Genomic DNA, 62,270 nt, shown 5'->3' on the forward strand with positions numbered 1-62,270 from the left:
CAGTGGCCGGCACGTGCTTCGTTTCTACGGCGTTGTTACCGCCCATCTCCCCGACCGGAGAAAGAGTGGGAGCGGCCTAGGGCCGGGAGATAGCACGTTTCCTTGGGACCCGGCAGAGTCTAATTCTGACTCGGTCTCTTTAAATGAAATCCCGCCTTTCCCTCCCGCCCCGTTTGTCTTCTGACGTCCCACCAAGCTGGACCAATGGCATAGGTCGTAAGGGGAAGGCGGGAGAATGTGAACCGGCCGCACCTTATAAGGACAGGGCCTTGCGCATGCGTACTCTGCGGATCGAAGGGGGTGCGAGGAAGGAAAAAGAGGCGGGGAGTTCCAAGTGAGACAGGAGAGCATTTCTCTTAGCCGCCGCCCCCCCCCCCCGCTTCGGCCGATTAAGGACGCAGCCACCTGAGAGTCTCCCTCACTGCCCCCTTTCCTCCCTTCCTGCCCTGGAGCGATCCGAGCGGGCTGAACGAAGAGGGAAGGGGGTGTCACGTCCGGTAACGATGTTGGGGTCGCCGGGGCAACAGCCCGGGGGGGCGGGGTCTGGGGCGACGGCCGGGGCAGCTGCCGGTTCTGCTGCCCCTGCCGCCGGCGGGGCCGGGGGCATCGCCAGCTTCCCGTGCGGAGGGGCGTCTGAGAAGCTGTTGGCGCGCTACGTGCAAGACTACCTGGAGTGCGTCGAGTCGTTGCCGCTGGACATGCAGAGGTTGGCCTCGCTTCTGCGCGAGATGGACACGCGCTGCCGTGGTGAGCAAGAGGGGCGCGAGCGCGATTGGTAAAGGGGAGGGGGGAGGCGGCGGCGGGGGTTGCGCCGATGACGGGCGCTGGCAACTGATTATGGAGACTGCTTCTCCCCTCCGCTCAGTCGGAGCGCTCTTCCTCCTGAAGAGGAGGGGCGATCTCCTTCCCCTCCTCCCGACTCTGGGTTGGGGGGGGGGCAGAAAAAAATGGCCACCCTTCTTTTGCCCTCACCCCACCCTAGTAGGGGGGGAAGAAGCCGGCCCGAAGAGGCTCAGTTTAGGCCCCGAGGGAGCGCGAGGTGGGTGGCTCCGGCTTCTGGCGGCTTCTGACGGTCGCCTTGCTTTGCCGCGCTCACGCGGGCCCCTGTCAAGGTCCCGCGAGTGAGGCGGAGACGAAGAGGCATGTTGCCTTGTTTGGGATGATGCTCCGGATGTGACAAATACGTGAAAATGTATCGTTCGGTAAGATCTTCCCTCCGTAGGCGGTGATGTTTCAGAGCTGGGGATAAACATAATGCTGTTTCAGCAGTTGTAGGGGAGTAAGTAAGGTGACTCTTTTCTTTTTTCTTTTCTTTTTTTTCTTTTTTGGCTAATCATTTGGGTGCCAATCTTGAGAGAACGTAAGTTTCCCAAGTCACTTGCTGCTAGGTAGTTTTTTACTTGCCTCAGAGTAGTACAAGTGTATATAGTCCTTTAGACCAGGGGTCTCCAACCTTGGCAACTTTAAGCCTGGTGGACTTCAACTCCCAGAATTCCCCAGCCAGCTTTGCTGGCTGGGGAATTCTGGGAGTTGAAGTCCTCCAGGCTTAAAGTTGCCAAGGTTGGAGACCCCTGCTTTAGACCACCATAGAATGCAGGAAAGATAATGTTACTTAAATAATGTTACTTGAATCCTTTCCCTTTAAACATTATTTAAATATAATGCCCAATTGTATAGGTCAGGGGTGGGCAATTGTGGCTCTTTTACAACCTGTGGACTTCAACTCCCAGAATTCCTGAGACAGCCAGCTGTCTCAGGAATTCTGGGAGTTGAAGTCAACAGGTTGTAAAAGAGCCACAATTGCCCACCCCTGGTATAGGTAGACCCAGGTACACGTGTTTTTATTATGAATTATATATGCTCTTCGTTAGTACATCAGTAGTGACAGAGAAACTAGTACATTTTTTTTCTTTTGGGAAAGGAGGGGACTGGACTCCTCCGCATTTAAACACATTGATTATGGAACATTTGACCCAGATAACCGGAAGTGCAGGTCAGTCAAGGGAAAGGAAGGTGTTGGACTTTTTTTTGAAGTGAGAATTGCTTTGGGAGAGAAGCACACAACAGACCAATTTATGAAAGAGTCTTACTGAGTTTAGCAGCATTTACACTAGACAAATGTTGAGGATTGTCACACTAAACTTTTTTGTAGATAGTTGGATATAATTTTACCATGGTTTTGAATTGGCGCTAGCCTACTCTCAGCCTACAGGGTTGCTGTTGTGGGAAATTGAAGGTGTGGTGCCATGCATGGCACACCATCTTCAGATCCTAAGAAAAAGATAGATATAAATCAAATAAAAAGCATTTTTGGTTTTCCTTAGTATTTTAGTTTTGTGACCAGGAATAAGGCAATTTTGGCAAATAACTACCCTGTCAAAGCTTTTGTTCCTGTTTTCTTTCTAAAAGATGCTGCAATTGACTCCCTAATGAAACTTTATATTGGAGATAATAGATAAATTATTTAAATGTTATTTAGATTAGATTCTACTTTGCTAGTATTTAGATTAGAACATCAAATATATTTAATAAATGTATATGGGGTTTGTTCTTTTGTTTCATTAAAAAGAAATAGAATTTCAAAATACAAAATTGCAGGAAAAAAATATGGAAAGCTATAAAAACAAACAAAAAAGAACAAAGTGGTGATATGCGTCACCTATTGATCAAATATCAAACAGATTTCTAAATCTGTATTGGGAAAAATATGATTGATTAACATCAAAAAATGTCATAAAATCTCTGCCACAAAAAACTTAATTCATCATTTTTATTAATTGGTAAAATTGCCTTTTCAAAATGAGTAATTCACATATCTTTCAAATCTTTAATATCAAGAATAACTACAATTTCTCAAAATAATTCTCTTAGGAAGAGCCCAAGCCCATAATAATCATTATTTCACAAAAAATAGTCTTAATTCCAAAATTTCAGGACATACTTTAACATCTTTAATAATAATAAAAAAATCCCAGTAATTCACAGGATCAAATTCTATGAGTGAAATTTTTTATATTGCCAGCAGAGGAAATCTGATATGCATCCTTTCAAATATGTTCTTTGGGTTGTCTAATAAATTCAAAATAGGATCTTTTAATGAATACATTTAATGGACTGAAACAATTTTAAATGAAATGTTTTTAAGATCTGTAACCATTGATATTCCAGCATGGAATGTTTATATTCTTTAATTTCGGTTTTGGTGCTATATGTTAAAAAATGCACAATCTTTATGATTTTTTTTTAATCCCGAAGGTTTGTTATTTTGTAAAATTGTAATCTCAAATGTGCAGTCTATGGACAATATGTGGCCCCTTGAGTAATTTTCTGCAACACAAAACATTAAGCCTTGGGAAGCATAATCTCACATCTGATGAGGGGTGTCCCAAAATAATGTGGCATGACTCCTTTCCCATATTCAGTTGAGTTAACAAGTAACACAAAAGCAAAGTTGACTGAGTAATAAAGGAGCATACTGGTTCATTGGCTCAAAAGCAATTTAAAGTGCCTCACCGCTCTATAGCAGGACATCAGCTGCCAGAAGTAGAATAGCAGTTTGCTGATTTTGTCAGGTACTGTAGAGCTAGCTCTGGCTTATTACTATAATTTACATTTTATATGTAATATTCATAAAATAGAAAACAATGATTTGGGAACTTTGATCTTATATTCTTGTGATGCTTTTTAACAGAAGCTTTGAAAGAAATTGATGAGGTGTATGAAAAATACAAAGCAGAAGATGATCCTGCACAGAAAAAGCGTTTGCAGCAGTATCTTCAACGGGCTTTGATCAACAGTCAAGAACTTGGAGACGAAAAAATCCAAATAGTTACTCAGATGCTTGAATTAGTGGAAAACAGAGCCCGGCAGATAGAATCCCACTCTCAGTGCTTTCAAGATCTGTCAGATACTGAAAAACCTATTGAAAAGTCCAAACAGGATCCATGTCAACCAGAAAGATCTTCACGAAGACCCCGCCGACAACGTACTAGTGAAAGCCGTGATATATGCCATATAGCCAATGGAATTGATGAGTATGATGACCAGCCACCTAAAGAAAAAAGATCCAAATCTGCTAAAAAGAAAAAACGCTCTAAAGCTAAACAAGAAAGGGAAGCTTCACCAGTAGAATTTGCAGTTGACCCTAATGAGCCAACTTACTGTCTCTGTGACCAAGTGTCTTATGGAGAAATGATAGGCTGTGACAATGATCTGTGTCCCATTGAGTGGTTTCATTTTTCATGTGTCGGACTCACTTATAAACCAAAGGGAAAATGGTATTGCCCAAAGTGCAGAGGAGACAATGAGAAGACTATGGATAAATGTACAGACAAATCCAAAAAGGATAGAAGATCAAGGTAGTAAATGCTCTAGTGCACAGACAGCTGTGTGGTTTCTATAAAACTATTTAATAAGCAGATTAGTATTTTAGAATAATGCATAAAACTATGCAATAATTTTTAAGATGTACAATATTATTGGAATGTTCACAGATGTTAATACTTTTTTCTGCTTTTGAATATTCTGCACTAAACCAAAATTTCCAAGCAGGGTCACATGGGAGTAGCACAGAAGGAATTTAGGAATTCCAGATTCCTTGCTCTTTTTAATTGTGGAATTATGATGAGGTATGAAGAGGAAAGATTGGAAAGATAATCATGTTAAAACTGATTTGTAACAATTGTTGTGATTGTAAATTTAGTTGAGTATAGCACATTTTGTTGAGAACATGTTAGTTCTATGATGCTTTTAGTCTTCAGAACTCTAAAGATAATATTTGAATCTATTGCCAAACTTTAAATTTTAAGCCTTTGAAAATATAAAGCCAGTTTTTCTTCGTGTCTTCCATGTGATCTATCTATATGTCATTAACTTATTTTATATTAATTTTGTGGTGAGTTTATAAGTCCGTTTAAAGAAAGTATATTAAACAAATACTGGAAGAGTTGCAATCAGCATTAATTGCAGTCCTAAACTGAACTATTTGTTCTCACTATGCTCAGTCCTTTTGTGACATCTTGTTCATAATTCCTTGGATGTTTAAAAAAAAGTATGTAATCATGTTGCAAAATTTAGATATACAAAGAATACATAAATACTGTAAGATCAGTTTGTGAAGTAAGCTTGACTGGTCTTAATATTTTATTTTATTTTGCTTTACAGGCTCTAAGGGCTGAGCAAAGAACATTCATAGGAAAAAGTTGTTATTCTCTAGAAGAGTAGTCCTATAGGCATAGAGAGAACGTACATCTGAAATATAGCAACTCTTAATGAAGTAATTTACATTAAGAACAATGGCATTTCTTTGAAACAATTAATAACTAAAAGTATCCCCAAGCTAAATATTTCTTTAATGGAACAATTTTGAAATTGATGATATACAGCTGTAGTCATTTGACTGCCTAACTTAATGCCATATACTATTTTACCAGATACTGATCTTATTTTTCTCTAGAAAATTAGAGTACTGTATTTTATTTATTAGACATTACAGACTCCATGTAAGTAAACCTATTGTAAAGTAAAAAGAAAAGCAGGCCAACAAAAAGTTCCAGTATTGAATTCCTGTAGTGTGAAATAACATTTGGCCATTTCTTACATTTTGAGTGAGGTTTGAAAAAAAAGCTTGGATACTACAAAAATTTCAAATTAATTTAAATATTCAAAAATGGTTATTTTGAAAGCATGGCAGCACAGCTGCATTATGCGAACTAAAGATATTCAGCCATTTAACTAGAAATTGTTTTACTACGTAAGGATTGGATTATTTCATATGGCTGTTATATCTATGCTGAATCTGAAATTGTGTCTTATGAATTAATTGTATCCACTAAACTGACCACAAGGTATGTCATGGTCAAATGGCATTGTCTTCTTCTATAAATATCATGTCTTACCTTGTTAGGGGGACACTAATTGCACATTCATAATATAGCTATAATATGTTTTAATTTGAATATCCCCCCCCCCCATAGTTCTGCAATGGGCAGTTTAAAGGAAATTCTAATTTACTAATATGCTTCTGTAGTTGCTACTTCTTACTTTTCTGGATGATCCAAGGAAAGAAATCACACAGTAATTTTATGATTGTGTGTAAAATTTCGAAGAATGTTAACTTTAATTGACTAATATGTGCACTACAACATCATTACCATAAAACAAACTACTTACATAGTCATAGCTGTTTGTGGACACAATACTTCTGTACCCAGAGAATGATGTGCATTAACTTCTGATAAAAACAGCCACAATACCAGTGTCTCTACTTTTGAGAAAAACTGATTCTTAGTCAACTATATTAGTAAAATTATAATGCTTCCTATTTTGAGAAACTGTATTATTGCTACGAAGTTCTGTTTTGATTTTTTTTTTAATATAATTTTGCTTGATATAATATGACAATCTCCTTGGTTCAAAATTTATAAGCATAAGCACATGGAAATTAGAAATGTGCCACCAGAATGTATCAGCTACTTGGATCTAATATTTTGCATGCTATGATTTATGAATAAAAAATACTGGTTGTAAAATTGTATCTGAATTTTCCCCCAGTTTTTTCTATCATGCATTCATAGGCTGGAATCCAAAGAACTTCTGTATACAGAAGGTATCTTTCTAAATTTGTATAAACAGATTGCTAGGATTTTTTTTAATAAGTTCTCTTTGGCATATAAAATACAGTTAAGCATACTGTAGGATGTGTCTAGCTTGGAATGGGATTGAAAAGTAAAATTCTAGATAGGATATGACATGGTAATATGAAATGCATGTATTATATTATTCTGTGTCTGATGACATCTTGAACAATAATAATACATTGTTAAAGCATGAGTGAAACTAGCATTTTGTATGAGTATTGAAGTTTTCCTTAATTGTTACTACGTTACATGCACACTCATTTCAGGTTTCATAAATCTTATTGACAACCTGCAACAGTCTTATACATCAGAATGAAAAGAGTTCTTATGTGAAGTGTTATTTCTTTCTAATTCTCCAAATTTAACCATGTATCTTATAAAAAGTTAAAGGTAAGAATAGTCAGAAATTGCAGTTTACGTAACATATATTCTGTTGCATCACACAATATAATACCTAAAACTTATCTCTGCAAGTTTCAATATAATCAAAAAGAGTATTAATGAGCAATGTTTAACATGACTAAAAAGGGAAGTTGCCTCACAAAATGGGCTAATAGTAATAGTATCATTAACTTGTTTTATAGTTGATATCAAAAATAACTGGCACCTTTTCCTCTTGCAGAGAAAATACATGTCTATGTTTCCCTACAAAGCCAGTGTTTAGTCTCTTCTGCTGGCCAAAACTATTGACACCCTTGTTTTAGTAATTACAAGAATCTGTTAAATCATACATCAAAGTGTCCATTGTTTGAACTGTCATGGTGAATGGCATTTACTTTGTCAGTTTCAACTTACTTCATGGCAAATTGGAATTCTTGGGAAAAAGTAAGGAGTAGCAATACTTTTGGATGCATCTGTGATTTCTAAGAGTTGCATGAATCATTTCATATGATGAATATTATATTTTATATAATATTATATAAAACAATATAATGTTGTGAGATGTTAAGTATTTTCTTAGCATGGCTATTTCCAATTGAAAAAATAATATTGAAAAGAGCTGTGGTAATGCAGTGGTTAGAGCAGGGGTGTCAAACTCAAGGCCCGTGGGCCGGATCTGGCCCATGGAGTGCTTAGATCTGGCCTGTAGAGCCGCCCTGGAAACAGTGAAGGACTGGCCTGCAGTGCCTCTGCCAGCGAAAACGGAGCTTGGGAGCGCTGCACACAGGTCCTCCCAAGTTCCGTTTTCACTGGCAGAGCATTGCGGGAGGCTGTCACAGTCGAAAACGGAGCTCAGGAGCCTATGGCAGAGTGCTTGGGCCCCCACAGGCCCCCACAACACGAGTGACATTGAACTGGCCACTAGTCAAACACAACTCTGATGCAGCCCTCAGTGAAATCGAGTTTGACACCCCTGGGTTAGAGTGCAGTGCTGCAGACTACTTCTGCTGACTGCCGGCTGCCTGCAATTTGGCAGTTCAAATCTCACCAGGCTCAAGGTTGACTCAGCCTTCCATCCTTCAGAGGTCGGTAAAATGAGGACCCAGATTGTTAGGGGCAATATGCTGATTCTGTAAACCACTTAGGGCTGTAAAGCACTGTGAACAGGTCTAACAGCTATTGTTATATATATAAAATGTTCTCTAAATATAACTTCATAATTAAATTGTTACTCATTGTTTCTATGCTTTGGCTAAAATTAAAATGTCTCAAAAAGCTGGAAGATTAAAATAAACAGACTTCTCCAACAAATCCTAGAGAAACATCACAAAAAAAAAAATATCCAGGTATATAAATTGTGGAATATATCCTTAATGTATGGAGACATTTCCCCACTCTCCCTTCTCTGCAAAATGGTAATGGGGTGATTAAAGCCTTTGTACAAACTTATTCTTTGTTCACTCCAGCTGAGTTCAGTAATTCTTATGTTTATGACTTGTCAAAGTGGTCATTGCATTCCTTTCAGTGAAGAGTTTCTTCTGTCTGGAGATTTTCCTTTAGTTTCTTGACTCCTTTTTTACATGGGGAGTAAAGACTGAAAGGTTCTCATCTTGCATAATTTTTTTCAATACTGTATGGGGCTAAGAGAAAGGCAAAGCTGGTGGCAGCAAAGTTTCATTTTCTTCAGTTACTTTTCTACATTATCAGCTGTATCTTTCTCCTCCTTAGACTTGCAGATAATTATTGGGGAGAAGGGAGAATTAATTTACAGGTAGGAGAATTAGTATTTATTGTCTTTTTATGTTATGTGCAAATTGCTTATTGTCTTCTTTTAGATATGTGCAATTGCTTTTAAAACAAAAATGATTTTTAAACTATGTCAAGTTTCATTTGTTTATGCTCGATTTTATTTTGTTCAAATTCTCTTTTAAATATTTTCATGTTCTTCTTCACTGCTTGATGAGTCTTCTCCAAACAAATCTTTTCCTACTGAATTTTCAGCAGTGTTTATGCTCATCATTTTCAAAGTGGTAAGAGTAGAGCTGTTGCTCAAGCCTAAAAGAACTGTCTTTTTGTCACAGGCAACAGTCATGCAAGAGATTTTGCTATCAAATGTAAAGATGGATATAACTGTGCCACTCTCCAAATCCCAGAAACTGACCTCACCTAAAGTGGGAGAGACAAATGCATGTTACTACATTTAGTTTGGCTTGGAAACTTCCTTCATTTTAATAACAACTCTCTTCTGTTGGTTAATCCATAGCAGTAAGATTAAAAACACATTTGGTATAATTTATTGGTGGTAAATAGAATAGAATATAAAATTTTGAAATTAATAACAGAATAAGAACTTTTGGTTATTTTTTAGTACTGCTATAGTTGCCACTTTTATTCTTCAGAAGTATCCTGGTTAGTAAGATTTGTGACTGTAATTTATATATAGGCACATAAGTATCAAAAAGTATTTTTTAAATCTGTTTTTATATTCGATTCACTAACATTTTTACTGAAGCTTATGCTTCTTTGTTATGAGAATATAATGTTATGCAAAGTTCTTGTGGAATCTGTTTGGCTTGGATTAAACTTTGCAAAACAATAGCACTGTATTGCATTGTATAGTCAAAATTAATGGATATTAAATTGTGTAATGTCTGAATTGCATCTGAATACTGAGGTGATGTATCACTCTGGATTCAAAGGGGAAGAGGATAATTCAGAAAACATGGGAAGGCTTATGTGTCACAATTTGCAGTTACCTTTCCTAGGCTTAAAACAGCTTTAATTTTTTTTCAGGAAAAAATCAATTGAATTAAAGAGTTGCTGACACATGCAGCACCATGTACACTGAATCATCTTTTCTTTCTTTAACCACTGTAGACATAGTGCTAAACAGTATTTTATTGATTAGAATTTATTAATAACCCACAGTGGGCTGTATTTTAACAGCAAGCTGAGCCATAAAGCATGTTCTATTAATGATGGTAATCTAAGCAAAATTTTAGGAAAAAAACCCCACACCCATGATTGAGGATAGGGGCATACAACTTGCAGTTTATGAACTGCATGCATCTCTATTTGTGGTGCCAGAATTTTCAGCATTGAATGAATAAAATGCTTTCTGCAGGCCTCCCAAACCCTCTGCGTGTCCTGTTTTTGGCCTTTCGAACCCCCCACCAGTCCTGTTTTTGCCCTCCCTGGCCCCCAGGAGCATTCTGCAGGCCTCCCAAACTCTCTTTGCGTCCCATTTTTGTGAAAAATGGGCCTGTTTTTGGATGCGCTGGACGGGGTTTCAGGAGGCCAAAAATGGCTGTATTTGGTGTATAAGATGCATCAATATTTCCACCCTCTTTTTTTTGGAGGGGGGGGGGAGTACATCTTATACTCCGAAAAGTGCAGTAGTTATAAATAACAGGTTATAATATTAAAAATCAAAAGAATATAGATCTTGGAACACATTTTTTTAACCTACAAAAGAAATTAGGAACAAACCTGCAAGTAGAATTGCTTTTGTTCCATCTAATATGTGCAATTTGCTATTCACAGTCATATCAAGACCTTCATAACCTTGCATTAATTTGTGTTTATGCTTAAATGGATCCCAAATCTTAATCCTATAAACCACAAGGAAAAATGTATCAGTTTGGACATTATTTAGAATTGGTAATAGTATGGATATAATTAAACTTAGCATTTAGTTCAACCTTACCTACTATTTTTTAAACAGAAAATCAGAAAATAGCACATTGTAATCTGAGAAACAACTTGTTTAATAATTATTTTGTATATAGCATCATATTTTGTTAGATATTGACCCATCCTTTCATCCTTCCAAGGTCGATAAAAAGAGGATCCAGATTGTTGGGTGCCATATACTGACTCTGGAAACCACTTTGAGTGCGGTAAAGCACTATGAAGTGGTATATAAATCTAAGTGCTTTTGCTATAATTAACTTTGGCAAAACTTCGAATCACTCCACTGTCTGAATTTATACTGGACTATTTAAATAGCTTCTGTTTTTTGTAAAAGCAGTACATCTTAATTATATAGTTGGATCCATTTTGCACATTTACATAAAAATATCTAGTGCTGGTTATATTATTTTTGGTGGTATGCTAAGTTTAATAATTAATAGCTTTTAACATTCCTGGAAGTTTGAAAAGAGGTCTGTGATACATCAACTTCTTTTACATTAGTGGGTAGAGAAGTTGCATTTGGAATATATAACCTCTCAAAGCTACCTCAAGTTGTTTCTGATTATTATGAATCTGTATCTAAATGCAAAAATATCTCACTAGGTATTATTAACTGATTACTAAGAAGCTTAAAGCTGTGGTATTTGCAGACTGTAGCCAGACATCTTCCAAATGGGTTCAAAGAATAGTTGCATTTATCTTTTCAATCTTTGACATTTTCTGTATGTAATAAAAATATCCAACTTTCTCTTGAATTGTTATAAAATATTGTATAATATTAATATTCCACATAAATGTCTCCAGCTACAGGTAGTCCTTGACTTACAACTATTCATTTAATGATCGTTCAACATTACAACACTGAAAAAAGTGACTTATGACATTTCACACTTAAAATTGTTGCAGCATCTCCACAGTGTCATGATCAAAATTCAGATGCTTGGCAACTGGTTCATATTTATGACAGTTGCAGTGTTTTGAGAGCATGTGATCCTCTTTTATGACCTTCTGACAAGTAAAGTTGATGGGAAAGTCAGATTCGTTTAGCAGTTGTGTTACTAATAACAACTATTGCAAGAAAGATTGTAGAATGGGGCAAAACTCACTTAACAACTGTCTCACTTGGCAACAGAAATTTTGGGGTCAATTGTCCTAAACTGAAGACTACCTATATATATGTACAGGTAGTTCTTGACTTACAACAGTTCATTTAGTGACCGTTTGAAGTTACAGTGGCACTGAAAAAAGTGACTTATGACTATTTTTCACACACACGACCATTGCAGCATCCCCATAGTCATGTGATTTACATTCAGAAGCTTGACAACTGACTCATATTTATGATGGTTGTAGTATCCTGGAGTCATGTGATCCCTTTTTGTGACCTTTAGGAACTGCAGTGATTCACTTCACAAATGTGGCAAGGAAAATTGTAAAATGCGGCAAAATTCACAACAAATTTCTCACTTAACAATATAAATTTTGTGACTGTAAGTTGAGGACTACCTGTATTCTCATCTTGCTTCAGTATCTTTGTGGAATGCAACCAAGAAATGTATTGGGCACGCCACAATTCTTTCTAGTAATAACTATAAATTTTAGTATTTACTTACAGGTTATCCACCATCACTCCAAAAATGATCCTACTGCCATCTGCAGAAATGGCTGTACAGCAGACATTAGGCTCGTTTTTTAATCTTTTTCTAACCTGTATTTTTATAACGGAGAAAAATAAATTGAGTACATTGGTTATGGGTAACTTTTCATGCACACTATAGATACATCAGTTTGCAGGTGTATAACTGCAGGTAATGTTTTCCTGTTCATCCTTATTCTTTCAGAACTTGGCTGTATTGTGGAAAGGCAAGGAATGAAGGAATAATGGCTGAAGTAAAATGCCCAAATGTCAAGAGCCACACTTCAAAACTGGGCAGGGCCAGGACCCTCTTGGGAAGGAAGTGAGATTTTTAAGGAATAAAAGATAACTCATCTGCAACATTAAGACTATGCTACCTATTTTACCCCTTCCATGTGCCTCAAAATGCAAAATAAAGACTTGAAATATTTACCTCCTATTCTTGAACATATAAAAAAGATGTTTTTGGACATTCTTGCAACTCTATGCTAAAAAGATGTAGTAGATCTGGATAATTTGGATTATAGAAGGAATAGTTTGATGATAGAATAACCCAATTCAAACATTCCAAAATTAGGAATAATTTTAAACTAATGGAAACGTGAAAGGAAATGATAAATCGTGTTAGTTCACAAACTGTTTGCAGAGACCTTAGATTGTTTATCATTGTTTGATTTGGAAACCAAGCTACCACAAAATTTTGTTGTTGCCCAAGTATTGCAGAAATTATACCTTTCCTGTGATTAAATTCCATAGTGTTACATAGCTGATTTTTTCCTCCTCATTGTAATTGGAAAGCACTAGATAATGCCCAGTATATGTTAAGGTAGCATTATATAAAAAAAGCATTGATTCTTTGCTCTCAAGTGTGTGGCGATAGGACATGGTTTCCAAGCTGAACACTGATAGATGATGTGCATAGTAGGAACACACAGCTATCTGTGAAAAGAGAAAGGCAGTTATTTTTAAAACAAACATATTTAACATCTGGCAAAAATAAATTAAGCAACATGGTTCCCCTCTGCAAAGGTTTTGGCCTTGCTACTTTTTAGAGGGAAAAGACAAGAAGTAGGGAGCAATTATTTTTCACAGTGTAATAGGACATGTTTGATTACTTTGTTTATGAAATAAATTATAGAAGCACTAAACTTCAACAATATAAGTATTGTGCAAAAGTACTAGGCAGTTGTGCAAAAATGCTGTAAATTAAGAATTCTTTTAGAAATAGAGATGTTAATAGTTTTTTTTTAATCAGTTACCAAAATGGAAAGTAAATGAACAGAAGAGAATTCCAAATCAAATCGATATTTGATGTGACTACTCTTTGCGTACAAAACAGAATAAGTTGTTCTAGGTACATTTGCACACAGTTTTTGAAAAAACTTAGCAAGGTTTCAAGATTGTTCTAAACATCTATGGAGAACTAACCATCTTCTGTGGATGTAGGCTGCCTCAAATCCTTCTGTCTCTTCATGTAATCCCAGACAGACTCAATGTTGAGATCAGGAATCTGTGAGGGCCAAACCATAACTTCTTCTTTATGCTGAAGATAGTTCTTAATGACATTGGATGTATGTTTGAGGCCGTTCTCCAGTTGCAAAATAAATTTCCGACCAAACACAAGCCTCTCTGATGATATGGCATGATGGATAAGTATCTGCCTGAATTTCTCAGGATTGAGGACACTTGATCCTGACCAAAACTCCAACTCCATTTGCAGAAATGCAGCCCCAAATGCACGAAAGCGCCACCATGCTTCACTGTTGCCAGCAGACACTCATTATTGTACCACTCTCCAGCCCTTTGGTGAGCAAACTGCTATAACCAGATATTTCAAATTCTGACTCAAGTCCAGATCACTGCCATTTTGCTGCACCCCAGGCTCTAAGACTAAGTATTCATATACAGTACTTGTTTCCACATCAGAGGTATGGCATTTTGGCTGCAATTTTTCTATGAAGACCACTTCTGGCCAGATCTGGTCCAGAATGCGGCCGCACGGGTAATCACGGGAGCCGCCTGGCGTTCCCACATAACACCACTCCTGCGTGAGCTGCACTGGCTCCCAGTGGTCTTCTGGGTGCGCTTCAAGGTGTTGGTTACCATCTTTAAAGCGCTCCATGGCATAGAACCTAGTTATCTTCGAGACTGCCTGCTGCTACCGATGACCTCCCACCGACCTGTGCGCTCCCACAGAGAGGGCCTCCTCAGGGTGCCATCAGCCAAACAATGGAGGAGGGCCTTCTCTGTGGGGGCAACTACCCTCTGGAATCAACTGCCCCCAGAGATAAGGAGAATCCAAGACCTTGGTGCCTTCCGCCGTGCCCTTAAAACTTTCTTTTTTCAGCAAGCCGGGCTGGCTTAACATATTTTTTAACATATTTTTAATTTTTTCATTGGTTTGTTATCTTAAATTGGGGCCAAATTAATATATATCCTTTTAATTGTTTTTAATGTTTGTATTGCATGTTTTTATCTGGCTGTACACTGCCCTGAGTCCCTCGGGAGAAGGTGCGGTATATAAATTCAAAATAAAATAAAAATAAATAAATAAAAATAAATCTCTCTGAACAGCAGATGGGTGTACCTGGGTCCCGCTGGTTTCTGCCAGTTCTGTGCTGATGGCACTGCTGGACATCTTCAGATGTTGAAGGGAAATAAGCATGATGTATCTTTTCATCTCTACATTAAGTTTCCTTGGCCAACCACTGTGTCTACAGTCTTCAACATTGGCTATTTCTTTGTGCTTCTTCAAAAGAGCTTGAACAGCACATCCTGAAACCCCAGTCTGCTTCGAAATCTTTGCCTGGGAGATGCAGTATAACTGCCTTTTGTCTTGTTCTTGTGCTCAGGGTGTATGATCTGTGACATGAAACTCTTCCACAACCTCACCTGAGTAGCAGAGTTTGGCTATTCCTCACCCAGTTTTGAGCCTCCTACACAGCTGTTTCTGTTTCAGTTAATGACTTTCACCCTACATATGAAATTGATGATCATTAGCATCTGCTTGGTATAATTGGTTAATTGTACACCTAACTAATCCTACATAATCCCTGAGTTTGTGCAAGTGTAAGAATTGATGTTATTTTAAAGGCAAAGTGTGGTCACACCAAATATTGATTTGACTTGGATTTCTCTTCTGTTCATTTACTTTCCATTTTGTTAATTGATAAAAAATAAACTATTAATACTTTTATTTGTAAAAGCATTCTTAATTTACAGTATTTTTGCACAATTGCCTAGCATTTTTGCACAGTACTCTATTCACACAGGGTTCCTTTATATATCAGCAAAACTTATATGAAAATACATTTTTATTTTTTTATATTTAGTAAATTTATATAGCTACAACAATGAGTGGGATATTATATTGTTCCATTTTAAAACGAGCTAAATTCAACTGTGCTCTATGTTGGGCTGCACAGAAAAGTATCCAGAAGTTGCAATTGGTGCAAAATGTAGCAGTTAAGACTGTTATACTAAAGGATCTTTGAAACTGCCTTGTTTGCGGTAATTGGGACTGGAATTTTCATCACTAAGCAATGCAGTCATAAAGCATGATGTTATGTGACCATCGCTTAGCAACAGTAATCCTAGCAATCCCCATTGCCATCAAATGTGAACCTCACATGACCACGATGTATGAAGAAGCACTTGCTATGCCCTTGAAACAATCATAGGCAAGCAGGCCAGTGGTCAAGCTACAGGCAGGCAAGTTGGGACTATGGAGTACAAGCAGGCAGGAGCCATGGATGGGTACTAGGAATAACAGGCGCATTCTATTGTGTATGGGCAAGAGGCCTAATGCTCTGAAGTATGACATTCTCATGTCTCATGGGTGTTCTGGGTGTCCCCAGGAGAAAATTTGCAGTCTTGGGGGACTTGCAACCTCCTGCCGACTATCCCATTGACTTTGTTTATGGGAAGCTAGCAGGGAAGCTTACAAATGGCAATCACGTGACTGCAGGATGCCTCAATTGTCATAATTTCATGCTGGTTGCCAAGCATCCAAATGATCATATAATAATAACTGGGAATGCTGCAATGGCTGCAACTTTGAAAACTGGCCCTACTTCCCCCGTTTAGCACCGCTGTAACTTCAAATGGTGATTGGGCACATGGTTATAACCCAAGAACTACCTATATTCTAAAAACACATTTGGGTCCCACTTTACTTGCATTTATAAAATGTGCAATGGTTCGTTTCTGTTCTGTTAATAATTTTATTATTTTATTTTAATTCTTTATTTTTTAATGTTACTTGCCTTTGCTTGTTTAAGCATAAAGGCAAAGTACAAATTAAAAAATAAATAGCGTATTTTTTGGAGTATAAGACACACTTTTTTCCCTCCTAAAAGAGGGTGGAAATGTTGGTGGGTCATACACCGAATACAGCCGTTTTTGGCTTCCCGAAGCCCCACTCTTCCCATTTTTGCAAAAAATGGGCCCGTTTTTCACAAAAACAGTGTGCGTAGAGGGTTTGGAAGGCCTGCAGAGTGCTCTTAGGGGCTGGGGAGGGCACAAATGCCCGTGTTTTGGGGAAAAATGGGGGCATTTTTGCCCTCCCCCAGCCCCTAAGAGCACTTTGCAGGCCTCCCAAACTTCTGTGCACCCCATTTTTTTTCAAAAACGGGCTCATTTTTGTGAAAAACAGGGAGCGCAGAGGGTTTGGGAGGCCTGCAGAGTGCTCCTGGGGCAGTGGTGAAATCTAAAATTTTTTGCTACTGGTTCTGTGGGCGTGGCTTGGGGGGGTCATGTGACTGGGTGGGCGTGGCCAACTTTTTAAAAATATATATATACTTTTAAAGCATTTTTTACTACCTATTGGTCCGAACTGGTAGTAAAAAAATGTTTTAAAAAATGGTTCTGACAATCACGCAGCACAGCTGTGATCGTCAGAACCTTTTTTTTTACTTTTTAAAGCATTTTTTTACTACCGGTTCGCCTGAACCGTAGTTTTTATCACTACCTGTTCGCCCAAACTGGAGCGAACCAGTAGCATTTCACCCCTGTCCTGGGGGCTAGGGGAGGGCAAAAACACCCCCATTTTTGCGAAAAACGTAGCACGCAGAGGATTTGGGAGACTGCAGAGTGCTCCTTGGGGCCGAGGAGGGCAAAAACCTTTTTTTTCTTACTTACCTCTTTGAAATCTTGATGTGTCTTATATACTGGTGTGTCTTATAGACCAAAAAATATGGTACATAATAAATGGCACCTTGGTATGATGTGCAAGACATCATGCTGTCATCTGTACCACACAGAACAGGAAGATACCAGCATTGAAAAGTCTGCATTAATTAACTTTTGAAAAGTTGCAATGTCAAATGAGTTATATTTTAATATATTTATAGAACAAAAGAATACATGTAGGATATTAAGCATGTTAACATTTAAATAAGTATGTACAAATACGTATAAATGGTGATTTGGTAAGTATAACTCACCTTCTCATCTCCACTCAGGAGGAACTGATCAATAGTATTGTTTTTCTCTTTAGCTAGTTTTTGTAATATCTCTACCTCCAGTTTTAATGCCTTTTCTTTTTTCCTTTTCTTTCCAGTATTGGTTTCATTTCGCTTTTCCCAGGGATGCCATAATGCTAAGAGAAAGGCATATGTAAAAAAAAAAAAAAAATGGTATTACACATGAAATACCATTTCATGTAATTTTTGTGATTCTTAATAGTGGTGTTAAAGGACTTTAACAGCTATTTTGTCTCAGCAGAGTCAAACATTAAGCAATCTTGGGCTTTGGTTGGTATTTGGAGACTTCTAGGAAAAAAGATTGTAGGTTAGGCTGAAGAAATTTTAAAAAATCTAAAAAGGACAATAGCAAGTTATAAATAGCAATAGCACTTAGACTTATATACCATTTCATAGTGTTTTTACAGCATTCTCTAAGCAGTTAACAGTATCAACATATTGCCCCCAACAATCTGGGTCCTCATTGTACTAACCTCGGAAGGATGGAAGGCTGAGTCAACCTTGAGCCAGTCAGGATCAAATTCCTGGCAACGGAATGCAGAGTTAGCCTGCAATACTGCATTCTAATCACTGCACCATTACTGCGCCAAAACAATACCCTTCCCCTATAGAAGGAGCCAATACTATAGTTCCCCCTGAAACATAAAGTTGGAGGAAGAAACCCATTAAACCTGAGACAACTGGAGCAGTTGCCAGTTGAAAAATGTACAAGTCTTACTTAAAGCTACAGAAAATGCTTGACTGCCATTATTGTCTCAAACGGGTATGCTATGAAATATTAGTGGAATAAAGAATAGTGAGTGTCAGTTTCAACTTATTTCGCAGCAAATTGGGATTCTTTGGGAAAAGGTGGGGTACCAGTACTTTTTGCCACATATAATAGTTTCAGATTTCTGCAAAGACATGATTGTATCCATTAAATCAAGGCTCCCCATACCCCAGTCTGCAGCCAGTCAAGAGCCAGACTGCGGAAATGAGCGAAGCCCCATCCATGTATGTCCAGGATCCAGGCAGTGTATGAAACCACTGCCCCCCCACATCCATGGAAAAACCATCAGTCTCTGATGCCCAAAAGATTGGGGGCTACTGCATTAAAACAAAATTTGAATTCTAGTTTTGCTTTTCAATAAGATAGCTTACAAATTTCTATAGCCTCTCAACTCAACCAACTGACTGGGTAGCTTACAATTCTAAAATTGTAAAACAATAAAAAATTAAAGCAATAAAAACATCCACGAAATAAATACGAACAGCAGCCATGATGATTAATCAACTAATAAGAATACCTAGTAATGGGACCCTTAATATATTCCGAATCCCAGGCCTGGATTTTAAAGTTTTGCAAAAAGTCAACAGGGTTGGGGTTTAAGATTAATGTTGCTTTCCATAAATGGATGATTAGGCCGAGATCCATAGTGATATTTTCAGCTTTCTCCATGAACTGTATCTACTGCTGATAATTATTTTAAAAGTTTCCTCAATTTTTAAAATCTATCTGCTATTGAATTTGTGTGTGAGACGAGTGTCTGTTTCTATTATATATGAAAATGGAAGAAGGTTACTACTAAATTCAATTTAGCCTTCCAAATATGATTCTTTGGTTTTACAAGCAGGGCAATTACTACAGCAATTTGAAACCCTTCTGTCATACTGTTTTTTGAAACTGGTGAAAGAGCACTCAGTTATAGTAATTGCTCCTTTGTTGCACATCTGGATCTAAATCAGAAATAGACCTAGCATTATCTCAATAAATTTATGAGGGCTTGATTTGGATTTGAGTTTGGTTGGTAAAACCAATTATTCTCATTTTTAGATGGAATGGTAATAAGGCTACAGCTCAGGGGTGTCAAACTCATATCGTCACAGCGGCGTCACATGACGTATTGGGACTTTTTTCCCCTTCACTAAACTGGGCAGGGGCGTGGCCATCACGTGACGCATCTGGACCGCGGGCTGAGTTTGACAGCCCTGTGATAGCTGATACCAAACTATTCAGGCTTGGCAGGTCACACGCCAGAGATACATAAAGAATTTACTTTGCACTAAACAGCGTAGGTTTTGGTGGCTATAGGGAAGAGAGAATGTTGAATAAGCAAAGTCTAATTGTCTGCCTGACCTGCAAATTTATATTAAAAATTTTGTTTCCATGCAACAAAATTTTGTTTCCATGCAGGCATGGTATACCTGCCACCATCTCAGTCAGTCAATTGAGTAAAGAGCTATGGATGTGGAATAGCCCCCATTTCTCAAGAATGCATATCCAAAAACAGTTCAACTGATTCAAGCACCTCTTTATGCTTATATAAAATTGACTTCCCGAGGACCAAAAAATCATTTCTGGATCTAGCAAAATCAGAAAGCTTCCTCAAGTGGCCACTTTAATTATAATTGACAGCTTCCAGTCTCCCTGGTGTGAGACAATACATGAAAAGTTTAAATCCTATGGTTTCTCATGGACAGCTATCACCTTGATGGGTTACAAATATGCAAGTCTTTAACAACATGCCATTGACTTAGAGCAACAATCAGATCTATAACTCTTGCCCAGAAACACCCTTCCAAGACACCACTTCACTTAGCCAGAAGCCTCAGTACATAACATCGCCTAAATTTAGAATGGCTCTGTCTATGGCTTGATCCAATGTCTTTCCAAAAGCAGTCATTGAGGGGAAAGAACATCCCTTTTGAACAGTGGAGGAGCAATCGAAATGCTAGATGATGTTCTGTTGTACTGCTGCCTCTGTGCTGACACTCATCAGGAGTTAGTATTCCCATCCAGCATCAGATACCCTGGTTGCACTGATTTCTTGTCTCAATTTGTTACTATCAGATCATTTGGATTCTACTTCAGAAATAACAGCCAAATATTGTTTCATGATTTATACAACATAATTTTTCTTCCTTCTAGATATGTTCCACAATTCGAATAGAGCTGTCTATTTATTCATTCTACTTCATAACAATATATTACAGTATGTCATTATTGTCAATTGACTCTTATTGTAGTTATTAGCTACTAGACCTATTTTAACAATATAGTCACTATAGATGAAGTCTAACTTTTAGATTTGAAACCATGATCACTACTCACATATTTTTCTTTCTTATGCATTACCTTACTACATTTTTCTAGATGTAATATTAATATTTAATTATTTTTCAATTTTATATAGCTACCCATGTCATGAGTAGTGACACTGAGTGGTGTACAATAGTCAGAAAAATGTATTTTTTGAAAAAGAATACATAGATAAAAACAGACATTTAAAAATAGAAAAATCAGCATTAAAATAGAGATTATTAAAACTAAAAATGTAAAAACCCAAAGCAGAGATAGTGAATACAGAGAGTCCTAAACTTACATTTGGTTACTTAGCAACCATTCAGAATTACAATGGACTTCCCAAAATGTACTTACGACCCAATACTAAATTTCTGATGGTTAACCCACCGATGGTCACATGACCACATTTCAGCCATTCAGCAAATGACCTGAATTTATGGCTATTTGCAGCGTCCCAAAGTAATTTGATCGATTTATGTCATTTTTGTCAAAAACTGGCATTTTTGACATGCTCCCTCATACCTCTTTCCTAGAGAAAGAAGTCCCCCAAAACCATGAATCTGGGGGATTCCACTGCCAACACAGAAATGGAGTCAGGTAGCTTAGGTAGAGTAGTTGCTATTCAGCAAGGAGGCTGGTGTTTTAGCATTAGAATAGAATAAGAATAGAATAATAATAAAGAGCTATTGGCTTCAAATGCCCCGTAAGTCAAATAGATGTCCCCTTAATTTGTTTTTATCTTGTTCCTAGCCCATGAGTGAGGTAGCCTTATATTGCCTTAACTGAACCAATGATAAAGAATATTTTTATTATTCTGGCAGTGTTCAATGGCAGCCACAAAGTGTATACATTTTGTTAGGCTTTGTCACCTAGGAGGGAGGCTAGTGGGTTTTAGTGCCCTGAAACAGGTAACAGAGTCTGGGGTAGTTGCTATACAGCAAGGAAGCTGGTGTTTTTGCATTAGAATAGAATAATAAGAATAAAATAATGGAGAGGAGAGGAGAGAATAACAACAGAACAGAATAGAATATTGGCCAAATGTGATTGGACACACAAGAAATTTGTCTCCGGTGCATAAACTGTCTGTACATACAAACAATAAAGTAATATAATCATAAGATGCCAGTAGAAGAAGGTAGTAGAAAAGATGAGAAGGATAAAGCTTACAACCATTCTAGATGGTTAAATAAATATAAGACAGTACTGTGGTAAGTAGGTGTTCAGCAGAATGATGGCATGAGGGAAAAAACTGCCTGGACCTAATTGTTTAACAGTGTATGTCCAGGATATGAGGAGTCTGTAGATATTTTCTCAGCCCTCCTGACCCATGCAATATACAGGTCCTCAGTGGAAGGCAGCCTGGTTGCAATTGTTCTTTCTTTCTTTCAACTATCCACTGAAGTCTATATCTGTCCTGTTTGGTTGTTGTACTAAACCAGATAATTATAGAAGTACAAATGACAGACTCAGTCATTCCCCTATAGAACAGTATCAGCAGCTCCTGGGGCAGTCTGAATTTTGTGAGTTAACGCAGGAAGAACATTCTTTGTAATGATGGCTAGTGTTAGGTATTCATTTCAAATCTGGTACGATTATAATTATAATGGTTCTATATTTTGGATTAGTAATTTTATTATTCTAAATTCTTAAACAAGTCTTATACAAATTGCATAATGGCTTATTATATTAATTTTATGACCCAAATTCATAAACTTATAATTTTACTTGTATTTTGTGTTTTTATAGTTTTTTTCAGTTTAGAAAATTTTTTTTCCGTATAGGGTGCATTGATATCCAGTGTCCCTTTCCCCCCCAAAAATATTTGTTTTGCTGGTCAGTAACCAAATTGATTGATTTCCTTAGGCATAGGGGGGAGTGGAGTGGGAGTAAATACCTAAACATGAATTAATCTTTGGGGACAACTGAATTAAGGCAAAATTCAAGCAACAGTTCTAAAAGTAACCAGTAATTTAAAAATTAAAAAAAAATAGATTCTTTGAAGATTGATAGATATTTCAATTAAATTAGGTATTTCAGAACTAATTTATTTTACTTTTTCTCTGCTCTCTGCCTACCTGTAATATTACTTCAAATGCTTGCAATGTTCTCAAGAAACTATCAGTTTAATAAAATGAAATTATACTCATTCTGCATTTTAGCTGTATATATAAATGATTGTTAAATGGATCACACAGGCCAAGAATAAGCTAATGTTGTGGAAACTTCAAAATATAGGTTATTTTAAATAAGTTATGTTAACTATGTATTAAAAATTAAGAATGTCTATAAAGCATGTAGCCTGACAAGCAATATTGAGTGGCATATCAGCAGTTTTTAAAAAGTGATAAATTCACCAGTGCCCCAAAAGATGCACTGCCAAGCATCTCAAAGTCTCAGTGCCACCCCCAGCTTCAGTACTCACTCAGCTAGCCACCAAAACCTGCTGTAAAGTGTTAAAGGTAAAGCACTGAATTTGGATCAGAAACACCAAGGTTCAAATCTCCAGATGAATCATAGAGTTTAACAAGTCATTCTGTTTCAACAAAACTGAAAGTTATTATTATTCAGAAGATAAAATGGAACAATCATGCAGTCTTGTGAACTTTCAAACAAAATGCAGGCCACAATGCAAAGCCAAAAATAATAAACCTGACGTCATGGGTTTTCTGTGGTTTCTCCAATTTACCAAGGAATGGTTTTATGTTTCAATTGTTACTGATTACTGCATAGAATTAGCTTTGACAATTTAGACTTTCAGTAGAATTAAATATTTGAAACCTGTTTTTTCTTTATACAAAACTCCTTTAGGTCTCTTCATGTTTTCTTTGGATGAGGAATGGGTAGTGGGTTGAGTACATTGCAAGACAAAATTTTCTTTGTATTCTGGTCTTAATCGATCCTTAATAAGTCCTGTCTCCAAGTTCCAAGTAACAAAATGGTCTCTGAAAATACAATAGGAATCAGACAAAACAACCAAAAATGTACTATTTTTTATTAGAAATTCTATTAATATACAGTAAACATTTAATTTGTAATAAAGCATAGGAGATAAATTTAATCTAAAATGTATGTTGAAAGGTAAAAGAATGCTTGAGTTTACAAATTTCTGCTAAATTTATCTGCTAAAATTAATTCAAATGTTATCACAAGAATTGCCACTTCATGTTGATTTTTTTTATTTTCAGTCTCAAAACAGACTTGAGCTTTCTGATTTTGCAATGTTATACTGACTCCACTGATTTTACAATTCACAAATAAAGTACAATTTTCTAAAAAGATTAATTGGTTAAGGTTTGAAACTTAAAACTATTCTAAACTGGTAATAGTGATAGATGGTGTAAATAATGCAATTTCTTTCCACGTTAAGCAGTTTCTCGCCCGATCATAAGCACAATTGCAATTTCACTTAGTGACTGCTTTGCTTAATGACTCAGTTGCTGGTCCCAGTTGGGGTCACTAAATAAGGACTACCTGTAATATAAATATGTGCTTTTTCAATAGCTGCAAGATGTTACCTGTTCTCAGAAAGACCAAGTAGAAGGCCTCCTTCTAGCATCTTGTATTCATTATTTGGACAAGGAATTATGTAAAGCCCACTCTGCTTCTTTATGTACTTCTTTTTCAGGAGATCATAAACTAACAGTGTCTGGAATTGCATAAAAAATTATTTCTGCTTGGTGTAGAGAAAGACCTGCTAAGTTGTAATACATGTACATCTAGGAACCCTAAATGTTCCTGGTTTTCTCATACTAGGTGGTCTTAGGCCCACCCTGACAATACCTCCTGCCACACATATATTAACAATTAGACAATCCCTAATTCCACACATATATCTACCATTTTTGTGTACTTCTATCCACTATTTTTCTCTATAAAATAACTTTCTGGCACTCAATTATTCAGGAATAGATGATTACCCATATTTTCTAGATTTAACTGACAAATTTAGACTTAAATTCATTAATTCCTTCAAAGATATTTAAACCCTTTAATATTTTTATTTCTCTACAGTTTGGATAAGGTTTTCCTCATTCACTACAAAATCATTTTCTTATCAGACTCCACTTTTTCTCAATAAATTCACCATTTGTGAAATCAGCTGAAAAGCAAAGAATCAGTATTTATAAAGGAAAAAATGTGTTTGGTACCTGGAAAATTGATCTTGGAGGATCTGCAAAGGAGGCTATTCCCTTGCCTGTAAGTATATAAAGTTTCATGTCTCTCGCCAGTACAACATCTGTGTTCTCTACCAGCCCTCTTTCCACCCGCACAGCATTATGTTTACACTTGGATTTTAAAATATTCCATACTGCTATGACTCCCGGACTTGTGTTTCGGCACACAGCATACCTTTGGAAAGATAGATATAAATAATCTTGTTATTATTATATTGCAAAAATGTCAAAACATTGTTATTTCTCTGTTGTTGAAAAAATGGCAAGAAAAAAGTTTCTTGTAATTTGCCATATATTTGCTTGTGAAACACTATTCCTTATCATTATATTTTACTGCAGTAAAATAAAAAAACAAACATGATTTTATGTGGAAGTAGGATAGTTGGTTGTTTTGAGCTATGGAATTAGGATTAAGAATTGCAATATGTACAACTGAGTGATCAGCTATATGCCCACTTGCTTCCTTTATCATGAACTGTGCGCTGCATTTATGTCCCAACTTTCCTCCAAGAGTTCAAGAGCTTACTTGGGGATTTCCCCTCATTTTGGCCCCACAACTAAAGATCTGTGTGATAGTGGATGGCAAGGAAGGCAGTTATGAATTCAAAACCACTCATCTGATGAACAGCAAATCAAGCAAAAAACAAACAAACAAACCCTCCAACATCCAATGTATCTTTGTTACTGAATCAAGATGATGTAGATTAAAGTTACATTATTTGAGAAAAACTGGTGTTCTGTTCAGGTAAACTGAATGTTAAAATGAAAAGATATTTCTATATGTAAGTTGTTGCTTCAATGCAGTAAACTCTAAGGTATATGTTCTACAAAAAGGATGATGTGGCAGAAGATTAATTTGGTTCAGATTTATTCTATTTTTTGTGACAACTGCCAGGAATGTAATCAGAAGTATGAGCATCTAATCCTGAAATACAATGCCTGGCCTGTAATGCCATACTTATCTTCAATTCTGATATGCAAAGGCATTTTGTCAAATGCTTCCAATGTTTTTAATTCTGTGCGTATCTATTTCACAGGTTCCCATTAAGAGCCTTGAGCTGTTATTCCAGGCTTGTTTAGCACAGCATAAAATAAAATTACCATAATTAAATATAAAACTACTTAGTCCTCCAGTAATAGGGGTTATGTTGAAGTAAGTTGGATGACCTATACATTTTATAAATAAATAAATAAATAAATAAGGCAATGTATATTAATGCATAAATATTGAATAAATGAGGCAATGAGTATAAATGCATAAATATTGTGGAGGTCCAATTTCTAATTTTTTTCTCAGTCCTACAGAAACTTTTGTAGCCTTTGGTTTTTCCACAATCTTGTTTTGCTTATACAGTAAATACAAGCAAAATAGAACTGTTACTTTGGGAACAGGCTGTTTCAATCTTCTGTCCTGCCTTTAGAATTGGTGAAAAATATATTCCGGGTCTCAAAGTGGTACACATAATTTACTTCTAACATAAACTTCCCTCCTGCCTATTTTGGTTACCTGGGATAGTTTTTCATTGTCACAATATCCTGAATACCATTTGTTTTCTTTGTGTTGCTTGCAGTGACAGTCAAAGACTGGTCATTGATTTTGGAAGCCAAGTTCCAGGATCGAAGGTAATTATCTCCATCACAGAATGCTAAACAATATCGAAGGTCAGAGCATATACCTACAGATACATGAATTATGATAATTAGAAAAGATCATTTTGGCCATTGTTCAATAAATCTCAACATTCATTAATGCTTGTGTGATCATTTAAAAATATCATTTAAAACTGGAGTTGGTCTAGGGAAGATATTCGTGAAAATACCATTAAAAAGGCTAAGAGTTGGCATTTAGAATAACTTTGTCCCAGACCATAAAATTGAGGGTATCTGGCAAGGTCTGGAGGGGCAGTGCTTTGGTAATAGAAGTGTTCCTGACCTTTTAATTTTCAGTATTTCTATATAAATATGATCTAAAATGTGATCTGCATAAATCCTAAGCTAAATAAATTTATTCATTTATTTATTGAGGAAAATTATCCAAAACTCTGTGTGTGTGGGTGTGTTTATATATATATAAAATTCATATTGTGGCAATGATTGGGCAAAATTTAGATTGTTGGCTATTCTTGCATGTGCAATGTAGGCACACAGACATTTTTAAGAATTCTGCTGAAGTTTTTTTAAAAAACACAAGGCTATGAAAAGAATGGATATATTTGGAAGAAAAAGATATTAGTAGCATAGTAAGAAAAAAAGTGAAATGTATAAAACAATACAAATAAAGGAAATGCCGAATTTCATCTATCACTTGAGCAATATATTCTCTAGCTATGGAACTAACTAGATTATTTGTAATCTATTACTAGATCTTTCAGTAACATTGGTAACTGCATGGTGAACCATAGTAGGCAAAACTGAAAAAGTCGAGAGGATAATAATGAAGACAATACATTTAATTCAATACATCTAATTTAAATTATAAATGATTTTGTTTGTTTGTATAAAGCACTGCTGCCCATGTTCCCACTGACTATTCTTTTGCTACATTTTAATGATATTTTCACTTTTTAAACTCTCCTAAGGACCTTTAAGATACTATCCATTAAAAATGGCATCTGATGAGAATGGACTGTAGAGCTTATCTTAACATTCTACAAACCTTGGCATAAAGATGTCCTGATAACCATTTTAAAGAACATTTCCTCATGAATGCCATTGCATTATCCCTAGGCCATTGGTGAAGCAACCTAGATTTGCTTATAATTATTCTAGTAGGGGTTTTGGTCTTCTGTTAAAAGAAGTCTTGTCATATGAACCATCTGCTGTGGCTCATTGAATATTTAATATTTAATGTCAGGACCTTTGGTCAGATCAACTCCTATTGGCTTCTTGAGGCTGATATGGATTTGCCCTCTACCCTTCAAGTATTGGGCACTCCCTCCTTAAACATGTAGGGTTAATGCTCTTTTCAAAGAGTACTAGCTCTTTTATTTATGTGTTCAGTATTTTTTGAAGAAGTGCTAGACTTGGATTTAAAACTAGCACTAGCAGTCTCTGGAGAAAGCCAGTTCTGATACTCTTGAAGTCTATTTATATTCTGAAAAATGATCAAGTTTTGTCAGCTGTGAGCATTACAGGTGTCTTATTCCTAAAGTTCATAATGGCTTTATGCTGGCCATACTTTTTTTTTACTGACTTGTAGATTTTTTGTAGCTCTCTATCCATGTTAGTCAATTTCTGAAAACAAATGCAGGATTGAATGGGAAGGAGCAGGCATCTCTATATTTTGATATTCTTGTTTACTTACTGAATGGGGAAAGCCTCTTACTTCTGGATTATTATTACACACTTTTTCTACAAAAATGTTTGAAATTCATAGAAAAAATACTTACCATCGACAAGGACTGAAGGAAATTTAGCCAAGTGTTTGTGGTCTTCAGACTCCAAGTTCCATGATACTATCTCAGTAGTACCAGTATTTGGAATAGGACTAAATGCCACAAGATGAGATCCCAAACGATTTACAGCAAAAGTGTGAATATAATCATTGCAGCAACCCTTCAGACTATGAGCATAAGCAAAAGTATGGACATTGTAGAGCTCTATAAGAACAATTTCTTGCTTTCGTATGAAAGGGCACCTATAACAAGATAATTAGTCTTAGATGAGATAGATACTCCTGAGTATGTCTAAAACGAATTATAGAATAAAATACCACATGTAAACAAAGAAAAATATGAACACCTAGCTTTATTATGAAAAATATACAAATGTGTTTAAAACTAGTTCCATTACATAAAATTTGAATCTGGTATGGTTCTGGCATGATGTAATGGCTGAATCTACAAATTGTGATTGGCACAGTTTGGTTAGTCCTGGTTTATTAAATAAGCCATAATTGACTATATTCACAAAACATATGTCAAAACTAACCAAATCATATTATTTCTTAGTCCAATGTGTGAATCTTCAAATGCCGGATATGTCAAATAGATGTCCACTTCAATTTGTTTTTATCTTGTTCCTAGCCAATATAAAGCTTGTTCCTAGCTTTATATTGTCTTAACTGAACCAATGATAAAGAGTATTTTTATTATTTTGCCAGTGTTCAATGGCAGCCACAAGGTGTATAAATTTTGTTAGGCTTTGTAACCTAGGAGGGAGGCTAGGGGGCTTCAGTGCCCTGAAACAGAGTCTGGGTCAAGATCTTAATGGGGACCGCAGACCTGAAGCTGATTTAGTTTTCTGCTGACTGAGGGATGTGGGAAAGTGACAAAGTGACAAAGAAAGAGCCAGCTAGGTGAGAGTAAAAGAATAATTTGATGGTACTACCTTGTGAGATGTAAATGCCTTATTCTCTAATGTGTAAATAATGTATATATGGGACATCGGGGGTTAACTTATTCTTTGGTTCCTAATGTATTCATAATTCACCACTCCCATTCTTGGCTCCACCCTTTGTATATATAAGGAGCCACCTTCACCATTTTCCTTGCTTCTATCTGTGAATATTCAGTGAATATAGAATGCCTGTTATAATTAAAGAGAAATATATTTAAACCTCTAACTCTTATTATCATTATTGAGTCTGATCCTGAAAATATTGCAACAAGCTGGTAGCAGAGGATGGTTAATTGACTCAATAAATACTCAAAAATGTCCAAGAAAGATAGGCCCAACACCAGGGCCTACAGCAAAGAAATAGAAACTGAACAAGAAATAATCAACGAATCCACAAACGCGATTTCGAGAGAATCCGAAGAATACACCACTGAAGAAGAAGAACTAATAAATGAAAATAATGACCAGGAGGAAATCGAAATAGAAAATAACGAACTCAGGTCAGAGATATTGAAATTATTAAAAAGCCAGAAGAATGATGAAAGCCTCATCGCGAATCTCCAAGAAATGCTGAAAAACAGCGGAGCAGCGAGAGAGAAAAACATCGCTAAAGAGAAACCCAAAGACCAAAAAACTGTGAGTGATGTGACTACAGAGAAAGTCGTTATGAAAAAGAAAAGATGTGATCCCGCGCGAAATTTTGAATGGCAGCCATCTTGGTTTCAACAAGCCTCCAAAGTGAGCGAAGCAGAGCCAATCAAAATGCTCAGTTCAAAATTTCTGGCGCGAAAAACGTTATCAGACAACGAAAGTGAAAAGGAAGATTCAAACTCTTCAGAAGAACCAGAATCAGAAAGCGAAGACGACTTAACGAAATCCCAAGTAAAGTCAGCAATGAAGACGCTTTTTGCTGCATTTGGGCCAAAATTAAAAATTTCCAAAGCGCCAACGAAGAAGCTAGAGAACAAGCCGATACCTCAAGACCTGCACGCTCCCATCCTGACTTCGAGAGCGACGACGCCCGAGCCCAGAGAGCCATGTCGATTTCGCCCTACACCGCAGACCGGATCAAGTACCAACGCACACAAAAGAAAGAAAAGAGCAGTCGCCGCCATCAAAACTCCTAAAACCGAGCCAGAAACCGACTCGTCTGAAGAGGAGCGGAGCGAGCGAGCTGCAATGAAGAGAACCTTCCACGACGACGCCAAAGAAGAAATGAGCAACGCGCATGTGCGAAACTACGTAGACGGTCCGGAAAGACTTGAACTGGCCAGAGAACCGCGCAGACTCCTTGCGAGCATCCCCATGCCGTTTTGCAATTTCCTGCACTTGCGAGACCACGGACTGCCTCAGGTTGTAAGTAATGGACAAAATAATGTGGGAAACTTACCCAGTGACTTCCCAAAACTTAGAATTGATGGCATTAATTTGCAAGAATGGTATCAACAGCTCCAGGTTGTCTTTATGAAAGAAAATTTACTATTCTTTATCACTAGTCCTCCAAGAAGACCTTGGACTTTAAAAATAGATTGTTTACATCATAGAGCATTTTTCTTAATAATATCTAGCGTGTCTCCTGCAATGTATCATAGCATCAAACCAAACCTAACTGTTTCAGAAATAATTCAATGCATGTTTAATCTGTTTCACAGCGATAGTGTAGCTACCACTACAAGAATGTCTAAAGATTTCTTTTCTTCCAGAGTAAAACCAGGGGTTTCCATAAGCGAGCATTTGATATCTCTAAACAAAATAAGAGCTGAGCTGCATTTGAGGGGGGAAGTGATCTCAGATCAAACAATGAAAAGTGTTATTATCAATTCACTTGATTCATCATGGGATAGTTTTATGTCACACTTAGACACCATCAATCTAGGATATTTATCCATAGAAAGTCTATCTAACAAATTGATAGCAGAAGACAATTCAAGAAAAAATCGTTCCAGCAATCACACAGAACACAAATCTTTTAGGAAGGTAGCTTTCCAAGAAAAATATAATGAAGCTTTTAAATGCCATAATTGTGGGTCCAGGGAACACAATAGAAGAGACTGTCCCAAAATCTCAAAGGAGAGACATAGGTCAGAGTATAGGAGCAAATACAATTATAGACAGTCTTCCACAGATAGACATAAATATAGAAGCCCACCAAATTACAGAGAAAGTAGAGGGGGTAGAGAAAATTCAAAAGAGAGAAAATCTGGTTCACTGAATGGACTAAATAAACAAGACAGCACTAAAACACAACAAAATGAGAACAATAATTGGCTTATCGATTCTGGGGCAACAAACCACACCACTAATAACAAAAATATATTGTCTTCATTTACAGAAGATAAGTTTGTAATAAAGGTAGCTAATCAAGAAAAGGTTCAAGTATTAGGCAGAGGAAATGTGAACTTGCCTGGCCTAGGAAAAATAGAGGGGGTATTGTTAATTCCAGAAATACCTCATAACATACTAAGTGCCATAAAACTAAGCAGAGATTCTGACATCAATATAGTTTTCTCAAAGGGGAAAGCAACTTTAGAGAAGGACAAAACAAATGTAGGCACTGTGATGATTAAAGGAGGCCTACCCTATCTAATAACAAAAGAAAGATGGTTACATAACATTGATTCAAATATGGAAGATTGTATTGAGGCAGATGATGAAAATGTTAGTAACAGTGACAATGATGAATGTAAAATATCTCATGATCACGCAAATACACACAATGAGAAGAAACCAAGAATAGGTAAACCAATTCATGATGAGTGTGCTCACATCTTGCATAGGAAGTTAGGACATGCAAGTTTTCCTGTAGTACAAAAAATGACTGAACACGCAGAAGGTGTCAAAATAAAAAATTGTGAAAATTATTTGGAATGCTCAGTATGTAAATCCACTAAACTAAAAACTAGTCCCAGGCCAAAAAAATCCAACAGATCAACTAACAAAATTTTTGACTTAGTACATATGGACTTAGTTGGTCCATTAACTCCATCAATCACTTATAGAAAACATTACTTCCTAACAATAGTAGACGATTACAGTCGCTATGGTTTTGTTTACACATTAAAACACAAGGATGAAACCTTTCAGAAATTTAAGGAATTCTACAAACGCATAGAAACACAACATAATATCAGAATAAAACAAATTATGACAGATAGGGGATGTGAATTCATGTCTAAAGAATTCTCCCAATGGTTAAAGGATAGAGGAATGCTACATTTCACGTCTAGTCCATTTTCTGCGTTCCAAAACGGGATTGCAGAGAGAAAGAATTCCACACTACAAACCATGATTAGGTGCACATTAGAGGATGCTGGTTTAGGCAAGCAATTTTGGTCAGAAGCCTTACATTATTCAAATTACACTCAAAATAGAACCTGGTCCAGTATTGTGAATAAAACACCATATGAGGTGATGTATAATAGGAAACCCAAATTAGCACACATGCACATATTTGGAGTCACTGCAGACGTACACATACCTAAGCAGTTGAGAAGAAAGGGAGAAAACGTATCCAGAAGATTAAGATTTATGGGATATGAAACTGGCACCAAAGGGTACAGATTCATTGATAATAACAACAAATTTATAGTCTCCAGAACAGCTGTGTTCCATGAACAGGCCAATTGGTCTAAATTACATCTTAATGAAATATTTCCAAATAAATGCAAAGATACAAAATATTGTGAGGAAGGGACAATAGAAAATCAAAATATCAACAAAAATAAAAATAAAACCAAAACTTGGACAAATAGTCAGCACAAAATAAAGACAGACACATTAACAAAAAAGGAAGCAAGATATTTGCATGACAACCATAGCAAACCTGAAAGGGCTATTAGAAACAATAGAAATCAAATACCAAATAAATACAGAGATTACATAATGCATATGGATGGTGAACAAATGACACCTAATACATATGAGGAAGTACTAAAACTCCCTCGTGAAGAAAAGGAAAAATGGGAACTAGCTATGAAAAAAGAGATGGAAAGTTTGCAAGGATTAAATGTATTCACACCTGCGACTGCACCTAAAGATAAAACAATTATAGGTACCAGGTGGATTTATAAAATTAAGAATCTAGAAGGAGGCAATACTCTATACAAAGCTAGATTGGTTGCACAAGGTTATGCACAAAAATATCCGGAGGATTACACTGACACATACTCCCCCACAGTGAGAACAGAGAGTGTTAAAACAGCTCTAGTAGTGGCATCTGCACTCAATCTTGATGTATTTCAATATGACATACAGACTGCGTATTTACACGCAAAACTAGATAAGGAAATATATGTAAGAGCACCACACAGTCAATACACTAATAAAAATGAAATTTGGCTATTGAACAAGAGTCTATACGGATTAAAGCAATCTGGCAAAAGATGGTACGATTGCTTGGTAAAAGTACTTAAGACCATGGATTTCAACGCTACCACTGCTGATAACTGTTTCTTTGTAAAAAAGAGTGATGATCACATTGAATTTGTATTAATTTATGTAGATGATATTTTATATATAGGAAAACACAAGGAGAGAAGAGAAACCTTTGTAAATAAGCTAAACGAACATTTCTCGTTGAAATCTCTAGGTAAAGTAAACAAATACCTTGGTGTACAAATTAACAAAACTAGAAGGGGATTCAAACTTACCCAGAAAGACAAGATCATTGAACTTCTAAACAAATGCAATTTAAACAATGCCAAACCTTGTGACACTCCTATGCAAACTGATTTCCTTAGAAACACTGATGAATCTTCCCCTGAATTCAAGGATAATACATTTTATAGATCAGTCATAGGTTCACTTCTTTATATATGTAATTGGACCAGGCCAGATATTGCATTACCACTCAACTTATTGTCAAGACATGTTAGCAAACCAACTATGTATCATTGGGAAGCTGTCAAAAGAATTCTAAGATATCTGAAAAGTACATTAGACTTTTGCTTAGTATTAGAACCTAGTAATGATAAAGAACCAAAACTTACATGTTACGCAGATGCGGATTGGGCTGGAGATATATCGTGCAGAAAGAGCACTTCTGGTTATATTTTTCTATTAAATGACTGTCCAGTTTACTGGTACACTGGTAAACAAGAACTGGTAGCCACTTCAACCACAGAAGCGGAATATGTTTGTTTGTCCAAAGCTGCAAATAACCTTGTATGGTTTAATGATTTGATTTCAGATGTCTGGAAAAAACCTGCTTTACCTTTTGTTATGCATGAAGATAATAAAGCAGCCATTGAAATATCCAGATCCGATGCCATTGGACAAAGGTCCAGGCATATAGATATAAAATTTAAGCATGTGAGACAATTGTCTCAAGATGGATTTATCAAAGCAGTGCATTGTGATACCTCTGAACAATTAGCTGACATATTAACGAAGCCTTTACCTTCTAAACAGCACAAATATTTAACTTCTAAATTGTATGTCTTATATTGTCCTGAATCTGAATGTAATTGGTGTTGTATAGCGAACCGGCATTTAGAGGGGGATTTGTGAGATGTAAATGCCTTATTCTCTAATGTGTAAATAATGTATATATGGGACATCGGGGGTTAACTTATTCTTTGGTTCCTAATGTATTCATAATTCACCACTCCCATTCTTGGCTCCACCCTTTGTATATATAAGGAGCCACCTTCACCATTTTCCTTGCTTCTATCTGTGAATATTCAGTGAATATAGAATGCCTGTTATAATTAAAGAGAAATATATTTAAACCTCTAACTCTTATTATCATTATTGAGTCTGATCCTGAAAATATTGCAACATACCTGAAGATCACAAGAAAATAATCTTTAGTGATAGCCACCCCCTCAGCTGCAGCCATTGGTTCCTGGCTTTTCAGTTTAGCAACTACTTCTCCCTTTTTGCCACTGAAAACCATTGCTTCGCTTGCACTTCTGCAAAAAAAAAAAAAAAAAAAGAGGAAAAAAATACAGATGGAAACTATTGTATTGCAAAATCAATTCTTTAAAAAATGCTTTTTATTCACAGATTTATGTGTGGCTCATTAAGAATGTAAGTTTGAGTACTATATTTTTAATCTTTATTTTTAGAGCCATCAATAAAAAAAAATACAGAACAAGATCTAAACTAATGAGCCAGGCCACTTTGGTCCTTTTCAGCAATTCCTTCATCCCATATGCCTCCCTATTCGAAGTCTCATAAGTCATAAAACCAAGCAAGTCACTGATACGCCCCCCCCAAAAGTATTTGCCACTTCATATATCTCTTGTTCATAGCTATATTTCTTTGATTGTCTTGAATTATTTCTAATTTCAGGTTCTAGTACATACTATATCATTTCTGATAAGGCTATACAATTCTGCCTCCCTAAATGACAATCCTTTATTATTTAACTGAAATTCCTGAAAAAGGAGAGTATTCAATATACTGTAACTCAGGATTCAGCATTCAGTCCTGATATTTACTTGTTTGTTTATATCCCACCTTTAATATTGCAGGAAGAAATAGAGAAAATCTTGTATTATAAAGTAGTGCCTGAACAATTGTCAAGCAAATTTGCCATAACTATAGGGCTTTTCTTCACGGAATCTACTACATTCTGCAAACCAAGAATTACTGAACCAATAGCTTATTTTTATGTAGAGAATTTTAATAATTTATTAGCATGAAGTTAAGTTACACTAACCTATATGCACACAGAACATAATCTTTTACTGAGTTCTTTGATACTAGTAGAGAATGAGTCTTGTGCATAGGAGCTTCTTCAGAAAAAAGGTAGACTTCATGGAGCAGTTGGCATGAATGAACAAGATCAAAAACCTGAAACATTTGGGGATGAAAGTAAATAGTCAACCAGCTGCCAGCTATTTCGTGTCAATTTAAAGCCCCATATTTTCCCTCTTCTTTTTAAAACCTGCATTGTAGAATATAACAGGAAAAATAAAAAGGAAACATTTAGTTATGCAGGAAAGCCTTATTATCTATTCTAGGGTCTCATTGTCTGCAGTTGGAAAATATAGACCAGCTCTTCTAACAAGGGGTAAAAGTATCATGTATTTATAGAGTTTTTAAATGTACTTTATACATCTGCAGACTTTTACCATATGTAAGTTATATTTTGCATTGCATTTCTTGTACTGTGAGAGCCAGTTTGGTGTGGTGGTATTAGGCATTAGGCTAGAATCTGAGAGACCTGAATTCTAGTCCTGCCTTGGCACAAAGCTAGTTGGGTGACTTTCTCTCAGCTCTAAGAAGGAGGCAATGGAAAACCACTTCTGAAAAACCTTGTAAAAAAATTGCAAGAACTTGTCCAGACAGTCTCCAAGAACCAGAGCCAATTGAACAGAAAAAAAATATATTTACAGTAGTCTTATCCCAGTAGCTTGGTTGGAATGGAACCTTGCTAATAAGCAGGACCACCTGTATAAGAACCTTTTTAATTAAGCATGATTTTTTAAAACATATTGTTTCCAGAATCTCTAGCAAACAATTTATCTAAATCTGATTATTTACATCCACAAAAAAGGAATACTTAATTCCTATTGAAATTAGTTGATTTTATTTTCTTTATACAACATATGCAGATAAAGCTGGTTTCTGCCTACTGGGTTATTTCCCCCATGTTCCTGGGAAACTATCAAAATATCTTGATATGGGAAGAGCTTTTTCCATATTTAATATATTTGCACAACTCTCCTAACTAAATTATAAATTTTGGCTCCTTCCTCTGAAAAGCAATGCTAACAAAATCATCTGTTTGTGTTGTCTTTACAATTATGAATATCAACTGAGCAAAGGGCAAAAAATCTTTCCAGCTAGGTCTAATCAGAGCATATAGACTTTTGAGTTTCTAAACAACTAACTCACCTGAATTTTGTGGATCCCGCTAAAAAAAGCTAGCAGAAGTTGTCCATTCATTGAAGATGTTAGTATTGGTGTATCCAAAAATTCACCAGAACTATACACCACTTTTTGCAAGGAAAGATCCCAAATTTTAATGTTGGTCTTGTCAGACACAGCCACCAGCCTGTTGTCCAAACATACTGTGATAGTACTAATATTTTTCCCAATTTCATGTAGAGTGAAGACCGCTTTGCCAAGAGTCAAATCCCACATTTTCAAAATACCATCCCTGGAAACTGTTGCAGCTACGAGCTGTTTCTGGGTTTCTCCTATTGCTGTAATTCTGTCCAAATGACCTACAGATTCAGCAGCACAATTTTAGAATTTTCTCACAGGTAGAAGATTAATTTCAATAAAATCAGCCTATTGACCTTTCTTTGCAGAGAAATTAATAGCTTTTTAAAGCCACGTTGTTACAGCTGGTGTGATGAATACTTTGAGAATTATGCATGCCATATATTTAATCAATAATTTCTATTCTATCTTTAGATATCTTAACATCTTGTCATGAGAGGAGCTTTTTCATATTTAAAGTGTTTGCACAACTCTCAACCAAATTACACCTTTTGGCTTCTCCCTCTGAGCAATGATGCTAATAAAATCAAATTTTAATTGTTAAGATTAGTTTTACTTTTCCTGGAATGATGGTAAATTTGAACAGAATGAAAAAGTGAAAATTAATATTTTTCTTGTGAAGGATTACTAGGCTATTTCTTCAGATATTTCTGCTCATTAATATCAAACATTATAGAATATCAAAAATAGAAATATTTAATACTTCAGAAAATCAGAAATATTTTTAGATCAATGAATAAATCCATGTACCTGACCTACAGAATGTTATTTTCTGAAGGATACTGATATGCTAAATGTTTCAGTTGGGCATGAGAAATAATGTCAGGTATTGACACCCATTGAATATATCATTCCTCAACAAAGTGTATAAAGTCTCTGGGTAATCAACTCACCATCTCCTATATAAATCTTTCCCAAAGTATAGCCAAATATAGGGGAAAAGGCTATGATTATAGGGATAAAACTTTTTTTCCAGCCTCCAAGATTAGAACTTCCTGAAATTATAAATTCTGGTTTGGGTTTTTTTTTTCCTCCCCCTGCCCTCTCCCCTGCAAACAAGAGATGCCGTAGCTCCTCTCTAGATCACCAAGTCAAAGAGAAATTTGGCTTGGTTGATCTACACAATTTCCTTTCCAGGATTTTTTTTAAGTGGAAGACAACAAAGAGCTGAACACAAAAATATTGCAACTATCAGCAGCAAACAAAACTGAACACAAACATCTCTCAATTCTTATTTCTGTCTTGATGCCAGATGGATTAGAGCATCAAAGATTGCAGCCAATTGATTTATATTTAGAACTGCTCTGCTCAAACCCCAAGAGCAATAAAACTGATTAAAATCAATTAGTGGAAAGAAGCAATTAGTAACTCCACAGTAAATCCTTAAACAGCTCTGAGAATAAGGTCTGCTCTTGTCTTATAAAAATACAATACTGTATTGGTACCTCCTTTATAACTAGAGGAAAGATTTTTTTTCACAACTGAAATCCTATTACTGATTGTACTACATTGTTAAATGCAATGCAAGAATTGATTCATATCCTTACAAAGAATAGTAAGAATTGTTTCCTTGTGCCTGGTTGTCATAAAATTTTAATCTATGGGCTGTTATACATAGTAGCACCTGGTGTTATCAGAGAGTACAGCATTGTGAAATATGGTATTATCAAGTATTATAAAAGAATGAAATCAATAACATGTCAGAGGTAGATTGAATAGCATCAATGCTAACAAATGAATGAAAGATTTATCTTTCTCTTGGGTACACACTTTTTGTGATAACAGTGATTATGTTTGTAAATAAAAGATGGTTAGTTATTTTGCTTCTTGTCCACCTATTTGCTTTCAGCACCAGCAAGTTAAAGTTTAAAAGAAAAGAAATTCGTGATTATAATAACCAACCAATTTTAAATTGGCAGATTGTTCAGCACACCTACATAATAACAAAGTTGATTTGTCTGAACCAAATTGCAGGTTACATACATTTATATAGTACTAGCCAAATCTTATCTTTATCTTTATTTAAATTTATATACCGCCCTACTCCCAAAGGACTCAGGGCGGTGAACAGCCATAAATAAAACAAATATAATATAAAATTTAAAAACAAGTTAAAAGACATATTAAATAGATTTGGCCCATTAATTAAAACACCCCTATTTTTAAGAACAGATCCGAATTAAAATTAAACAATTAAAAAGGGTTAGGCCAGCCCCGCTTGATGGAATAAAAAGGTCTTGAGGGCACAGCGGAAAATGCGCAAATCCGGGATCCTCTGTATCTCTGGGGGGAGCTCGTTCCAAAGAGCAGGTGCCCCCACAGAGAAGGCTTTCCCCCTGGAGGCCGCCAGTCGACACTGTTTGGCCGACGGCACCCTGAGAAGCCCCTCTCTGTGGGAGCATACTGGTCAGTGAGAGGCTACCGGTGGCAGAAGGCGGTCTCGTAAATAACCAGGTCCTGAGCCATTTATGGAAATCAGCCTATGTAAAATTCTTCATGAATTAGGGATTAAATCATTTCTGAAAAGATAATATTGTCACCTTTCAAAAGATCACAGAGAAGTCCACCAGGAGCTATAAGGCAAGAGGTTGAAGGTATAAGAACAGGAATAGAAGATTTCTGACACTGGGATAAAAGAACTGGCAGGTAAAGGTATTTTTTTGGATCACCTGAATCAACATGGGAAAATATGTATTAATAATAATACTGTAATATACATCTTATACAGGAAATATTACATGGTACATTACTGTTTCCAATTCTTAAGAGCTATAGCTTTCAAAGTATAATTATTAATCATTTACCTTCTATAATTAAAAACCTCCATACTGAATTTTGTAGCTACAAGTTCTCCCAATTAATACAAGATTGGTTTAGACATTGTTAGAAACATTTCTCTAAAAATAACTAATGACTAATTTCCCAATAAATTCAAATGAACTATTTTTTTCCACAAAGGCATATCAATAGAGCTCACAATGCTAAAGAGAAATGGGTCTTCGATAAAAGAGATCTGCTTTGGGACTCTAATAAACATCCCAATCATCCCAATCAATAAATCAGGAATTCTTTTAAACTAAAGCTAAAGAACTGAATTGCTTTGAATCCTTGCTATCCTTTGGAAATGACTAAACAGTTCTTTTCAAATTCCTAGGTGGCTCCACTCTGCCTATCCTGTTGTTTGTTATATATTTAAACTATAAATGTTTTCTAATGTAAATCTAGGTTTAGGTCTTGCTTATTTGCTGAATCACCCTATTAAATTTCCCTTGTGCACTCTTGTTTGGATGTTTGCCTGCAGTTTGTTTTATGGGATTAATTCTCCAGGTATATATGAATAGTATAGTTTAGTTCTGCCTTTGCTGTTTACATCCCAGTAGTGACATTTACAGATTAAAAACCAAAACACCGTAAAGAAATGTAGAATCAGAATTTTTCTATAAAAATCAGAGGCTCAGAATTTGCTCTACCTGGTGCTACTGGTATATCAGCTGCAACAATCTGATGAAGACGGCCTGTCAGCTGTGAAGCCATCTGGCATGGATCTTTTATTAAAACTCTCTTGGACAATTTGAGAGTCTCACTTAATAAGGCTAAATCAGGTATAGTCCTGTTGGGGGAGCCAGAGGAAAAAATGGTCAGCATGCATAGTTTTGATTTCTTTGCCTCCAAAGCAAATGTCTTACATGGTTTTTATACAGAAGCTTTCTAAGGATGAGCTATTGTATTCCTTATTCATTGCATGACAAAATGATAAGTAGAATATAAACACAAAATAGTTGAGTGACAAATAATTAGAGTGTTGAAATACTCCTATTAAGGATAGGAAACATGTTATTTAGTGAGTTGTTGAACTATTTTTTCCCTTCATTATTAGCCAGCAGGTACACCGATCAAGGCTTAGGGGAGTTCAAAAACAGCCGATTAGGGTTCTTTGAGAAGATGGCATACAGATCTGATAAAATAAATAATGTTCTCCAGCCAGGCTTTATCTGAATGTTATTTTGATGTATAGTGAATCTCTAAAACATATTTCAATGTAGACTATTGCAGACTTTCTGTAGTTGATACTCTCTGGAAACGCCTAGTTCTAATGGGAATCCTAGCCAGCTCACAATGATGTAGTAAGTGGGGAATAATGAGCTACTTCATTATATTAGGTTAATGCAGAATTCTATTTTACTTTTGTGAACTGACCTGTCAACATTAATAGCTGCTCCTAGATCTTCTTCAATACTGACAATTGATGAGGCCCAGGATTTGTACAAAAGAAATTCATAATTAAAGAGGCATTCTTTAATCAGATCAGCAATATTTTTTGATCTGATGAGATGATATGGAGCCCCAAAGATTTTACGGATATTGAAGTTGTAACTAGTCTTGGATCCTTTTTTGAGAGTCCAGGCCAGAGGCTGAAATATTGATGGCTCATTGCACTTCCTGAACTCCTGTGAGCTTCTACCCAGGTAATAGTCAGCAAAGATAGCATGTAGTGATATTTGGGAATCTTGTGATTTCAGGTATCTTTGTATGCACACATGCTTTAAAGACATATGAGCCCAAGCAAAAACATATGTGTTATCAGTTCTTTGCTCTCTCAAATCATCGCCAAGATCATCTAAAAATTTCAGCCATAACACTAGTGGAAATGCTGACACTGAGCTTTTTTGGAATTTATTTATTTCTTGAATGACCACACAATCCTTTGACATGAGGTCGAGCAATTCTTCCTGAGTGATGCCATTTCTTGAAAGTGTCAAATAAGCTGCCATCCTTTGTATAATTTGTTCTCCATGAGATCTTTCCATTCTGCTCAGCCTCCAAGAATACATGTCAGGTATACTTTGAGGGAGATACACCTCTGTGTCTGGGCTGAAAGATGTCCATAAACAGGATTCCTTATAAGCACAGTATAGGTAAAGTGGCAATGGGCAGGCTTTGCATGCTTCCATTAAGTGATTGAACTGATACTGAGAGAGTCTTCGATTATCTTTTTCGAGCCAACAGATGATAATTTCATTGATTTCTTCAAATGTTAAAGGAGGTATTTGAAAAAAATGTTCTTTCAAGGTGATTTTCTAAATAAAATAAAGATTCCTCAGTTTTTGCTCTGTTATTAACAATCACAAAAGCAACAAGATCACTTTTGCTAATTAAATGCAAGACAATCTAATCAAATATTAGAACAAAGGAAATTTTACATTACAGTGAGATTTTTTTGTCACTTAATCCCATAATCACAGGTCTGATTTTCAGGTTTACAATATAAACTCAAAACTCAACTGAAATTGTGCATGTTTAGTACACATATGTGCATAGCTGCAAAGTAGGTTTACATTAAACTGTGTATAGAGGAACAGAAGCAGATTTTTCCCCTTCTATCTTGTCTTCCTGAATTCAATTTCGTAGCATTGTTTCACCAAGTCTACCTAGTACTAAGACTGAGAAAAGATCAAAATACCAGGGTGATAAAACATGAGAAGCCTTTCTATTGGACCCACCCTTCACCCTTCACACACACACTTTATTGTAAATATTAATTTAAAAGAAAAAAGGTCCTGCTTTATACACAAAACTTTTCATCTTCATTTTCATCTTTGAATATGAATGCAAACTTGAAATTGAGGTTTGAGTTTAAAACAACAATGAACAAAGGAAATTTTACATTGCTTTATTTTTTCCAGTTTACATTTAAAAAAGTTAGATTTGTATGCCAACAGGCACAACAAAATCATTCGTCTATTATCATTTTGTCTAAGGAACATAAAACATTACAAATAGGTAGAAAAATGTGCTGGAATATAATATATTCTCTATAATGCTTAGGGAATTTAACAGAATTCCACAACACTGGTTAATAGAATGTTGGCGATAAGACTGTTACATAACTTTTCCTGAGAACCTGAAAGAACAAAAATAGTATTCTGCCACTCTTTAGATATTCTGAAATGGCAACTTCCAAAATTTAAACTTTCCCTTTCAATAATTAAATGAATCTAAGTTCTGAAAATGCCCCTTATTTTGCCCTGACAATAGGGTGATCGGTGGACAATTTTGTGAATCCTGTGCTGATCCCACAAAATTTATGACTGTATTATAAGGCAGCAGTCCCCAACCTTTGCGGCTTGGCAGCTCAGCTGGAGTGGGGGAGAAGGAAACCAGGCTGCATGATTGGTGGGTCAGCATGCATGCAGTTCAATTTGTGCATGTGGTGGGCCGGCAGGCACGCATACGTGCCAACCCACCACTCGCATAGCCTTGTTCCGAATAGGCCCCAGTCTGGTAGTGGACACCTTTGAAGCAAAAGCAACTGGCAACGTAATAATTTTGATTCCTTATAGCAGTGGGCCAGGGGTTGGGAACCCCTGTTATAAGGAATCAATATTATTATGTTGCCAGATGCTTTTGCTTCAAAGATGCCTGGCATTATTAAGCTTTCTTGGAATTCCAACTATTTGAGAAAATATGGAATGAAAAACAATTCATTCAGGAACTTCATTTTACCTCCAGTTTTCTTATGCATGAAATGTCTGATTCTGAACAAGTAGAAACAATAAAATGCACATTCTTTGGTAATTCAGGTGGTATCCAAGAAAGGGCAGCACCATATTCCTCTGATAAATCATCTATACTATCCAGGCAGATTAGGAGTGGCTTGTCTTGTGTAGCAAACTCCAGCAGAGAGGAAAATTCTTCTACCAGTCCCTCAAAATCCTTTTTTGAGAAAAACAAAATATGATTAGATAATGAGTTCTGTGCTGTAGCTCAGGCATGGTGGCTATTAGTAGGGCTCTGCATGCTTTAAAAATTACTCAGATGAGATATTTTGGAACACACGAAGGCTGTCCAGAAGTGCTTCCCCCCTCCCCCTCCCCACAAAAGGCAACTGGGTTTTCTTGGTGTTTTTTTTTCGTTGAAAACTTTCATTTTTCATCCAAGAAGCTTCTTCTCAATTCCCCTTCAGTTCTGAAGCTTCTTGGATGAGAAGTGAAACATTTTCAAAGAAAAATTTAAAATTTTAGGGGATGAGACTGTCTTAAGAATGTTAATAGTACTATAAATTTTGAGAATTATCTATATTAGGCCTTTTAGGAAAACAATACTATTTTGTCTAAATAAACAGCAGGGCCAGGCCTGGTAAAGATGTAGGTGGGAGACCATCAGACAGCCCTATGGCTGCAAATGATGGTGGGAAATTTCAGAACAAAACAATTCCTAGAAGAAGTTGATGGAAATGCCTTTTCCCTATTTTTGCCACACACAAAAAGCTGCATAGCTTTTCTGAGTTTTGTTCTACTCTAGATATCCATCTGCCCTAGAACTCACAGGGAGCACTGATCCCATCTCTGTCCCAAGGTTTGTGATCTGCTGCCTACTGTTTTATATGAAAAAGCATGAAGGTATAATAAAAATGCATTGGTGCTTGATCAAAACGAGGAGGAAATAAATAATACCTCAGATAAAGTGACAGAAACATTATAAATGTCAGCTATTTGATAGCAAAGACTCAGAAGCAGCCGTCGGACATTTCTACTTTCTCCAGTTATACCAATAAATCGAAGCACAATTCTGAGATTCCTGGGTCAAAAAGGAAGAAATAAACAAATAAACTCTCCCATTGGAAAAGGCTCTTTAAACTGCTAGCTTGAACCTTTAAAGCCTTTTTGGTTTGGGTCAGATTACTTGAAAGACTGCCTATCTGTAATATGGTCCCTGTTCCACAAAATAAGGTGAAATAGGGGGATTCTGGCAGTGAAAAATTGAAATTCAATTTTTTTTACTACCGTTCTGTGGGCGTGGCTTGGTGGGCGTGATGTGGCTTGGTGGGGGTGGCAGGGGAAGAATACTGCAAAATATCCATTCCCACCCCACTCCAGGGGAAGGATACTGCAAAATCCCCATTCCTTCCCCACTCCTGGGGGAAGGATATTGCAAAATCTCCATTCCCACCCCACTTTGGGGCCAGCCAGAGGTAGCATTTGCCGGTTCTCCAAACTACTCAAAATTTCCACTACCGGTTCTCCAGAATCTGTTAGAACCTGGTGGATTTCACCTCTGGATTCTGGGCAACAAAAAGTTATTGCTTCAAACTATTTTTCCAAGAGGAGCTCTTTTTTCAGTCTGAGTGAATTCACTCAGATTTTTTTTTTTAATTAAAAACTACTTGCATTTTTTAAAAAAAGACCAAAAAATCTTAGCTTTTATTGCTTGAATTATTTTTTATTTCAGAATCTGCTAGAAATAATGTTTTGTGCTGCATTGTAATCCCTGGTACATTTTAAGAACTATATTTTATATATTTAGTAGAGTTTCTTCAAGATCCTATGGTGATGATGGCCTATCCCAATTCAATAAATAAAATAGTTATACTATATAGGGAATGTTTTTTAAATAATTATTTTTTAAAAAACTGTGATTATTGAACTGAATTGAGCATAAAATATGCAAATTATTACAAACTTAATATATATTTTCATTTTTCAATATAAAGTTATTTTACATAATTCAGAGGACTTTGGGATCCAAATCAAGCTAATTCATAAGAAGCAAACATGCCAGATAGCAATAACTAAGATCTGTTAAGAATTTGTCCAAATTCTATGTTGACTATTTTTGAAGATTAATTTTCAAGCTACCTATATTTCCAAGGACTTACAGTTCTTAATATCCCTGCCAGAAAGGAGTGCTAATAATTCTTCTTACCCAGAAATCCAGTTTGAAGCCAAAGAAGCTACTTCTGCAATGATCCCACTTTTTCCTGATCCTGCCACACCACAAACAACAGTTACTTTTCTGTTTAAAGATGTAACCTGATTCTTCAGCTTGCTCAGGAAGATTTGTCTTCCTTTTATACGTTTAATCCTATTTGCAATGGAAAAGCATATTTTTGTAATGTCATGGCATAGGTGAAAATCGCAATTTTTAATCAACTTAAACAAACCAGTTTATCCCAGACTTCCAACAGAAGACTTTTTTCCTGAACTAAAATTGGAGTCTTCTGTCCCAATAACATTCAGATGTCTGCTTTTAGACTGTTTATACGAGTAATAATACCTTGCTTTGCACTTGAACAGGAAAGTGTTAATGGAGTCAGAATAACTACAAATATATTTTATAGCAGTTGCAAAATTGGTAATCTGCAGGGCCCTCCTTTCTTAGGAGAAGCTATAGGTAAAAAGCCCCAGGAAATGCTAAGAAATGCTTGGAGAAAACTACTCCTTCCCACCGCAGCCCCAAGGAGGGATCAGCCAAGTGGAATGGAAAGCAGCATGCAGTTTGGAGAAGGCACTGTAATGTTGGGCTAATATCTATTCATACTAAACCAAACCTAAAGATTGCAAAGCACCAATAAACCTTTAGTGGCCTGCTAGCATTGGAAACCAATCATCCAATCTCTGTACCCCCGGAACATGCTCCAATTAGAAATAGTGTAAGCAAAAATTGTTATTTGTTTAGTGTTTTTTAAGTCTGCGTAATTAAAAAAACTAAAGGCAATATCTATGTTAGAATGATTGATATGGGACTGGTTTATGGGAACAATGTAATAAATACTCCACTCTCTGCTCCTCTTCCTCCTTTTAACTTAAAATCCTCAAGTTTTTTTAAGTAGATGGTGTTGGGACAACATAAGGAACCATAAATGAATTAACCACATTTGATAATACAGTCTGAGTTCATTGTGTAATGTACACCAGAAAACTTGACTGAGTAAAGCAGAGTCCACTTAAATATGATCTGCACTAACAAAGCTGTTGTGACCTAGTCTACATACTGATTAGCACTTCTTGTGACTGAAAGCTGTAATTTTCAATCCCCCTCATGCAGCTCCCAGTCTGTGCTGAAGCAATGAAATGAAACAATTCATTTGCAAATTAAAGTAAATACTCAAAGAAATATTTGCTCTGCTCTGTTTAAAGTCAGTTTAGTGCATGCTACCAAGAGAATAGACTGCCAGTCTAATAGTAGAATAGACTGAAATGAATAGGCAACTAATACTTTTTAACCTGTCTGATTGTACAGCTCCTTACAAAAAATTTCCCCAGACTACACTAATGGAATAGAATAGAATAGAATAGAACTTTATTATGGTCATCAACCAGCAATAGACATACAATATATTAAAAATAAAACTGACATTAATAGTGAATAATAACATCCCTGTTATGAAAATACATGATCTCAATCCATTAGGGTCACTCCCTAATTTATGTGAGTGGAGAGCCGATAAGTATGTGAGTAAATGTATTTTTCCAAAAATTGTTATAGATATCTCCAAAAAATTGGCACAAGTTGACAGCTATAATTCTGTAACCAATTTTTTTCTTGTGGACATTGCAGTGACACAGAATTTTGCCACTGTACGCATGGTAGCCGGGTTTGAATCCTGGAGGAGAAAGCCTACATAAAAGTCATCTGCTTTTAGGTATCGCTTCTCGGCCTTTTGGCTAAGATCAAGTGACTACACTAATGTTGTTTCATTATTGTATTGTGATATAACATTAAAAGTATGCAACAAAATATTTTTTTTCTTGGGGAATGGCCTGAACGCTGTTCAACTAAAGCAGAGGTCTTCAAACTTGACAGCTTTAAGACTTGTGGACTTCAACTCCCAGAATTCTCCAACCAGCAATGCTAATTCTGGGAGTTGAAGTCCACAAGTCTTAAAGCTGCCAAGTTTGAAGATCTCTGAACTAAAGGGTTGAATCCAGCTTGCTTCAAATACCCACAGTACAAGAAGCTAATAAAGATGTATTTATATATTACGGTACCAGATTCATTAGTGAACCCTTAAAACTCATATTCCCTTTAATAAAAAGTATTTCTGATAAGCAATAAAACCCTACAAAACTTACAAGGCCTGATAATGTTGAATGTGTTCCAGAATCTCTTCATCATTAAGAATGTTAAATTCTTGCTTTCTTTTAGTACATAGTCTTTCTGGCATTCCTTCTGAACTGATGATTCTGGTCAAATGAAAATAGAGAAAAATAATTTGTATGTTATAGTGTTCATGAAAGCATGTAGAAGAAAGTATTCAAACTTGCTTTGCTTTGCTTTAAAGGATTCCCAATTCCATTTGAATTAAGATATATCCTAGATCTGTGATGGCGAACCTATGGCACGTGATTATTATTATCAGTGGACACGTGAGCTTCTGGGCCCACCAGAAGTAGGGAAACAGGCTGTTTCCTGCCTCCGGAGAGCCTGGAGATGGGGTGGGAAAACTTCCGGTATCTTCAGAAGGCAGAGAAGCTCAAGGCAACGAAAAATGGATTTGCAACAGGATGTCCCACCGGAAGTTGTCAAACAGGCCATTTTCAGCCTCCGGAGGACCTCCAGGGGGGGAGGCCGTTTTCACCCTCCCCAGACTCCTAGAGAGGCCCTGGACCCAGGTGAGAAAGAAAAACGGGCCTACCTAGCCATTGCGTGCCAGGAGCCGGGGAGCAGGGTGGGCACGCACGCATGCGCAGGGGCGGGGCGCATAGAATTATGTGTGTGGACATGCAAGTGTGACTCCCCCGACCCCCCCTCCTGGCACGCGATGGCAAAAAGGTTAGCCATCACTGTCCTAGATCATTTTGGATCAGTCTTACTCAGTACTGGATATAAGGTTTGGTTCTTTGTGCAGTATTTATTTTAAATTACCATTTTCACAAAGGTGTAGAAAGGTTTAATATAAGTAAAGAGACACATATATAGCACAGACCTCAAAATATTCAATTAACAATAGCAACCACATTTTTTCAAAAAGGTATTACTTTTTAGCATCACAGTTTATTGAATGTTACTGTTACTTTCAGTGCATCACCATTTATCTTTTCATATCTGAATCCAAACTTATATAAACTTATAACAGACTAACAGAAATCAAGTTGGTCAGGATTTCCCAGAAGTGATCTATAAATATAGCCAACGGAATTTAATTTGTAATTTGTCTTAGGAAGTGAATCTAAGCATGGAAAGGCAACAATAATGTATTTTGTTCTATTTCTAGGACTAAGTATAGAAAACCAGTTGACTGAACCCTAGTTTTAGGAATAAGTTATGCACAGTTCTTTTCAAAAAGCAGATATGAAGCTAACCTGTTGAAATGATTAACAACAATTTTCTGAAAGTCATTGCAAAGGCATTCTAGGTAGTAGGCATGGGACCTGTTCCTGTTGGGATTGATGCCACCTTTTCCCCAGCTAACATTCTTCTTGTAAATATTTGTATGACGAAGCTGTAAAAGCAAATCTATTAACTTCTATATGAAGGAAAGTGTTTGCAAGTAGATTAACACAAAAAAGATCCAAAGCTTCTTACCCTGTTTGACTAAAAAGCAGACTCAGTATATAATGGTGAATAAATACTAAACAAATAAAATGATAAATTTAATTTTTCAGATTTCCATTAACATTATGGTCTGTAGCTGATTAGGAAATCAAGATTTTCAGCATACTCAATACATTTTTTTCAAACAGCTGCATTGCTTAGCCACAGACCTCAACAACCTTTACAGTACTATAATAAGATGCATTACAACTCTCAGATTCCATAATACAACAACGATGGATCTTTAAATATTTCCATCTGAAAATTAGGGTACTTTTAAATTTACCGTTATTTGTACGGAACATGACAACCTATGCCCATTTGATAACCCTACCCTGGAATGAATGCTCTTCACAAAGTTTTGATGTTCTTCGTTAATAGTTTTGTTCACTTCTAGTTTTAATGGGTGGATATCAATATATTTAGATGCCTGGGGATCTGACAGATTGCATTGTAGGTCAGTTATATTTCTTTTGAAGCAGTGACAGTGATCCTCACGTGTTCCTTGGACTCGGAATCCTTGATTCACTTCCTGCTGCAGAGCTTTGAAAACATAGAGAAATCAATTTAATATAATAAATCTCTCCTTGAACAACTATAACAAAATACCATACGGATTGTAGTTTGGATAGCCTCACTTGTTCTAAGCAGCATGGCTGCATCTTCTTGACCAAGAACAATTGTAGCATATTCCTGAAGTATCTTATGCAGTTTCTGGAAAGACTCCAGCCATTTGTTTTTAGCTTGCTGTCTGCGACTTGGATCTTTACTGAAGATATCTCTGTAAACTGTGCTGGGCAGACAAAATAAAATGTACAAAGTATGAGAAACCACTTTCAAATTAATAAGACATTCTTCTCATCTTACTATAATATACACTCACTCTAGTGATAAGTGAAAGCAACTACTGGAGAATTTTCTTTAAAATGTGTTATGGACAAAAGAAATATGGGGTTATATAGGGCAATTGTGTTATTCTAGATCTGGGATTGCCTCCCAAAGCAATACATGCTTGCTTGATTGCTTTTACCTTGAACACCCAAAGTGGGAAATAGAGGAAAAGAAGTTAGTATAAATAAAAAAATATAAAAGAAAGTTCATTTTGAAACATCATAATGATACAATCATTAGCTTTGAAAATCCATTAGATGGGCCTCTGAACCTATAAGAAACTTCAGAAGAGTCTTTACAAATCTTAATGTTTTGTTAGTTTAATAATAGGAGAGAATATTCTTCAAAAAGTTAGGGTCTATGGTACTTGGGAGTTTCAAAATTTTACAGTAACATCTTACATTGTACCTGGAAAACATTAGTACAGATCTTTTAATGTGGACATCAGTTACTAGCCTACCTGTTGCATTTTGCATCAGTCACAACTTTCATACACCTTTCAGTTATCATCACATAAAATAAATAAAACAGGTATAACAAGTATGGGTAATTATCACAAAAACTGACCAACAAGAAATGACTGCAAATGGCATAAATGTTTAAAAGTATTTTCTATCCAAGCTGCTACCTAGGAATATGATGATATCTGAAGTTCATCAAGGAGCACTCCCAAACTGCAGATCTGTTCTTTCAAGGGAGTGCAACTCCACCCAAAACAGGATAAATTACAATCCATGAGTCAAATTTCCTACTGAAAAAAAAGCTGCATCTACTGTCATGTCAGTATTTGATTTTAACATGCTTTCCACCCAGCACATTGCTGAATTTAAGACAATGTTTAAAAGCACACTTGCTTTCTTGGAATTAAATGATGATGATCATTTGAGCTGGCTATCATCAGACTACTGAAAATCCCACTGAAAAACTGTGCTTGACCTCTTCCTGCAGTTTCATGTTATATCAGACCACATAGAACACAAAAGAGTTTGAAACTGTTTGAAACCATTCACCGGTGGCCTAACTCTGAAATAATAATCCCTGAGCACCATCTTCTGGTGACAGGGAGAATCAGACACCAAAAAATAATACTTCCAATACCTAATCCCAGTCAGAAAATCTATAGAGATACCATGGTTATAGGTACAGAAAAGCTCAAAAACTCAGTAAAAAAGTAGAAAAAATTTCCTCACTCCTATCCAATATTTAGTATTGGTCATGCAGCAAAATGACCAAAACTGTTCTACAGAGCTGAAAAAATTGACTAAATTAGGCAGAAAACTAGTCTCCTCTAGATAATCTGGACATAGGGAGATGTAATTTCTTACTTTTATCATAAATAGAATAGATATCATTTGGAGAAAGATGAGGGAACTCTTACTTAAATTTGCACCCACATGCTTGAGTTCTCCTAGTTTTAACTTTAATTTTCTAAAAACAAATAGAGTCAATGCAAATTTAATTTACCACAGTCATGCAAATATTCCAGATGCCCTAAATCAAGTGAGATTATTCATGAAGGCATAAGAAAAATAGCAAGTTTAGTGTTAATAAAGTCCAAATTAAGAAAGACCCTAAATATTTCAAGATGGAATAACGGAGTTGGAAGGTTTGGTTTGCTTAACTTTGGTTTAGTGTATTGCATGTATTTAATACATTTCTAAGTGATAACATATAGTTTAGCTTTGCTAGTTTCAGCTAGCTGCCTCACTGTCATATGCATTTGATGTTCTTGCCTTGATGCTTCAGTAAGTCGAGGTCTAAGCAGAGCAACATGAAACAAATACATGAAACATCTTTTCAAAGTAATACACAGCCTTACTGTAGGGAAGTGTCATGCCTTGCAGTATCTCACAGAGTTACTGGGCTGAAATTCTGTTCCCCTTTGATTGCTGACTGGAAATTATAATAAAATAAATCTTGTAGGCAGTCCACAAGATATCAGTGGTATCAAACCGCTCTATGAGAGGCATATTCCTCTCTTTGAGGTTCCTGCAAAAATAATTTATTAGAGTAACCAATGCCATCAGCCAATTAAAAAAATCAAAACCCAACCTACCAAATAGGTTGAAGCTTGTAAACTGCAGGGATGCAGTTTTCATCCACCTTGTACCATTGATTCAAAAGCTGAAGTTCTTTCTCATATTCAGCTACAGTCTTTTGGGTGAGTAAAGAAGTATTAAGCAGATCCAATTCATTTGAATTAATCACTTCATGTTCTTTTTGGCTGCTTATCTCAGCTTCAAACTCTTCCATTGCATCAGGATCCTGGAAATCCTGAACAATTTCACCTTGACTTTCATTTCTCTCTACTTTGATTTCATCTTTCAAATCAGCAGGGGGTACGTTCTTTGATGTTTTGATATTCAGCTTCCTACGTATCACCGTGGCTTTAATTAACTCAAAAATTTCCTTGCCTATTATTTCTGGAAGAGAGAGATCATCATACTTCTGGCCAATAAAAACCTGAAATGCAGCATGGAAAATAATTTTAAAATGATTCTTAGCAAACAAATCATTATTTTCTCTGAAGCTGATGGCATTCAAATTTATTTAATATATTGTGCCAATTGGAAATTAAGCAATCCAATGAAGCAAATGTTATGAAGATGATCCAATTAATTTTGGTACATAGGTGAATTCTGCTTTTTCTTTCATCTAGTAGATTTGTAACAGAAATAGGTTCTTAAGACCAAAACGTTTCATTAGTTGGATTTGTATGTGGCTGGTTTCAACTATGGAATATTGAAAACGAATCATAGGGTTAGATTAACAGAATACCAGAGTTGGAAAGGACCTTGGATGTCTTCTAGTCCAACCTCCTGCTGAAGTAGGAAACCCCATACCCTTTCAGACAAATGGTTGTGCTAATCTCTTCTTAAAAACCTCCAGTATTGGAGCACCCACAACTTCTGGAGGCAAGTCATTGCGCTGATTAATTGTTCTAATTGTCAGGAAATTTTTGTTCTCTTTGATTAGCCATAAATAGTGACCTACAACAGTGATTCTCAATCTTTTCTTTACCACAGACCCTTTTTACATTTTTGTACAAAAATACATTTTGTGGCCACAGATCATGGTCACGGACCCCAAGACTTTACTCAAGATTTCAATCGTAACATTTCTTCATGGGCCCCCTGTGACAACATCACAGTCCTCCACAGATCCACAAACCACAGGTTGAGAACCAGTGGCTTACAAAATACAGTTATGTATTGGATTCCCATATCACACTAAGTCCAAACCAAACATTAGGGCCTAGTTTGAAGTGTAAATTCAGCCTGTTGTTGTCTATTTAACAAGCCATGGTCATTTCTTACCATGATGAGTGAACTCAGGACTAATCAGAGCAAACAAACGTCACCAAAACATATAAGACTGCACAATAAAAATGTCAGATGAAAATGTATTGCGAATTCTATTCAACTTACGATAAAGGTTTGGAATCCCAATTTCTGGCATTTCTTTAATGTCCTTGTATGTAGAGAAGCCATTTGATGATCATTAGTGATACCATCTTTTACTCCCCACCTTAGATCAAACACATGGAAGTCATAACCTCTCTTTTTACAGTAGTTGTATAGCCATGGGAAGGATTTCTCCATTAATGCATTTCGTTCTACTTCTGAATCTAATTAAAATAACAAAGCAAAATTGCTAAACAGCGTTATCTTGATTTAAAGCAATCCTATGTAACATCTAAAATTTAAAAAAAAAGAATTGGCAGAGTTGCATTTATATCCAGAAATCTAACTGTAATACAAGTGGTCCTTGATTTATGACCACAATTGATCCCAAAATTTCCATTACTAAGCAACACAGTTTTTAAGTGTATTTTGTTCCATTTTATGACCTTTCTTGCCACAGTTAAGTTAATTACTACAGTTGTTAAGTTAGTAACACAGTTGTTAAATGAATCTGGCCTCCCCACTGACTTTGCTAGTCAAAAAGTTGCAAAAGGTGATTCCATGACCCTGGCCTGGAACACTGCAACAGCCATAAATACATGCCAGCTGTCAAGCATCTGAATTTTGATCAGTATGCTGCAATGCTCATTAATTGTGAAAAATAGTCATAAATCACTTTAGTGCCATTTTAACTTTGAATGGTCCCAAGAATACTTGTATAAAAAAGAATGCCCATTGAATTAGAAAGAGAATCTCTATTAATTACTTTAGTTTATTTGAATACATACACAAGCCCATACATATACACACTATCCAGCTACTAACTACATCCAAACATATTTAGCTTAGTGTTCTTGTATCATGTGCTGTCGGACTATGAAGCTTTTAATTTAAAAAAAAAAATGTACCAAATGAACAAAAATATAGAATTACAGATATATTCATGTTTCAGATGATGCTATTACTTGGCTTCCTAGTTGTTTGAATAATAATTTTTAAAACTATTTAAATCTCAAGGAATATTCATTCTTGTTTAGATTAGATATAGGTCTTCTATAAAATTTATAGAAGTACCTTGATAACCTCCGCAGATATAGATCATAAACTTTTTCTTTCTGGTTAAACAGGGCAAATGGATTCGTCCTCTCACTACATCCCTACTTGTTTTTGTGTCTGCTGGGCTCTTCTGACAACAGATTACATCATTCGTGGCATTCAGGGTTTCCATTAGGAAAATGCTACGGGGTTTAGTTTCTTCTGTCTCGGTTTTCAGATGAGATGTAGTCAAAAAACTGTAACGCTTGTGAACAGCCTTTTTTGCTTCATTCTCTTCTGATCCATTTATGTCTGAGAACTGCAGAGAGCCTGAAAGTGTGCTTCTGGATAAATATATTATTCTTCTGTTGAATTTATTATCCTGGATTGTGTCTTTTTCTTCTAAATGAAGAAAGTCGCCACTTGTTTGCCTTTGGGGAAACTCTCTGTACTTTTGCATTGATTTTTGTGTTTTTGTCTTGTATTTGGAATTTTCAGTGAGTTCAGAGATTTTGTCTCTAACCAGAGGCTCCTCTGAACAAATATTGACAGCTGCATGGTAACTTTTGACCTGACCTCTACCGTCTCCTTCCTGCTAAAGAGAAATAAGAGTTTTGTAATTAGGTACATAAATTATAAGTACATTATCTATTAATAAGCCAGAGGTGGGTTTCAGCAGGTTCTGACAGTTCTGGAGAACCGGTAGTGGAAATTTTGAGTAGTTCGGAGAACCAGTAATAAAATTCTGACTGGCCCCTCCCCCATCTATTCTCTGCCTCCCAAGTCCCAGCTGATCAGGAGGAAATGGGGATTTTGCAGAAACCTTCCCCTGGAGTGGGGAGGGAATGGAGATTTTACAGTATCCTTCCCCTGCCATGCCCACCAAGCCACGCCCACCAAGCCATGCCATGCCCTAGTAAAAAAATTTGAAATCCACCACTGTAATAAGAATAAATTTTTTGTAATGAGGACAGTACCCCAAGTATCTCTTTCCTTCCATGGAAGTAGGACATTAAAGACTTGGAAAGAATAAAACAAACTTAAATTTTACTAATATATAGTACCCGTATTTGCAATTAGTATAAATTTGAATAAAAATTATCCTTAAGTGAAAATTTATTCAAGGTGGTTGTTATTATTGACTTTTTAGACATAGCAATTTCCTATGCTTTTAAATCCCACTTCAGTTTTACTTTATTTTTTCCAGTGTTTGGGATAACAAATAGAGGTATCTAGCAAAAGAAAATCCATCAATTTTTCTTACTGACTAGACAACTCTGTGACCTATTGGGTCATCCTTTGTACAGTCTGATGTCACCAGGATGAATATTAAATTTTAGGCTAACCATTTTTTTTTTTACATTACTGCCAGCCAGTTCTGTGATTATCTAAGAAGAATACATATCATAAATAGAAAAATAATTGTAAGAAATCAAATTGAACAAGTCAATATTATCTTAACTAAAGAGATACATGGAATGATCATGAGTGAACCAAAAAGCAATGGGAGTGGGAGTGACTTCTGACTTCCTGCCAGCTTCCCCAACTTTCTTTGTGAGAAGCTGGCAAGGACCATTGGAAATCACCATCATGTAACTGTGGGGAAACTGCAACGGCCACAGCTTTGTGAATAAAACTAGAAATTTCAGTTCCACAGGAATAATGGACCTGTTTGGTTTTTTTACAAACTCTTTAATTTAGCAGATTTTAAGTACCTTGATTCAAAGGTTGTTGCGGTACAATACACAATTTGGGCTAATTTGAGAGTACAGAGAAACAGATAAATCAAATCAGAGTTTTACTAATATATAGATGTGCTCTTATAACAAAGGAACTGATTCCACTCCTTTGAAACCAAGTTGGAGTTTGTGATCAAATATTTTGAAAAATACCAATTCAACAGAAACAGATTCCATTAACAACATGGTCAGCAAATTTATAAAATCTTTAATCTTCCATTTGAACAAATTATTTTAAAATTACACTGATTGAAGAGTGGGAGAATATACAGTTAAGCCATAAATTTATCAATTTACCTGTCTATTATTTAATGGCACAACACTTCCCAAAATTATATTAGAGAAGTGGGATTTATGGAATGGTTTCTCTTACCTTCATGATGAATGTCTCTGTATTGTAAAGGTGTCTTTTATTGCTTAAAGGGCGATTCAGTCTTTTAGCAAAACGAAAATACATTTGATGCTGGAAGGAACCAAGACACACATTAGGAAAATACTTGCTTTCCAGGTTTTTCCAAATATTTAAAGGAAAAAAATAATCAATACCTTTAAGTGCTTCTTCACTTTCATGTCTGTTTCTTCAGTTATGTTTACATATGGAATATTCCAGTGGCATCTTTGTTTCTAGAGGCAATTTAATATCTTTAATATTTTTAACTATTAATCTGTTTGCTAACTATCTTCTTAAAAATACTATTTTATTTGGATGTATTACCAACTAATAACAAGGGCATAGTGATAACTCTGTGATTACTGAAAAGGGGTTATCAGTTGTTTTGCTTCTTCATTAAAATACTAATTTCTTTTCATTTTTTTAGAACATAGTTTTCTCTTTGAAATCCTTATTATAACAAAGGGACATATTGGGGCCACAGGTCATACTACTTTCTTTCTACTAACAGTGATCACAACTTAATCCAAGGGTCCAGGTGGTCTATGCCAGATGTTTTGAAACACAATTCACATCAATCCCATCCATTCTATTTAATGCTCAAGAATTATGAGAGTAGTGATCCAAAGTTGCCCATGTCTGATAAACAGTAGCGTATATTGTTTCATTCTTTGATTAGAAGACACTGCTTTCCAAGATGAATAAATAACACATTTTCAAAAGCCATTCCTTAACATCTGTAACATAACTTTTCTAGTTTCTCAGTATAATTCTTTTAGACACCTTCCATATAGCCATCACTCCTCATAACAGTCAGATGCCAAAGCATTGATATATAAATCAACATCCCATTAACATCTTTAACACTTAGAAAAATCCCCATAAACCTCACTATATACATTACAGTTCCATTCCAAAGAGATACCAAATGACACATGATCATAATTCATGAATCAATGAACTCTCAAGATTTTTTTCACCTCCAACAAAGAAAGCCCGATATCCATTCTTTGTACATTCTTGAGGAAGAAATTGAGTTCAACTGTTAAGGATTTTGCAAATAAATCTCCAATACTCCCCCGCCAATAATAAAATCAGCAGATGCACAATATTTTACTGCTATGCTCCAGATAGCATTCTATATTTTATAGCATGAATAATTGATTCTATTTTTAAAAGAAGCATGTTAATGTTTCTTATTTAACTATTTTTATCTCTTTTATGCATCTGCCTTGGACTATTCTTAAACTGTTCATTAAGATGATGCGTATTCTCCTACTTCTTTATTAAGAAAGTCAGATGGTAACTCACCCCAGTCCATTTTGAGCACATATCTTTGTATACATGTTTCTGTGACTTTGAAATATGTGGTGATAAAAACATTTCGTGGAGCATATCACTAGTGCATTTTTGGAGATTCAAGTTGCTGGAAGGCTAAAAATAAAGACAAATATGTTTAATGTAGAATTATTGTTCTGTCAGTTCCCAAATGTTCACATTAGATAAGTACGGTACTTGTGGAGATGAAAACAATCATTATCTGAAGGTAACTGCAAAGGATTAGAGATCTCAGCTGGCTGTTGTCAAGGCTGAAAGCTAATCAGCTATATAATTGGTGCTTGATGTGGCTGATGGCTGATATTAGTATTCTTATAATACATTATATTTTTATTATGCAGCTCCTTTGTTATACAGGTAGTCTTCAACTTACAATCACAACTGAGCCCAAAATTTCTGTTGTTAAGTGATACATTTGTTAAGTGAATTTTGCCCCATTTTATGACCTTTCTTGCCACATTTGTTAAGTTAAGTTAACTACAACTGTTAAGTTAGCAACATGGTTGTTATGTGAATCCTGCTTGCCACATTGACTTTGCTTGTCAGAAGATCGCAAAAGGGAATCACATGACCCTGGGACATTGCAACTGTCATAAATGTGAGTCAGTTGCCAAGTGTCTGAATGTTGATCAGGTGACCATGGGGATGCTGTAACGTAAGTGTGAAAAACAATCATAAGTCACTTTTCTCAGTGGCGTTGTAACTTTGAATAGCCACTAATTGAACTGTTGTAAAGCGAGGATTACCTGTATATGAATTCTGCCAATTTTCTTGATTAACTAAATCATTGTGATATTGCAAATTGGTATAATTCGATTACCTCAGATTTTGAATACCCTGGAAACTAAACTGCATATAGACGTCATTTTGTATCTCAATTTTGTTATGGGTAAGGAACTTTGATGTTAGAGCCTTCAAAAAAGCCGTGCTGGGCTCCCACTAATAAGAATAAAAGAGCAGGGGGGGGCGGGAAGTGTTCTGCTTTTTGCTGCCCTCATATTTATGTCAATAGGTGCAAAATGAACCTTGCTGACATAGTTTTCCCACCTCTCCTAGAAACCTGTGGATTTTCCTATAACATACAGATAGTCCTCAAGTTACAATCATTAGTTTAGCTACCATTCAAAGTTACAATGGCACTGAAAAAGTGACTTACAATCAGTCCTCACACTTACGAACTTTGCAGTATACCCATAGTCACGTGATCCAAATTCATGCACTTGGCAACCGGCATGTATTTATGATGGTTACAGCATCCCCAGGTCATGTGATCACCAATTGTGACCTACCCAACCACCTTCTGACAAGCAAAACCAATGGAAGAAGCCAGATTTACTTAAGGATCATGTGATTCACTTAACAACTGCAGTTATTAACTTAACAATCATGGCAAAAAGGTCATAAAATCGGGTATGATATCATAAATCAAGAAGCAACTATACATAGACTGCTTTTTGATCTGCCCCTTATTTGTTTCTACTTTTTGCAATTTCAGTGGCAGAGGGAAGACAAACGTCATATCCACGGGAAGCTTTTTCAACCTGCAAGCAGAAATCCAAAATAGCCTCTAGGACACCTCTCCATTGACTACAGGAGTATAGGTATAATATAGTATAGGTATAATGCATTATTCTAAAGCAATGCTTCTCAGCCTTAACAACTTTAAGATGTGTGGACTTCAATTCACTGGTTGGGAAATTCTATTCATTAGAGTCCACATATAATTGCCAAGATGGAGAAACTCTGTTTTAGAGAAAATTATATACAGTATGAAGGAAATATGTGTACAAAATTAATATATTTGGAAAAATAAGAATTTTAGTTCATGAGTTTTTGAAATCAAACTTATATTGAAACAGCAAGAATTTATAGAAGACCAAATTGCCAAATAAAAAACATTAACAATTATGCTGGATAGTTTTTAGAGGAACTAACCAATAATGTTTGAAAAGAAATTAAGCTGTGAAGATCAGAATTCCTCTCAGACAAGATAGTACATTGGGTAGAGTTAATAAAATAGGCAGAAGTTTAAATCATATATTGAAGTTTAAAGCCAGACTGATATGGAGTTGTATCTCAACTTATATATCTTATTATCTCAACTCTTGTATATTGTTGGTATCATATGCCATCTAACTTTCATTAGGGACCCAGGAAATTATTGCTTCCCAAGCTTTGAAGATACTGATATCCCACTCTGTAATCTATCTCTTGCCATGGTCAATACAGTACACTTTGACGTCTTGATTCGGAAAGTTGCATAAACAAACTTCACAGGCTTTACTTGTTATTGTGCAAGATCTATACAATCTTCTAAATATTGGTTTATATGCCCTTATTCTGGTTCTGCTAGATCCAATAGCTCATTCAGGTAATTCAGATGAAGTGTAGAACTCACCTTATGAGCAACAGGGAGCAGTGTTGATCAGTACATCACATTACAGTATTAGCAAAGTACCAATTATGGGTAAGAACATGTGCGTCTTTGCACTACAGAGGCCTCCTGGACATATTAAGATCTTGGCAGTAGAGATGTCTGGCTGTATCTGCAAATGATTGCCTCTTTGTTGACATCACAGCCAGATTTATGGAGGGGAGGGGCTGCTCATTGCAGCTTGCCTGGTGAATTTTGCTCTTTTTGTATTGTCAGATACCACATTTTATTCCTAATTATAACCTAGCCTCCATTCAACCAGTTCCTCTTCTGGCTGAGTTTTAGCAAAAACTGCCAGATGATGATTCAAATTTTGTTCCTGTTCAAGAAAAAACACTATTTCTGATTTCAATTCATGTTCAATTTGATTTTTAGGATGTACATTTAGGCCTTGCTCCCTAAGCCTATTTTCTATGGGGTAAACCTCATAGAATATACCATACGTTTTATTGAAAGAAAGAATTCATTATTATTGAAATATACATACCTTTGCCACATTTTCCATTGGTTGCTTATGAATTGGAGGTAAAGCAACAATTTCTTTATCATCCTGTAGAAAAGATCATAAAAGTTTACTGGGGTCCAATACAGTACTGCAACAATCTATTTATTTGAATATGGAAAAAATAATTTTCATTGCTGAAATCTAGGCAAGTAGTTGTGTGTCATCTGTCCTTCATTTCTATAGTTAATATAATTACTAGCAAGCACTAATATTTTTAAAATGTTTTTAAAACATATTAATGTTATTTTAAAAAATAAAAATGTTTTTATTTATCTCAAAGGTAAAATGTTGAAAAACTACAAGAAGAAAAAAGACAAAAATTACAGGGTTTTTTTACAGCTAAATAGATATGGAGTCAATTTGATTGATACACAATAGACTTCTATATTTGAGATTTTTTTAAAAAAAATTATGATGTAAAATAGTAATATACTATACATTGCAATTATAGATGTGAAACTTTATAATTATTTGCAGGCCCACTGTGCAAGGGGCGGGGGGGGGGGGAATCTATTAGGTTTACTTGAGAATATTTTTCAACATTCAGCCAGGACTGAATGAAGCATTCCTTGATTTATGGAAATGCTTAATGTTGGCTTTGTGCATGCTTAATGCTGGCTTTATACATGTTGAGCTCACTTTTTATTTTATTTTTTGTGTGTATTTGTAAAATGTGCTCCTTAATGATACATTTTTCCTTGCTCTTTGCTGTTGTTATAGTCTACATTTGTGTTTCAAAACTATTTATAGCTTAGCATTTGTATTAAAAAGTATGAAGAAAAATAATAGTAATTCTTGTAATTTTATTGTGAAGCTCTAGGAACACCCATTTAGTATCAATGTTCTACTAAACC

At 35.9% G+C, this 62,270-nt stretch overlaps 2 protein-coding genes across 2 annotated transcripts; one reads left to right on the forward strand and one right to left on the reverse strand.

Annotated features, from left to right (window-relative positions):
* Positions 1 to 503: 503 nt before the first annotated feature.
* On the forward strand, positions 504 to 5,684 carry ING2 (inhibitor of growth family member 2). The gene is made up of 2 exons (XM_070948895.1): positions 504 to 747; positions 3,692 to 5,684. The coding sequence occupies exons 1-2, from the start codon at positions 504 to 506 to the stop codon at positions 4,360 to 4,362; spliced, it is 915 nt and encodes a 304-aa protein (XP_070804996.1). The 3' UTR covers positions 4,363 to 5,684.
* A 3,243-nt stretch (positions 5,685 to 8,927) lies between these two features.
* Positions 8,928 to 28,527, reverse strand: LOC139320713 (uncharacterized). The gene is made up of 10 exons (XM_070949147.1): positions 28,460 to 28,527; positions 26,578 to 26,746; positions 25,044 to 25,245; positions 24,411 to 24,541; positions 23,674 to 23,837; positions 17,793 to 17,947; positions 13,081 to 13,287; positions 12,326 to 12,420; positions 10,509 to 10,630; positions 8,928 to 9,185 (listed from the first exon to the last, which is right to left on the reverse strand). The coding sequence occupies exons 2-10, from the start codon at positions 26,592 to 26,594 to the stop codon at positions 8,947 to 8,949; spliced, it is 1,332 nt and encodes a 443-aa protein (XP_070805248.1). The 5' UTR covers positions 26,595 to 26,746; positions 28,460 to 28,527; the 3' UTR covers positions 8,928 to 8,946.
* Between the last annotated feature and the right edge of the window lie 33,743 nt (positions 28,528 to 62,270).

Source organism: Pituophis catenifer, unplaced genomic scaffold, assembly GCF_029215685.1.
Source record: "Pituophis catenifer annectens isolate HBS135680 unplaced genomic scaffold, rPitCat1.0.hap2 SCAF_8, whole genome shotgun sequence".
NCBI classification, from domain to species: Eukaryota; Metazoa; Chordata; class Lepidosauria; order Squamata; family Colubridae; genus Pituophis; species Pituophis catenifer.

Coding starts and splice junctions, on each gene's coding strand:
- ING2 (XM_070948895.1), top strand. CDS start 504: ATGTTGGGGTCGCCGGGGCAACAGCCCGGGGGGGCGGGGTCTGGGGCG. Junction 748..3,691: donor GATGGACACGCGCTGCCGTG/GTGAGCAAGAGG, acceptor GCTTTTTAACAG/AAGCTTTGAAAGAAATTGAT.
- LOC139320713 (XM_070949147.1), bottom strand. Junction 23,838..24,410: donor CTTGGTCTTTCTGAGAACAG/GTAACATCTTGC, acceptor TTGTATTTTCAG/AGACCATTTTGTTACTTGGA. Junction 9,186..10,508: donor AAAAGCAATTCTACTTGCAG/GTTTGTTCCTAA, acceptor CTCCCACTTTAG/GTGAGGTCAGTTTCTGGGAT.